The sequence below is a fragment of the Loxodonta africana genome, chromosome X (assembly GCF_030014295.1).
Source record: "Loxodonta africana isolate mLoxAfr1 chromosome X, mLoxAfr1.hap2, whole genome shotgun sequence".
NCBI classification, from domain to species: Eukaryota; Metazoa; Chordata; class Mammalia; order Proboscidea; family Elephantidae; genus Loxodonta; species Loxodonta africana.
Genome location: NC_087369.1, coordinates 77298200 through 77370288, shown reverse-complemented (window position 1 = coordinate 77370288; position 72089 = coordinate 77298200).

Genomic DNA, 72089 nt, shown 5'->3' with positions numbered 1-72089 from the left:
GCCTCCCTCTACCTCTTCCTGTCACATCCTTGGCCACCAGTGTTTCAAAATATACTGGTTCTTAGTTGGCTGTTTACTTAGGAATCAAAAACATCAAGTTTCAAATTTATTCCACAGCTTTAGCTCTCATCTCTTAACAGACCATTCCAGTACAAACTGCCTCCCTGAGCTCCAAGCCCACAGAGTTGACACCCTACTCAATACGTCCCCTGGGGTGATCCTCAGATACCTTCAGCTCACCTGGGCCTAAACTAAACTTTTCTTTCCCCACCCTCATCCTCCAAGGTAAAAACCACCCTCTGTCTCTAGGGGTAGTGTCACCATCCCACAGATGGGCATCATCCTTGACATGTCCTTCACCATCCTTCCTCCAACATTGATTGAGCACGTGCCAGACACTGTGCCAGGAGCTGGGAGACAGCAGTGAGCATGACTCCTGCCCTTCTATAGATTACAGTCTTGTTAGATAGAAAAAAGTAATCACAAAATCACCACAGAGTTTACTTAGAGCCGAGATAGGGGTAGCCAAAGGGACTGAGGGAGCACATAGGAGGAGTATCTGATCCTGACCTGGGGGTAGGGGTCATGGAAGACCTCTTGGAAAGCTAAGGCCTGAGTGGTGAGCAGGACCTAGCCCAGCGCAAGGATTGTTGAGGGGTGGTGTGGGGGTTGAATTATTCTGGCAGAGAAGAGGCCAGAGGGAAGGGGGAGCTTGGGCCATTGAAAAGAGTTTAGACTTTATCCTAAGAACAGTTGGAAGCCATTAGAATGTTTTAAGCAAGCAAATGAAACTCTGATGTGGGTTTCAAAAAGATTGCCCAGCCTCCCTTACCATGATGTTCACTCCATAGGCTAGCTAGCTCCACAATGGCTCTCAAACACCTTTTTATGCTTTCTGTCACCAATCTCATGGGTCTACACCCAGATCATTGAACCAGCCTCGAGATGATCTGTCATCTTCAAGCCTGGGACCTTACCATGCCCCAACAAACCTTCCACCTATGAAGGGGAAAACAATAGAGAGAGAGAGAGATGAACAAAATCTGATCATGGCCCTTACTGTCTTAGTCATCTATTGCTGCCAGAACAGAAATACCACAAGTGGATGGCTTTAACAAAGAGAAATTTATTTTCTCACTATCTAGTAGGTTACAAGTCCAAAATCAGGGTGTCGGCTCCAGGGGAAGGCTTTCTCTCTCTGTCAGCTCTGGATGGAGGTCTTTGTCCTCAATCTTCCCCTGGTCAAGGAGCTTCTCAGGCGCAGGGACCCCGTGTCCAAAGGACGCACTCTGCTCCTGGTGCTGCTTTCTTGGTGGTATGAGGTCCCCCACTCTCTGCTTGCTTCCATTTCCTTTTATCTCTTGAGAAAGAAAAGGTGGTGCAGACCACACCCCAGGGAAACTCCCTTTACTTGGACCAGAGAGGTGACCTGAGTGAGGGTGGTGTTACAATCCCACCCTAATCCTCTCAAGATAAAATTACAATCACAAAATGGAGGACAACCATACAATACTGGGAATCATGGCCTAAAGAAGTTGATACACACATTTTTGGGGGGACACAATTCAATCCATGACATTCCACCCTTTGGCCCCCCCAAAATCACATCCTTGTAACATGCAAAACATAATCACCCCATCATATTATAGCAAAAAGTCTCAACTCCAAGTCCAAAATCCAAAAATTCCTCTTCACCTGTGATGTCTAGAATACAAGTTATCTGCTTCCAAAGGTCCAATGGCAGAACAGGCACAAGCTAGACATTTCCATTACAAATGGAAGAAACTGAAGGGAATGAATGCGTAACGGGCACCAAGGAAGTCAGAAGAACACATTACATTTGACCTCAAAGCTTTGAAAATAATCCTGTGTTCTCTGAGACAATTTATACAATAACCCTGCCTCCAGCCTCTAGGTATTGGCCACACTCTCCCGATTCTGAGTGGAGGCCTCTCAGCCCTGGGCTTCGGCTCTGCCTTCCAGGCTCACTGGAACTGCAACTCTGCTCCCTCAGCTTTAGACTCACCATTCTCCTAGTCCATCTGAGCGGCAATTCCACTCTTAGAAACACCAGAGGCCATGGCTCCACCTTTTGTAACCCCTGAGGTCATGGCCATACTTTTTGAGACTGAGGCAGTTCAGCTTCTTGTGTTGTCTCTTCAGCTTCTGCTTCCTGGTGTCTTGGCCTCTCAGCTCTTCGGGCCTCATGCCCGTACCTGCCCTGCTGGGGCAAATGTTCCAAAGCTCTATAGCTCCACCGACAAGTGCCTAGAGGCACCCCACTCCACGAGGAGCCTCTTGCACATAGGCATTCAGCTCTCTGGTTCCGTGGGTAAGCAAGCCTAGCCCTACTGACAAGTGCCTGGAGGCACCCCACTCCGCCAGGAAGCCTCCTGTGCACAGGCACTCAGCTCTTTCACTCCGTGGGTTGGCTCCAGCGTTATGTCACGCTGGTCTCCTGGTTCTGCTACTGTTGGTTCTCTGCTGTTGCCGCCTCTCTGTTGCGCTGGTCTTCTGCTGCTGTTGCAGCTCTATCCATTCACAGTTTCAAAACCGCTTCCACATTTTAAGTATCTGTTAGAGCAGCACCCCATTCTCTCGGTACCAAATTCTGTCTTAGTCATCTAGTGCTCCTATAACAGAAATACCACAAATGGATGGCTTTAACTAAGAGAAATTTATTTTGTCACAGTCTAATACGTTATAAGTCCAAATTCAGGGCATCGGCTCGAGGGGAAGGCTTTCTCTCTCTGTCAGCTCTGGATGGAGGTTCTTGTCCTCAATCTTCCCCTGGTCTAGGAGCTTCTCAGGAGCAGGGACCCCATGTCCTAAGGACGCACTGTGCTCCTGGTGGTGCTTTCTTGGTGGTATGATGTCCCCCACTCTCTGCTTGCTTCCATTTCCTTTTATCTCTTGAGAGATAAAAAGTGGTACAGGCCACACCCCAGGGAAACTGCCTTTACCTTGGATCAGGGAGGTGACCTGTGAGGGTGGTGTTACAATCCACCCTAATCCTCTCAAGATAAAATTATAATCACAAAATGGAGGACAACCATACAATACTGGGAATCATGGCCTAACCAAGTTGATACACACATTTTTGGGGGGACACAATTCAATGCATGACACTTACCTTGCCTTCTCCAGGACATGCATAGTTGTCATAGCTTTCAGGATAAAGTCAGGATTCTCACCATCTGAGTGTACACACAGACTTTCCCAATCTGAGACCCTGCCCATCTCTCTGGCCTCAGTTCCATTCCTTGCCTGCACACCCTGTGTGCTCCATCCACAGGGCCCAACTCAGTGGGTCCCAAACATGACACCCCTCTGGGATTTCACCTCCACTTTGTCCTCCCTCTGGGTTACTATTCTCTGTCTTCTGCAATTTCTCCCTCATGCTGCAAGCGCCAACTCTAATGTCACCTGCATGACAGGTCCTAATCCACTTTCCCTGTCCTCATCAAGGCAGGATAGTTAGCATCTAATTCCTGGTGCTCTCTGGAGCCTTGTCTGTATTTTTACTCACCTCACCAGGGCAACTATATGCAATATGAATCTTCCACTCAGCTTTATTCTATTTCTGCCTCTGCACTGTCACTCTGGCTACAGCTTCCCAGCCCAGGCCCCGGGAATCTGCCGTAAAGCCCAAATGTGGCCCAGTCTGCTTGCTTTCTTGCAGGCTTAATGTCAGACCATGGCTGAACTGTGGCCTTTCGAATCTTAAATCACAGCAACCACAACTAATGACTGCCCTGACGGGGAACACAACAGAGAACTCCTGAAGGAGCAGCAGAGTAGTGGGGTGCAGACCTCAAATTCTCATAAAAAGACCAGACTTAATGGTCTGACTGAGGCTAGAAGGACCCCAGAGGTCATGGTCCCCAGACCTTCTGTTAGCCCAAGACAGGAACCATTACCAAAGCCAACTCTTCAGACAGGGATTGGGCTGGAATATGGGATGGAAAACGATACTGGTGAGGAGTGAGCTTCTTGAATCAAGTAGACACATGAGACTGTGGGCAGCTCCTGTCTGGAGGGGAGATGAGAAGGCAGAGGGGGACAGAAGCTGGCTGAATGGACACGTAAATACAGGGTGGAGAGAATGAATGTGCTGTCTCATTAGGGGGAGAGCAACTAGGAGCATATAGCAAGTTGTATAAAAATTTGTGTATGAGAGACTGACTTGATTTGTAAACTTTCACTTGAAGCACAATAAAAATTAAAAAAAAAAAATCACAACAGACCCTGGGCTTGGGAAATCTTCCTTGTCAGAGAGCCCCATCAAAGCCTGGCCCTCCCAACACACAAGTAGATGAGCAGCTTGTGATCAGTGCTTGCCCAGTCCAGGAGAGGTATGGGGGCTGACCAGAAGTTCCTCCTGGGAAGGAAGGCCTAACTCTGGGATAGACACCCAGCTCCATCTTGGGGAGGGGACACGGGAGCCAGGGTGGATCTGCCCCTGTGGAGTTGTTGTTTTAGAGGAAGGGTAAAGTTTATCCCATAGAGGAGAAACGCACCTTTCCCCTCACCTGCTCCATGCTCTCCTTTCCCTGGCCAGGGAGCCTGCTCAGGCCCAGGGGCCAATCATAGAGCTTCATACACATCCTAGTTCTGGATGCTGGGGGCTCCCTCTCCTCCTCCCCAACATCCATACTGTTGAGCCCCTCTCTCTGCATCAGTTTTGGGCTTCTGGGTTGCTTTTAGGCTTTAGGAAGGGGTACTTCTCTCTACAATCAAGCCTTGATATGGATTTTTGTGGTTGGAGGTGATTAGAATCCCAGTGGTGATCCCCAGCTCCCTCCTCTCTCTTCTATCAGCACCCATCTTCCTTCAGAGATTGGCAGGAGGCAGAAGGGGATAAGAGAGGCTATGCAGGTCCCTAAGTACTCAGAGATACCCCATAAGTGCAGTAGTCAGATTTACCAAACGGACCAGCAGGCCTGGAAGTGGGGCCAAATATTTGAGGCAAAGACTATCCTGGGTGATTTGGACAACATCTATGGGGTCCATCCTTGGAAACTTTCCCCAGAGAGTAGGCTCTACCTCAGTGGTTCTTAACCCTGGTTTCATATTAGAATCACCTGAGGAAATTACACAACTGCTGATGCCTGGGTACTAGCCCCAGAGAGTTTGTTTGAATTGTTCTAGGCTAGAGCCCAAGCATTGGCATGATTCAAAAACTCTTCAGGTGTTTGTAACGGGCATGTAAGGTTGTAAACCTTTGCTTTAGAGCAGAATTCCTCAATCTTGGCACCACTGACATTTTAAGCCAGATAATTCTTTGTTATATGAGGCTGCCTTTTGCACTGTAGGATGTTTAGTGGCACCCTTGGCCTCTACCCACTAGATGCCAGTATCAACTCTCTCCTCCACCCATATGCATCAACCAAAATGTCTCCAGACATTGCCAAATGCTCCCTGGGGAAGGCAAAATCACCTGATTGAAAACCACTCCTCTAGTGGCAGGGACAGTCTTGAACTGGGAAAGCATATCTGAGAGAGGGTTCAGGCCCCTTCAGAGCAGCTCCACAGCCCCACCTACCTCCCCTGAGTCCTCAGATAGTCAGTCTATCAGCAAGCAAGCACCTAAGAGGCACCTAAGAGAGGCCTGTCCTCTGGATCTGGCCCTGCTCTAGGGAAGAGTGGGAACACTCAAGGGATCTCGCCTCATCCTCCTTTTTAGGGAGCTTAGTTTTTACTAGTTTTTTCTTGTCTAGTAGAAGATACAGAACTGAGAAACCAAAGGTCAGTAATTGCTTGGGGATCCAGGGACCCTGGGTCTGCCTCAAACTTACTCCATGACCTTGTACACTTAAGCCACAGTTTGACAAATGTTTCTCAACCACTTGCCAACCACCGGCCATTGAGCTGGGTGGTAAGGGTCCAGCAGTGAACTAGACAGACACAGTCCCTGCCCTCGTGGGGCAGATGGTCTAGTGCTTTTTCTGTAAAGAGCCAGATACTAATTGTTTTGGGCTTTGAGGGCCATATAGTCTCTGTCACAGCTATTCAGCTCTGCCATTGCAGCATGAAAGCAGCCATACACAATATGTAAATGAATAGGCATGGCTGTGTTTCTATAAATCTTCATTTACAAAAACAGGTGGTTGGCAGATTTGGCCTGCAGGTGGTAACTTGCTGGCCCCTGGAGTAGTGAGAGAAACAAACAAGCACCCAAGTATTTACAACCCATGGTGAACCATGCTATGATAGAGGATCTACAAGGTGGCAGGAAAGATTCGTGGTGGGGGATCAGAGCTCATAAGAGGGGCATCTAACCCAGATTTGGGGGTGGGGAGAGAATCTAGGAAGTCTTCCAGGAAGAGGTGGCACGTAACCTGAGTCCTAAAGGACAAATACAGAGTGATGTCTAACTCAGACTCAAAGGCTGAGGAAGCACTAGCCAGGGGAAAGGTGAAAGGACAAATGTGCTGGGCAGAAGGAGTAGCCTGGACAAAGCTCAGGAGCAGAAGATGGCATGGTAAATTCAATATGACAGAGAAGATAAAATGTAAGAGAGGAGGATACAAGGTGAGATGCCACAGGATCTTGACTTTTATTCTCAATACTGGGAGAAACCTTTGGGGATTTCTGAGCAGGGCACTAACATGGTGTTATTTGCCTTTTGAGACATTTCTTCTGACTACTTTGTGGTAAATGGACTGACAGAAGAGGTGGTAGAGGGGAAGCAGGAAGAATGTGGAGGAGGCAACCACAGGCAAAAGATGATACAGCCTAGACCGGTGTGGAGGCTATGGAGCTGGAGAGAAGTGGGTAGATTCAGCCTGTGTTGGAAGTAGAATGGGTGGGACTTGGTGGTTGATTGGATGTGATGGGGATAGGGGGAGAAAGAGGTGTCAAGGATGACTCCAGGATTCTGGTGGGGGTGTGTTGATTGATGCTATTCACTGAGAGAGGGGACACAGGAAGGGCAGATTTAGAAGAGCAGGTGGCAGCTGATTAGCATAGTTAGGACATGTTGAGTTTGAGGTGAGTGGAGGACACCCTGGTGGAAATGACCAGGGACAATTAGAAATACTGCCCTTAAGGCCATGATCAGAGATGAGCTCCCCTAGGAGGAGAAAGGTGGAGAAGAGAGGAAAGGAGAGAAGAAAAGAGGGCCTAGGACCTCCAACAGGAAAGACTATGAAGCAGTACCCAGAGAGGTAATGAGAAAAGCAGTAGAGTATTCAAGTCCCTTCCTCTCTCTGGTTCTCCTAGTTCATGCTCATAGCAGTGAGAGGGTCCAGCTCAAGGATCTCCAAAACCATCTTGTTTTGTGGGCACAGCTCCTGGTGTCACAACACAAGAATGCAGCAAAGCTCTCTGAGAGTACAGGAAGTCCTCCAGTTTTCAGGAGTCAGAAGAGGCGTCACAACTTTGAAGAATAAGAAGGATTTCCACAGGCCAGGAGGTGGGCAGGGGTGGAAGTAGGAGTGGGGCAGGGCAGGGCGGGATGGACATTCCAGGCCAAAGCAGCTAGGTGAAGAAAAACACAGAGGCAGGAAAATGTAGGGAGTGTTTTGGAAATCGTGAGTAGTCTGTCACAGTCAGACTACTGTGGAGCTGGGGAAGTAGCGTGATAATAGATAAAATTAAAAGGACAGCGGGTATGGAATGGTGGGCTTGAATCCTGTGTCAACTCCATAGCTACATGACCTTGGACAAGTCACTGAACAGAACTTCAGTTTCCTCATCTGCAACAACACCTGCCCTCCCTTCTGGCAAGGGGATGAAAGTAGAGTCTTTTAGGGTGTGGAGCACTTGGCTGGGATTCTAGAAATATCCCACAGGTAGGGAAGGCCAGGAATCCCCAGGCGGAAGTCAGAACTGGCCAAGGAGTCACTCCCCGCCCCCCCCCCGCCCCTTCTTGTCATCTATGCCAACTGGGCTTCCTAGCCAAAGGAAAGGGGCTAAGAGGAAGGAGACTCTGGTTCAGGCTCAGGACAAGCTGGTAGAGGCCCCCAAAAAGGCAATTCCTATCCCTGCCTTTTCCAGCTACCACTTGCCTCACTCAGGTAGCCTCAGATAGAAGAAAAGGCAAGAAGAGGCCTTGCATTTCCTGAGTGTGAATTATGGGCCTAACCTGGTGCTTTTCACAACATCCCCCATTTAACAGATGAGAAAATGGTCAGGCAGCCAGGAAGTAGCAGAGCCAGGACTAGAACCCAGGTCTGTCCAAGTCCCAGACCCACGTTTGCCCTTACCACTCCTGCAACCAGATAATGGGTTCTGAAAATTCCCCATCTGTAGCAGTGTGTCTGGAGAGGCCTCTGTTGGCCCCCTAAGCTCAAGATAGCCCTTGAGTTACCTTCATGACCCTCCCTCTCCTTCTCCTCATCTGCCCTATACTTCCCCGGCACACACTCCCTCCAGTCAGCCCTGAAGCCTCCAGGCTGTCCACTTCACTGGGACCTAGACAGATGACATGGAATAATTGAAATGTCCTTCCTATGACCTTCAGTTCTGGCAGAGCTGATTTCCGTTGTGGTGATTGGGGCTGATGACAGCTGAATGGCAAGGGGACACACACACAGAGATGGGCCATGTCAGAGCAGGCATGGCCAGGAGACCCCCGCCACCTGCCAGGGCAGCTGCCTCCCCTCCTCATGCAGACAGCTGGAAATACCCCTGTCAAGTGACAGGGCTCAGCCACCTCCCTACCTCCTGCTCAGCCAGCCAGGAACACCCCTGCTGACTGATGGGCACAGTCATTTCCTACTGCCTCAGCCGGATCGCCTAGTCAGCCCTGCCAATGGATGGGACACAGCCACTTCCTTCTGCCTCTGTTAGACGCCAGGGGATACCTCCATCAGCACACACACACCTACACAACATTGATAAGTGGTACACAGAGCCGTTAGATACATGCAGGGCTCCTGGGAGCCCTGTGAATCTACAGACACAGATACCAGCCTCCTTGGGGCTTGGGCACTGATGAACACGAGTACTACCAGGCCACATGCCAGGCTCTCACTGTGTGCCACATGTAGCAGGCAATGCGGGTGGTGAAGGCTGCCTGAATGTATATGGACAATCTGGGCCCTTCCATGGCCTAGCCCACTCTCCCAATTCAGGCTGCATTCAGGCTACAGGTACATGTATGCACACATGTGCTCACATGCACACATGTGCTTGCATGCACACACATACACACACGCCCCTGGCTTTCAACTACCTCAACATACAAGTACGGATGATGCCAACTCTGTGCAAGACTCTGGGCTGTGCACTGGGGCAACTGAAAGGAATCAGAAATACCCTCACCCTCATGGAGCTCATGGACTAGTGGAGACCCTATAGGTAATAAATGAGACCTGAGGTCCAACTGCAGGAAGTATTGTGTTAGCTTAACTAGTGAAAAATGTCTGCCTTAGCATTGTGCTTTTTTAAGATCTATCTATATGATATCAAATTGGTAGCAGCAACTCAAAAGATAGGAAACTTAGGGGGCAGTGAGTTTACGTTAACGGGGAATAAACGACTCAGAAAAGGAGGGTGAGAATGGTTGCACAACTTGAAGGATGTAATCAATGTCACTGAATTGTACATGTAGAAATTGTTGAACTGGTGTATGTTTTGCTGTATATGTTCTCAACAACAACAAAAATAAAATTATATATATATATATATATGAGGTATTGTGTCTTGAAGGAGCAAGGTGACATTCTGGCCCTTTGCAGCCTTGCCACCCCCACTTGCCACCCCCACTGGCCTGTGTCCAGATATGGGTCCCACACATTAACGGGTCACAGACCAGGTTCTGTGAAAGCAGTGGAGCTGAAGGGGCTATTTGTCTTGGAGAAGAGTTGATTTAGGGGACCTTGGACTCTGAATTCAAGCTTCTAAGGGACTGTCACAGGGTAGATGAGGTGTGTGGCCATAGGCAACAGAGCTAGGATCCCTTGATACAATCCACAGGGAGACCAATCTCAGATCAAGCTTCTAACAGCCAGCTATGCTGAGATATGCAGAGTGCCATTGGAGGAAGGAAGCTTCCCATCACTGGAGGTGTGCAAGTAGAGTTTAGGCAATCACTGTGCAGGATGCTGCCGAGAGGACTAAAGCATTTGGTGGGGGCTGGGACTACAGTACTTCCAACCCAGAGATTCCATGACTCTGTGATTCTAACCGAACTCCTTCATGCTATGCATGAGGAAACTGAGGCCCAGGGAGAGGCAGAGACATGCTTAAGGTCACAGAAAGAGTTTGTGGTACGCAGAGGATTTGAACCCAGGATTCCTCGCTCCCTGTCTTGGATCCTTACAGTCCTGAGACAGTCTCAGACAGAACAAACCTCCTTGATGTGTCCAGAAGCTCCCCTCCCCACCCCACGTCCTGGGTGGCCTGACACCCAGGGTCTTCTTTCCCAGCCCCAGCCCTGGGCTCAGCTAATGGATGAACTCCTCATTGTACTGGCTCTGGCTCAGGATCCACACATGGATGCTCTCAGGTCTGCTGGCTGTAGGAAAACCACATTTGACCTGGAGCCAGATGTGGAACAAAGGGAAGTGGGGGAAACGGAGATTCCAGGCCTGGAGGGATAATGTAAAGGCCAGTCCCAGGGCTGGGGCCTACAGACCTCACAAACCCTTCCGTGTCTGGTACATAGTAGGCATTCAATTGATTTTTGTTGGGTGAGGGAGGGAGGGAGGAAAGGAGGAAGAGAGGGAGAGAGGAAGCCTCTGCTCAAGTAGGGGCATTGGAAGCTCCAGTGAGCAAAGCTAAGGGTCCATAGACCCCAGTGGAAATTCTGAAGCCCCAGACATGGGTCTTTAGAAGCCTTCCTCATTTCAGGCTGCCCTAGAAGTCATCCAGCACACCCACTCGCCCAGGCTTTTCCTCCCTGAGCAGAATTCCATAATTCAGACTTTTCTCTCTATCCTTTTCCTTCCAAATGTGGAGGACTTCTGTCCTACCCCTCAGGACATGGCATTAAAAAAAAAAAAAACCTACTGCCGTCCAGTCGATTCCGACTCATAGCAACCCTACAGGACAGAGTAGAACTGCCCGATAGAGTTTCCAAGGAGCGCCTAGCGGATTCGAACTGCCAACCTCTTGGTTAGCAGCCATAGCATTTAACCACTATGCCAGCAGGGTTTCCAAGGACCTGGAGTGGTGAGTTGCAAAATTGCTAAATGGCTTCTGCTGAAGAGGCTCTTATTGTTATCATTAAGAACACTGCAAAAAAAAAAATCTATCCATGTATGCAACCCTTCACATTTCACAAATTATAAAATGGTGTTTTGGAGAGTAGAAAGGGCTTGCTCAAGTTCACCCAGTGACAGGACTAGAACACTGACCTCCAGTCTCCTAGTCCACAGATATTTTCACACCATCCGTTCAATATGTTTGACAAACTACTGTCCATTGTCTCATGGGCACTTTACATTTTTAAGAAAAAGGAAATGAAGCCAAGAGACACTCAGTGACTTGCCAGCTACCTTTTCCTAATAACCGATAATGTAACACGTTTTTGTTGGGGGGGGGGGCGGTGAGTAATAGAGATGATGACTTAACTTAGAAAAGGGATCCTAATGGTGGCCTTTCAGGCACCATAACAGGCCCGTGAAGCAGATATTTGGAACAGTCACTTTAAAGCCCCACTCTGTGGTTGAGCTGCCTAAGAATCGCCTGAGGAATTAACAAATTGTGTGTGTGTATGTGTGTGTGTGCATGCACACACGGGCACATGTACTACACATGCATTGTGTGTGCACTCTAGTCTAAATTATTCTGATTCCGTAGCTATTAGGTCGGTCCAGAAATCTTCATTTTTAACAAGCATCTCAGGAGAATCTGATGTGCAGCCAGGTTTAGACACAACCGACTTAGGGTAGCCAGGGCCTTAGAATCTAAAGGTAGGGCTAGTTCTCGTAGGAAATCTCTCTAGAGGCCACATGTTCACATGGGTTCAAACCCTATTCCTGGTACTAATATGAGACAAAGGTTATGCATGGATATTGGGTAGTTAAGAACCATGCACCCTCATTTCCTCTTCTTATATCAGAACCCCAGTTTTGTCCACCCACCTACAAGTAGTCTGGGCTCAGGGGCCGAATCTTGATTAGTCTAAGCCAGTGGTTCTCACCCCTTGCTGCATATTTGACTCACTTGGAGGGCTTTTTTAAAATACTGGTAATCAGACCCCACCTCCAGAGATTAAATTGGTCCGGGAGTGCAGCTTGGGCGCTGGTTATTTTAAAAGCACCCCAAGCAATTCTAATGTGTAGCCAGGATTGTGAACACTGGTTTAAATCAGTCATGATAATTCCAACCTCCTAACCAGGTGATTGGGTTCAGCTTGGGCATATGCCACAATTCTGGCCAATGAGATGCATGGCTAGAAAACTGCTGGGGGGTTCTGGAGAAAGCTGCCTTGCTCTTATAAAGGGACATAAGGCAATATTGTTCTTTCTTCAAGTCTCTAGATTTTGTTGAATTAGAGTGTGATGCTTGGAGCTGCTGCAGTCATTTTATGGCCATGAGGTGACAGGTCTGGGGACAAAAGCCAACAGCTGAGGATGGTGGAGCAAAAAGATGGACAGAACCTGAGTTCTTGATGTTGAATAAACTAACCATTGAAACAACATTCTTTAGGATTTCTATGGGATAATAAGCGTGCTTAGTGTTTAAGCTATTTTGAGTTGATTTTTCTGTTACTTGCAGCCAAATGCTATCCCCATGCGATAGAAGAGAAAACTGAAGGTCAGAGAGGTTAAGTTACAACCAAGATCATAGAGCAAGGTAGTGGCAGAGCTGAGGTGAAGGATATATCCTTTGTCACCTGCAAACACACATGTGTGTGCACCATGCACACACACACACATCCATATCAGTTGCCATTGATTCGATTCTGATTCATGGTGACCCCATATGTCTCAGAGTAGAATTGTGCTCCACAGGGTTGTCAGTGGCTCATTTTTCAGAAGTAGATCACCAGGTCTTTTTTCTGAGGTACCTATGGGTGGACGCAAACCTCCATCCAACCTTTCAGTTAGCAGATGAGTGTGTTAACCATTTACATCACCCAGGGACTCACACACACACACACACATCAGGCATAAAATCTGAGGTAGTATAGTGTATAGTGGAAAAAGCATTGAGTTATGAGAGGAGGCCTGGGGTGAAGAGATGGGGATGAAGGCCACTTAGCAGTGATTATCAGGTCAAGCATCCCATGGGTGTCTCCTGCCTCCCAGCAACAGGGTGGCAGCTGGTGCCTGCTCTGGCTCCATCAGCCATTAATTAAAACTTGACAAGAAAATGAATACACAGGGGACAGTTTTAATTAGAGACTCCTGGAACATTAGTGCTGGCATGGCCCTAAGAGACCATGTCTGCCAGCCTCTTTACTGTGTAGATGGGGAAACTGAGGTCTAGAGAAGGGGAGGGTCTGTCCTAAGTTTCTTCAGGGGTCCAAGGCTCAGGATTCTAGGTGCCCTGTGTGACTCCCTAGCCTTCTCAGGCTTTCCCTTGCCCTGGGATGCCTCACCCATGGGACAGCTTTAATTGACTTATTATCCCATTCAATTTGTCAGTGATTCCCAGGGCCCTAGCAAAGGCCCACAACTAAAGCTTCCTTTTGTGCAAACTCTGTCTGGCCCCAGGGGGCCGATGGGATAAGGGCAACCATTGAGAAGCCCAGGGCAGCTGAGTTTGACCACCTACTTCCCAGGGTTCAGCCTAGCCAGGGCTCTGAGCCTGTGAACAATCACCCTGGGACATTTTGGCTTTTCCTTTCTCTCTGGAGGGGGTGGGGGGTATCACTAATCAGTTATCACAACCCCTCAATTTTGCAAAATGCTGTCCACTGTTTCAATTGATATGCACCTCAACACTGAGCATTAGGGTTTTATTCCTTTTAAAAATACTTCTACTTTAAAAAAGAAAAAAACTAAACGTGCTTATTGTAAAAATAATAATATAATAACTGCCTAAGTGCATAAGGCAAAAAGTTAAGTTCTTCTCACCTCTAATATCCTCCCTGGCAGTAACCACTGTTAATAGTTTGCTGTCTATCCTTCTAGATTTTTACACACACACACACACACACACACACACACACACGTATGTTGCATTTCCCTCCATTGTCACAATTTGTCCCACCTTGGAGGGAGCTCCAGGGGACAACAAGGAGCAGAAGAGGAAAGGATGGAGCAGGTTCCTCTGTGACAGCATCCTAACGACAGCCTCCTTCATTCCAACATCCAGTCAGGGCCACCAGGTAGCCCATACAGTGTCTAGTGTGAATTCGAAAAAGGCGTCCCTTCTAGATAGACCAATTAGAAAAGGGTACCCCTTCTTGAGGGCAGATGAGATTCCACACCAGAGCACACAGCTTGGCATGAGGACACATGAGCAGCACCCCAGGTCTCACTTCTCCTTTGGGCAGGCACAACGGAATGCACCAACTGCCTCCACTTCCAAAACATCTCCCAACTCTGCCCTCTTCTCTTCATGTCCACGGCCACTGCCCGAAGCCAGGCCACTATCGTCCCTCCCTGGGATTATAGCTGCCTCAGCCTTCTCACTAGTATCCCTGCCTCTCATCTGCCCCTTCAAGTCCCCCTCCTCACGGCTGCTAGAGGGATTGTTCTCACAGGCAAAGCAGATTATTTCCCTCCTATGCTAAACCCCTCAATTTCTTTCTCTTGCCTCGGGATAAAGGTCATGTTCCTTAGGGATGGCACTTAAGGACCTTCTAAGTACACAGACTGTGCACCAGCTCGCTTGGGTGTGAATCCTGGCTCTGCCACTTACCAGCTGTATGACCTTGGGCAAGACATTTCCCTCCCTGTGCCTCAGTTTCCTTGTCTGGAAAATAGGAATGAGGATAATAATAGTATTTACCGCAATAGATTGTAGTGAGGAGTAAATGAGGTCATTCAGGTAAAAAAAAAAAAAAAAAGCTTAGAACAGTACCTATGAGCTGAGGTTTCAGCAGCACAAGATCACTTGAGGCTACAGTCCCAAAGGAATCTCAGCCTGAGAAGGCCTGAGCTCCAGCTTCGGGTGAGTCAGAAAATGTAGTTGGATTTAGGAGGGAGGAAAGGAAGGAACTACGAGAGACGCTGAACCTGGCCTTGGTTGCAGGACCTGAGAGTAAGCTCTGGCCTTGGCCAGGCAGTTCAAGGAAGGGGGGCCAGGGAAGGGACCAAAACTGTAAGCGCAGGCTCCAAAAGCCCTTGAAGCCCCTGCATTGAGTCCTTGGAGGTGAAGAGGCTCTCTTTGAGGCCTTTGAGCCTCTCTTTTCTCCTCTACAAACTGGGGTTTCAAATTACTTCATGGAACAGAGTGAAGATTAAGAGAGTGCACTGAAATCCCTTGCACAATGCTTAGAATATCATAGGTGCTCAATAAATTCTTGGGAAAGGGAGACAAGGGGAGGCTGCAGAGACCAAGGCCAGAGGAAAGGGTCAAATGCTTCCCACCCACGCACCCCAGGTGGGTGACAAGATCAGGCATTTCCTGGCTACTTCAGGAGTGCTGCTGGCTTTCTGTTGGAGCCTGGGCACGAGAGGGGGGACGTTTGACTGAATCTCAGTACACATCTGGCATTAGAAGCCGAGCAGTGAGTCACTTCCATCTCTGAGGCTCAATCTCCTTATCTGGAAAGTGGGGATAATATCACCAGGGCTATTGTGAAGCTGAAATAAGGTAATGAGAAGAAAAGCACAATATAGACAATGGGCAATTATTGGTTTACCAGCTTTAGTAGAAGTAATTTCAAGTCTTGGTTCAGAACACTGGCTTTGGAATAAGACTGATCTAGGTAAAATCCTGGAAACCCTGGTGGCGTAGTGGCTAAGTGCTACGGCTGCTAACCAAAGGGTCAGCAGTTCACATCCGCCAGGCGCTCCTTGGAAACTCTATGGGGCAGTTCTACTCTGCCCTATAGGGTCGCTGTGAGTCAGAATCAACTTGACGGCACTGGGTTTTGTTTTGTTTTGTTTTAGGTAAAATCCTGCTTTTCTCCCTTCCTAACTGGGGTTGCTGAGAATCGACTCCACAGCAACAGGTTTGGTTTTTTGTTTGTTTGTTTAAGTAGGGTGCCTATGAGTGGGAATCAACTCTAAGAGTAACTATGTAGCCTTGGGGCAAATCATATAACTTCCCTTAGTCGTAGTTTCCTCATCTATAAAATGGGAATAATAATAGCACCTATTCACAGGATTGTAGGGAAATTAATGAATTTAAATAAACTTCTTAGCCCATGCAACACATGTTACTTTTAAGACAATATTCCTGAAGGACAGAGCCCAGGTCTAACTTCTTCTGAATTCTGTTCTCCAATCCCACTGTTTAGCCCTAGGGTCTGCATACAGCTAGCACTCAATAAATTCTTGTCAGCTAGAAAATCCTTAGCTCTCAGCAACTTTATAGCATTATGGACCGTCAGACCTGGAGGGCTGTTGAAGATCATTTTTCCAACCACTTCATTATACAGAAGGAAAAACTGAGGCCCCGAGAGAGGAAGGGACAGGTCCCAAATGAAGCACACGAGAGCCACAGCCAGATCTAGGACCAAGGCTGCCTGATCAGGAGCCAGCACCATGCCCACCAAGGTAGCCCCTTCTCTGGGGTTTATTTCCAAGTGGGAGATATTTCACCCAAAGGCAGGGGACACATGCTAAGGTCTCCTCACAACCCCACTCACCTAGAGCCTATTCATCCTGCCTCTCCACACCTAGTTGGCATTGTATCACTGCCTCAGCTTGCCCCCCTCCACTCTGAGCTCCTCAGCAGCTAGGCCGGGTGGTCCGTAATTGCTTCCTGTCCTCACAGGCTCTGTTTGTTTGCTCTGTGGACACTTCCTCACACTCCAACACACCGGAGACTCTGACCAGTAGTGTGGGACTTCTGGGGCCCAGCCCCCATCCTGCTCTCAGATGTTGGGCCAGCCCTCCCCAGACCCACCACCTGGAGCCCAGGAACCCAGCAAGGCCCTGGAGACACACTACTCCCACCCCCAGCACTTCCATCAGCTTCCGCCTCTGCCCCCACCCCCCCAGCAGCTGGTCCTGCCCAAAGCTGGGGGAGAAGCCAAAAAATCAACAAGTGGTAGTCCATACTGAAGATCCCCTTCCCCTAGCTCGCCCCCACTCCCAGCCCCAGTCCAGTGGAACTTGAGCAGTGGGTCCAAGCCACACTGCCTCATCTCAGGATTTTGAAACTCTGTCTGAGGTTGGAATGTGCGTGGCGGGGGTGGGGGAAGAGGGGGAAGAGGGGTGACTAAGTTGTCCCTGAAGGTCTAGGATAAAACAACTCAATGCCTTAAAACAAACCTTGAGCTCAAATCTGCCACTTATGGTATGACCCTAAAGTGAGTTATTTAAATTTTCATGGCTTCCATTTTCTAGGCTGTAAAATGGGGGTAACACACTCTACCTGTAGCGTTGTTGTGAGGTTGAAGTGAGCCATCCAGTACACACCACTTAGTGCATAGTAGGTAGGGCAGCCAACAATCCGGTTTACCCAGGATTGAGGGGTTTCCTAGGATGCAGGACTTTCAATGTTAAAACCTAAACAGTCCTGGGCAAACTGGGACAAGTTGGTCACCCTGATAGTAAGTGTTGGCTAAATGTTTGCTCCTTGAAGCTAGCTCCCCTGCCTACCTCTGAAGACCCTCTGGCATCCCCACATAACTCCACAGCATTTGATGTTCCTCAATCTGAAAGGACTTTCCCACAAACCTGCCCCAGATTATTCCTCAGAAAGCCTCCTGGACTCATGTCATTCAATCCCTTCTATGTCCTCTTCTTCAGCATTTGTGTCCACATTTTCTTCCATGGTATCAGGCCTTCTCCCCTTCAGCCTCTTTGCCACTGCCCTAGGGCAGGACTCCATCACCTCTCTTCTGGACTATTGTACTACCGTCTCCCCTGAACTCCCTGCATCCTGTCTCATCCTGTCCCCTGGCCACACACGCAAATCGACAATCCCTTTTCCACTTTGTCTAGGAACACAGATCCACCCACACCACTATACCACCCACGCCATGCACCATACACATTGTAGGTGAGCCCACACTGTTTATCTGAATCTCAGTATGAAGTGTTTCAGTCTGACTTCAGGAACCTTCTGACAAACAGTAGGATGAAGCCTCAGAATAGGTGAGAGGGGGAGGCTAATAAATTTTTTCTCTGAGGGTAGAAATTTTAAATATAGAACTGTTGTAAAGGGCAGAGTGTCGTCTGACAGCAGAGGGACGAATGTAATGACCTCTAATGGATCCTCACACCCAATACCTTGCTTCAAAGACCCCTGGTGTTGTTTCCCTTCTGTAGACCCCCTGCCCTCGAGGTTTAGGCAGGCCAGGCCAGGAGAAACACAGGACTGAATTCCATTTAATTGGCTCTAGGCCTTCGGTACTGGAGAGCAGTATGTGCATGTTGGGGGGTGGGGTATTGGTGAGTAGACTAGGCTGGATGAGTAGCTCCTTGGAGCCCCTTTTCTCCAGCTGGGGAGACACTCTGAGCTGGCTAAGAAGCTCTGAAAGCAGGGAGGCTGGCATAGAATGGACACTGCTGTCTCCTCAGGAAGACCCTGGCTACCTATTCACACTACTCCTCCTCAGCCCCAGAGGAAAGTGCTGTCAGCAGAATTCCTCACGTCCTACTGCTGGGGTCATGTTTATCTAGTACAGCAAACCTCCCAGAACTGCCTTGTGGCAGCCTCAGAAACATAGAGACTCAGAGCAGGCCAGAGAGCCCAAGTGAGGGAGAGAGAGAGTGATTCAGAGGCCCCCGGTGAGGGAAACCCCAGGGCAAGGGAGACAATGAGTCTGGGGAGGAGAGATAGAGGATGAAGCTCAGAGATGGAGGGTGAGAGACAGAAGCTAAGAGGGCACCCCTCTGGCGCAGCAAGATGGTGATGCAGCAAGATGGAGATAGAGAGGAAAGTAGGCGAGATTTCTAAGGCTCAGATGGGAAACCAGACCACAAAGAACAGGGCATAAAGAGCCAGAAAGAGCCAGGCCGAGAAGAAAAGAAAAAGGAGCGGAAGGGAGAGAGTAAAATAAAGGTGGAGTGAAGGAGCAGTGGGGAGACAGAAGCAGGGATGGGGTGGTCAGAGGGACCAGTGGGAGAGGAAATAGGAGGCAGTCAGAGAGGCTGAGGGGAGGCTGCTGCAGTGCCCCCCTCCACGCACACACAAAGGCCCGGCCCAGCCCCAGCCAGGGCTGTTTGCAGAAGGAAGCCAGCTCTGTGGCTGGGGCGCCCCAGGCCCGGCAGCAGCCGCCCCCTGCACTTAATGAGATTCTTGTTCAGAGCTGCGGGAGATGGGGCTGTGCTGCAGAAGCCTCGAAGTGCCTCTGCTCTCACCCGAAGGAGGCCTGGGCTGGGGCTGGGGCCCAGGCAGATGAAGGGGCTGCGCAGGAAGGCGGCCAGACAAAGCCTGGCTACAGAGGCCTGCCAGGCCGCCGGAACAAAGAGGATGGCAGTGGCAGAGGAGCCTTCTAGCCTCTAGGAGAGCTCTAAGGAAGGGGTGCAGGGGAAAGGGCATGGGGAAGCTTGGGTTCTAATCCTGACTCTGTACCTCACCCTGCTTGGGCTACCTTGACCAAGTGCTCTCCTGTCTCTCTGGGCCTCTGTTTTCCCATTTGCCCCACGCAGGGCAAACTCAGGCAGTCAGAGACCATGGTGAAGCAGAGAGTATGCTCTGGCTAAAAGGGCTCGTACCACTAAGCTCCAGCTTGTAAGAATGTGGGCCCAGTGTCACTAGATCTTTGGACATTTTAGAAGATATACATATGGATTTTTATGTAAAAATATCCATTTAAATAATAGCAGCTAATTTCTTTTTAATGTAGGCGCTGTGTGAGCCAAAGAAAACACTTTGGGGTCTTAAGATCGGTGGTTCGAAACTACCAGCAACCCCATGGGAAAAAGATGCAGCAGTCCGCTTCCATAGAGATTTACAGCCTTGGAAACCCTATGGGGTGGCTATGAGTCGGAATTGGCTTGACAGCAGTGGGTTTGGTTTGGTTTTGGTTTAAGTGGCCCACGAGGTGCCTATTTATGACAGTCTCTAAGGCCTACATCAGCTCTGACAATTACTACATTTACGGCTCCACCACCATCCCTAGAGGAGTCCAGAATATACCACCAGAATGAGGCTGCCCTGCAGTGGCATTGGGTGGGTAGGGAGACACGACCCAAGATGATAGGCCTCTTGGTGATCTGTTTACTAGCCAGTGATCCTGCTCCCACCTCCGTCTTGCTTCGGAAGCCCCTACCTTTCCCTCCCTCAGCCCTTCAAGACCTTCCTTGGGCAACAAATTCAGCCTGAGCCTGGACCAAGGGACTATAGCTGGTCTGCCATTTGCCCTCAGGCCTGGGTTGGAGAGACCCAGCAGCCCAGAGTCCTGTCTTTACTCTGGCACTCTGACTCCAGGGCCCAGGCTTGGTAAGCACTACCCTGGCATGGTGGGGAGGGGGGGAGGAGGGTGGAGCATCCTGGTGTGTGCTGGCAATAGGGCTTCCCCAAACCTCTGCATTGTCCCTATCATCCCTTCCCACTCCACAGCCCATGAAGCCCAGTCAAGCATGACAAGGGTTAATTGGATACCCTCAGCTGGACTCAAAGAATCATAGGGCTGGAACGGACCTTGGAGGTCATCTGTCAGGGAAGGAGGAAAAATTTTAATTACCCAATTCAGCTGGGTTGGAAGTGCCCCCAGCCCCCACCACCAGCCCAGGTTGTTTATAGAGGTGGAGGTAAGGCCAGGAAGGGCAGCTAGGCTGGGAGCTTCTGAAGGGTAGGACCTGGCTACCAGTAACATTCCTGTCAGCACTGTCCTCACCCCCAGCAGTGTCTCACTCTAGGATGGGCATAGCCCTTGGCTGACTAACAGGCAGGACTAAAGGTAACTGAGCGTGAGTGACAGAACCCTGAACCAGGAGGCAAATGACCAAGGGCTCTAGAACTAGCACCATTCAAGGTCACATAGCAAGAAAGAGGCTGCACTGTGCCATTTCCCATCTCCCCATGATGCCTCTTTTCATGGGGCTGGGGAAGGAACCTCCAGAGCAACCAGGAAGGAAGGGCCAGCCACTTCACCACCAGACTCTGAGCTTTTGAGGCTTCCTGGTCAAGCCTATGCTTCCCAGTCTTCTAAGCTCCACTCATAGTGTGATCTTAAACAAGAAAGCTTCCCCTCATGATTCTCTGGACAGAACCAGAAAAAGTGAGTTAGTTACAGCAGGAAGGCTTAAGGTTAGACACCTGAAAGAACTTTCTGAAGGTGGAACCTCACAGAAACAGCAATTCAGGTACACTCTGGAGTCTCCTGCCCTGGAGAATCAGAAACCCAATGAGGAATGGGGGAGTAACATTCAGAGCTGGGCAAAGGGCTGGCTGAGTAGCTTTTCTACCTGTATTCCCAGGCCCAGAGCTCAGTAGAGGGCAGGGGGCTCCCAGGATGGGGTGAGGGGGGGTGGGAAGTTCACCTAATTTCCTGTGTACTAGTCTGGAGCTAATAGAAGCTGGGAATGTTCCCAACTGAGGGCTGAGGCTGCTGAGTAGAGGTAGAAACTCGGGGCCACACAGCCTCTTTCTCCCCAGAAGCCACCCAAGGGGTGGAACCCAGCTGAGATCGACAAATCCAGCCCCCACCCACAGCCCATCTTTGCTCCAGAGAAGCCCAGAAATCAATCCTGGCCCTTGGCTAGAGCCTAAGATGGGTAGGGGCTAGGCTGGAGGACAGAGAAGGGGAAGGTGGTGATGATGGTAGACACAGGGTAGGGATAGGGGAGCCACATGTCTCCAACCCAAGGCAGAGAGAAGTGAGAAAGACACAGAGCTCTGTTGTGAACTCTCAATATCACTTTAAAGGGTGTTCATAGTTGCCTTGTTCTCCACTTTAAAAAGTCCTGAGGGTTTAATAACACTTATAAGTGGCATCTTCCGTGGGGAAGTTCCCATTGCCTGTAGGCCCAGCCTGTGTCATTTCCATCCCAGCCCCTTTCTCACATCATACTGTACTTTCATCCCAGCCCAGGAATCAAGGCTCTAGCACACTGGAAGTTCCCCTTGATACCTATCTTCTGTTCTTCCTACTGCACTCTCTTTCCTCTTGCTCTGCCCCCAAATGGAAATGAAGTCCTATTTGGTCCTTAAGATGGACAAAGCTCAGTTAGAAAATGGGCTTGCTGTTTGGGAGGTAATCCCAGCACCCTTGCTCCATCTATATGTCATTTCCCACCACTACCATCTCCTGCCTGTTCGCTCCTGGGAACTGGCCTAGCCCATGGAGATTAAAGGAAGGACCTAGGACAAGTCAGGCTGAGTGGACCTGAGGATCACAGGAATAAGGGAGGGAAGGAGTAAAGGGTGGAACTGGTGGGCCTTTGGACTAAGCCAGATAATAAACTCAAGCCACCTGCCACTTGAGTGGATCAGTTGGGGACTCAAACATCTGCTAATGAATTTCTCTTTATTCCCAGGTTTCTCTGCATCCGCCCTCACCCCCGGCAGGCAGCGGGCCAAGCAGGGAGTTCCTGGGACTGGGGGCATCTCTGCATCCTCCAGACCTGCTTCTCCTGCTCCCCTAGCTCCTGTTTGCCCCTCGCAGTCCCCTTTCCTCCATGCAACTTGCTGGGTCTGAGGGCTTAGAGGGAGACGTGAGAGGAGGGACTCAAGGGCAGTCTGGTACTCCAGGGTCCCCAGACAAGGGTGCCCAGCCTTTCAGATATCTCTTTTTTTCACCCTGCCCCAGCCCCCAACAGGTTTCTAAGTCTCTCTAAGAAGCTCATAGAAGCAATGGAAAGAGCAAAAGTGCTTGGGGGAGACAACCTAGGCTCTGGTCCCAGCTCAGCCTCAGGTTTCCTGCATGGCTTTCTGGGAGTCAAACAGCTCTTTCTGGGCTTTGGTTTATTCATCTGTAAAAATGGGGACAACCATGCCGGCCTCACGGAATTGTTTGTGGATTAAATAAAATTATGTAAGAGAAGCCCCAGCCTAATGCCCGGCACATGGTAGGTGCTCAATTCATGAGCCTTGTCTCCTTCCTCCTCGCTACTATTATCCAGAGAGAGAGGCCCAGCCACTCTTGGGCTCCAAGAAGGAATTATCAAAAGCGGCAGCTGAATGAAGTTGGGTGAGAAATGAAGAGAAGCTTTTCGATTGGGTCTGTAAACCCAGGAGGCTGTGGAATCCACCACTCCCAGATTTGGCTTTTAATGCTTAGCTGTTTCTGCCCCCACCTGACTGGATTTCACAAGGGGCTGTGGACTGACCTCTCCCCTGCTAGTACATCTTGTGGCCTAATGACGAGCAGCAGTGCAGTCCTCTGGGAAACTCCTGGGTCTGCAGGAGCTGCTGAGGAAAGGCTCCAGGTTGCTGCTGCTTGGGCAGAGCTTTCCCAGTATCTGGATGCAGATGGCCACAGCTGTCAGGACCGTGGCTCTGCTAGCTGCTCTTCCCTTTTCCCTCCCCGTCCTGGACCCCTTGACTCACACAGACTCAGGCAGCCAACATGGGGCTGAGACTCTGATGGGACATATGTTGAGGCCTTCAGGGAGGCTGCATTTTCACAGGGGAGAAGGCCAAAGGGGACTAACTGAAGGGCAATGTGTGTCCTGGGAAGGACACGCAAATGGGCAAATAACTGCCTCCTTTTGTGGGATCTGGAGCCAGCCACTTGCCTTTTCCGAGCCTCAGCGTGCATCCCCATCTGTAGGATGGGAGACTGGGAATAGCCAATGGTTTGCAATCTGTGTTTTAAGACTCTCCAGGGTTCTTTGCAGGTGTGTCTGGGGCTGCTGCTGTGGGAGGATGGAGGGATTGGGTTCCCCACCCAGGCTTCAAGCTATGCAGTTTGTATGGTTAAAAGTAGTTTTAAAACCAGTGGCTTAGAATGACCTCTCATGGTTCCTTTCTGCTCTAACACTCTAAGGTTCTATGACCTTAGGGGTTTACAGGGAAGTTCACCCTGTTACCTAACCCATGTATTCTCTGTTTCTTCTCAACCCACAATCTCCAGAGAAGCTAGAGTAGAACTGATCTTCGTGCCCTACCCAGTAACATGGAACAGATGGGCAGTGTGGGCTAGTCCTTTTTCTCAGGGTTTCCATCTGTACAATGGAGAGCTGGATTCAGTATTTTCTGAGGACCCTTCCATGGATGAATTCCTCCTATAACCAGAAGAGAGCTAATCTCAAGGTCTGATCTTAGTGGGTATGGTTACGATAGGAAAGATCTCCTGAGGGTGGAGTGAAGTGGGGTAAAATCAAGGAGTGCAACTCACTTGCCAGGTGATTGTCCTTTGCAGCCTGGCTCTGTTACTCACCAGCTGTGTCACCTTAGGGAAGTCTCCTCCCTTCTCTGAGCCTTGGTCTTGCCATTTATAAAATGGTTGGAGAGATGGCAGGAATCCTATTTTAGATGTTGTCTCGTTTTTCTATAACCAAATTGGGTAGGTGGTTCTGAGCTGGGATGAGGTGAGCCCAGCTTTGCCCAATCCCAGCCCCAGGTATCTGGCCTTCTCTTCCCTGTGACTCTCCCAACAGTTGCCAAAATCAAACGGTCACATTCTCCAGGGTGTTGATGGATACAACGCAGGGCTACAGCAGGGTTCTCTGTAGCAGTGCAGCCCATGCTTGCCCTGCTCTGACCAGAGGCCCCACCACGCCACGGCCAGCGCCTTAGCTCCAAGGAAAAAGGGTCTGCTGGAAGAAAGGGCTGAGGACTGCAAAAACAAGAAGGTCAGAGGAGGAGTTCCCAGCTTCTTTGCAGCTTACAGTCAGTCACCTTCCTTCTACCTCTAGTCATAGAGACCTCAATGAAATAAGAGCTGACGGGGACATCCAGTACAATCCCTTATAGCACAGATGAAGAAACTGAGGCCAGAGAGAGGGGAAAGAGCTTACTCAGGCCTCCTGACATTCCCACAATAATAATAGCTGATGTTCACAGGGGACTCCCTGTGGGGCAGGTCCTGGCATGTATTAGCTCAGCGAAGCTACACAAAAGGGTCATGAAATACATTCTATTATTATCCCTACTTTACACAAAGGGAAGCCAAGGCTCAGAGGGGAACTGACTGGCCCAAGGCCACACAGCTTGGAAGTGGCAAAGTCTGGGTTTGAACCTAGGATTGTCTGCTGCCAAAGCTTACGCTCTTAACCGTTATTGCTCCAGGGCCTATCCTGAATACATCCTCACCCCTACCCCTGCCAGACCTGCTGATGCACCAGTCACTGAGGGAAGCCTGGCCCTACTTCATGGCTCCCTGAGCTCAAATCGCTGCCTTCAGGGTAAGGTAAGGGCAGTGCAAAGAATATTTAGTGATATGGAGAAATTCTTATGGTTCATTGATACGTGGGGAAAGCAGGGTACAAAACAGAATGGCCAGTATGATCTTGTATGTGTGAAGAATAGAACTGTATGCATGCACGTGCATGTATCTGTGTGTGCAGAGAAAAAAAAAAAACTAGAAAGGAAGACACCAAAATGTTAATGGTTTTCCCCACTTAATGGGGTAATAGGTGATATTTTCTTGGAAACACTTCTGTATTTTCAAATTTTCTATGATATGTATTACTTTTATCATCACCACTCCCACTCCCCCACTAAAAAAAAAAATGACATAGAAAATGAAAGAAACAAACCAACCAAGAAAATAGACAAATGCTTTGAAGCTAGACCTGCAGAGATTCACTACTGGCTGTACCTCTTGCTAGCCATGTGATTGTGGACAAGTCACCCAGACTCTCACAGTCCTAAATTCCTCACTGCTGAGTCTCATGATGTCATTTTTTTTTTATCTTTGTTGTAGAGCAAACTTTTCTTTTGGTGCCTCAAGGGAGATAGAAATAGAGAACAAAGGGAAAGAAAATGCATTCTGATACACAGACAAAGCAGCTGGGATGCAAGCAAGCACCAGAGGTGACCCTCGGTCTTGAACAGAACTACTTTCTCCTGCCAAATTAAGAGACTGGGAAGGGTGTTGCTGAGACCTTTTTGTGGTCTGTTTATCAGTCTGTAGAATAAGAGTGCTGTGACCAAATCAGACCCCTGTTGCCATGGAGCTGAGGAAGGGTGAGCCTCCTGAGGCTAGGCAAAGTCTTCAAGCCCCTGCCAAGGCCTTCCCACCAGGCCACAGACCAGCCTCCCACCCTGAGGATAAGGTCTCATGGACTCTGGGACTAGGGAGAGTGAGCAGGCTGGCAAGGTGAGGTGAGAGGGAGCAAGTACAGAACATGCTGGAAAGAGTCTTGTTATAGATTGAATTGTATCCCCCCCAAAATATGTTGTAAACCCTAACCCCTATACATGTGGTTATAATCCTATTTGGGAATGGGTTTTCTTTGTTACGTTAATGTGACAGTATAGAATGTGTCTTAAATCAATCTCTTTGGAGATATAAAAGAGCAAATTAACCAAGTAAGCAGAGATAAGGGAAGACAGATGCCATGCCACATGAAGATCACCGAAGAACCGAGGAACAGAGGCTGAAAAGAGACAAGGACTTCCCCCCAGAGCCTACAGAGAGAGAGTCTTCCCCTAGAGCCAGCGCCCTGAATTCAGACTTCTAGCCCCTTAAACTGTGAGAAAATAAATTCCTGTTCATTAAAGCTGTCCACTTGTGATTTTTCTGTTATAGCAGCACTAGGTAACTAAAACAGGTCTGGTTGGGGCCGCTCCTCACTTCCCCCAAACCCACCAGCCAGGCAGATGTCCTCTCATCTTTACTGCTACACTCCAGGTTGATGGCACTTGGGGCAACAGCTGTGTTATCTCTGTGAGCCTCACACCAGCAGCAAGGCTGAACAACAGGGCTTTCTTGTTAGCTGTTTGCCCTTCTCCAGCTGGCCCACTCCTGGGAACCAACACCAACCCACCATTTTCTTTTACCCTGTTGACTGAGGTCTCAATTGTTAGGGCTGGCAGCTAGCCAGGGCAGCTCAGAGCAGGGGGCAAGACTATGCCCCACAGCAACCAGGCCTTAGGCCTGAAAGAAGTCCCAGGTTCTCTGGAAGCAGCACAGCCATTGGGGTACCAACCCCTACCCAGCAACCCTCGGAAGCCTGTGAACAGACATCTTCGGCTGGCAGAGATCTCTGCAAGTTGTCCTGGTGATTCCTCGCTCTCCAAGTAAACTAAGCTCCTCTCTACTCCATGGAAGCCAGGGAGCCCTCCCATGGCTCAGGACCAAACAGTCCTTCTTCAAAACTTTCTGATGTCCCCCGACTCCTAGACACCCCTTTGTTTTTTTCCTCAGCAGATCGAGAATCTAACTTCTTAGCCTTTTCTGCAGAAAAATATCCATAATAAAAAAAATTTTTTTTTTTGGGGGGGACTGGAAATCCTAAGCCTGGGAGTTTCTGTGGGTTTAGGGATCCTGTTTTCTCTTGTTTTTGTTAGATGAATCCTAGAACATTAGAGCTGGAAGAGATTATTAAATCTACACCCCCATACACACCCATTGTACAGAAAGGCCCACTGAGGCCCAAAGAGGGAAAGGGCCCAACCCCAAGTGCACAGACAGCAACCGAATTGTAAGCCAGGGCCCTTTCCTCTGCCCAGGTAGCCTTCCTCCTTTCCCTATCCTACCTCTAGGATCCCTCTGCAAGCATGCTTTCAGCTTCCCTCTGAAGCATGACTTGGAATTGACTCCACAGCAACTAAGAACAACTGAAGCAGCAGGGGCTGCTAAGACACACCCAGGGGTTTCGCCCGGCCTAGGGAGTCAGGGCCTTGGAGGTGCTCTTCCCCACCACACCTACCTTCCCCATCCTACCCAGGAGCAGCAGTTGTGGCCCAGGAGCTCAGCCCTGCTCAAAACCCAGGCCTGCCTCCCCAAGTCCTGCACTGTTCTCTTGCACCCCACACCTTGGTAGGGAGGCAGTGAAAACTATTTTACTTGCTTTCTACCTCTGGTTTATAGTGGCACTCACACTCATCCTCTCTCTCCATCTCACAACTGTCTCATCTCTTCAGCTCTTGAACAGTCTCTCCGTCTCTCTCACTGTGTCTCGGGCTGTCTGGCTCACTCACACGCAATATCTGTGTCTCTCTTTCTCTCTTTGTCTCTAATGCACTGCTTGTTATTGTTGTCGTGTGCCATCGAGTTGATCACAACTCATAGCAACCCTACAGGAGAGAGTAGAACTGCCCCAGGGGGTTTCCTAGGCTGTTATCTTTACGGGAACAGATTGTCAGGTCTTTTCTTCCGTGGAACTGCTGGCGGGTTTGAACTGCCAACCTTTCGGTTGGCAGCCAAGTGCTTAACCATTGCACCGCCATGCACTGCTAGTCTCTCCCAATTCTCTCAGTCTCTTTGTCTGGGATTGTTTTATTCTCTGACTCTGTATTTCTCACACTATTTCTCTTTTTCCACATCTTTCCCTCTGTTTCTTCCACTTTCTCTGTCTCTCTCAGTTGCTGAGGGTTCCTTTCTCGCTTGGTCTCTGGGTCTTTGTGCCCTCCCTCTGAGTTTCTCTCTCTCACTCTCCATCCTCCTATGAAGGCTGAAAACATTCATCATCCCTCCCCTCCCTGAGAATGAGCAGGGGCATCTGGAATAGGCTCAGGTGACACTTTCATAGCACCAGACTCATGTCTGGCGGCTGAGCTGAACTGGGGGTGGCGGGGGCGACAGGCTGATGGCTCCAAAGGGGTTGTGCTTAGTAAATCCCTCCTCCCCCCCAGGCCAGACCCTTCCTAAGTCAGGCCCTGAGAATAGTCATTCCAATTGAATCTCAGCATTGCTGGGATGAAAGCATTGACACCCCCATAGACCCTAGGGGCCTATAAATTGGTGCCATCTGCCTCTCACTTTACCAGTGGCCAAGTGTTCTGATAGCATCTCGTTTGATTCTCACTCAAAACCTCTGAGGGAAGCAGAGGAAGAGCTTCTCCCTCCTGCTTTATATATAAGGACCCTGAGCTCAAGGAAGTCAAAGGACTTGGCCCAGGGCATACAGCCAGTCAATGATAGATGCAGAGAAAGGTTAAAAACTACTGAGTGAAGAGCAGCTGCTTTTGGTTGTCCCAACTCTCCTCCCTGGGCCATGGGAGCACTGGACAAAGAAGCTGGTAGGGTGCTCACAGCTCTAGAGCACTCTGATGCTGGGACTCAGTCAACAAACATGAGTTAGCACTCTGAGCAAGGTCCTGGGAAAATGCAAAGACAAACACTAGTAAGCTCTGATACCTGGCAAGAGCTTTACTGTTCACAAAGTACTCTCTCATCCATTGTCACATTTGCCATCTTCCTAATAACCGAGGTAAGTAGTGATTAATCTTATACCTGCCGTCTCTTGGTAAGTTAGTGGCAAAGAAGAGAATAGAGCCCAGTCATCCACCCCCAAATCTGAAACCCTTTCTGTTATGCCCTCCAAGGCAGAGGGAGATCCAAGCAGCCCAGGCCCTCTGCGATTGGGAAGGTTGACATTGGCCATCAGGCCTACACCAGGGCAACTCAGGCTGCAAATCTAGGTTCCACCACCAGTGGGCAGAGCCCAATGGGTAGGGTAGGAGGGAATTCCCATTCCAGAAAGTGGCCAGCTCTCCTTCCAAGACCCCACTACAAGGAATTGTTCATTGTACACTGCTACTAACTTTCTGGGCCCAGCCAAAACTGGCCTAGAGCTGGCAAAGGAGGTTTTGTGGGGAAAAGGCATAGGGCTCCTATCTGAGAGCAATACCAAGGGGAGAGGGCCTGGCATGGCTCAGAGACCCCTGATTTTGCTTCCTGTTCCATTTTCCAAACTCTGATTTATAGAAGAGAATTTACCTGTTCATTGTCCTTCTTTCTATCTCTCTCCCCACTATAATATTAGCTCTATGAGGACATGGATTTTTGTCTATTTTGTTTTCTGCTCTATCCCCAGTGCCTGAAACAGTGTCTGACACAAAAATAATAAACAAACATACTTAATAAATAAATGTTGAATTGAATGTTATATCAGAAGCCCTATAAGGGGGAGGAGGAGGATTTCATAGCCTCAGATTTGCCCACCTCCTTCTTCTGGGCGGAACAGGACAGGGCATACTCCTGCAGAGTTCCAACTCGGTCTCTGTTCCAGGGCACCTGGCAAATACCCCCTCAAAAGCCCTGTCAGGCCTGGGAGGTGAGGAACAAGGAGGCTTGCCGTGTGTTCCCAGAGCACTATCAATAGCACATCCTGGTCTTAACTCAGACTTGTAGGATATCTGGTGGGCAGAGTACTTGGAGACCATCCCATGGTTGGGGAAACTGAGGCCTGGAGAGAAGAGTAAAGGAGCTAGACCAAGGTCACTCAGTGGGTCGATGGCAGAGCTATGCTCAGAGGCCTGAGCTCCTGACTCTCCTGCTGCGACTCTGGGAGGGATCAGGGAAGGTATGGGAAAGCCAGAAAGTATGCCTTTCAGAACTCCCCCTCTGAGGAAGCCCACCATCTTTGGTATACCTTCTTTTCAACCACCACATTTACCATCCTTTGTTTCCTACCCATATTACATTTCTCCCTTCCTTAGGAGCTGGCCTAGGGGCCAAAGTGGCCATGAATAGGGGCTTCCATCTCTGCCTGGGCCCAAGCCTTAGCCCCATTCTTGTCTCACCCCTTGCCCACAAGCCCAGCCACATATCCCCACATCTCCATTCCCCTCCTCAGATGGAAACTCTATCTTCACTCACACTTGCTCCTTTTATATCTCTCCCCTCAGTTTTATGGGGTGGCTGTGGCAAAAGAATTGAGGGGGCGCAGCTCAGAAACTGTCCTTTATTAGTTCTGTCTTCCCCGGGAAATGAGGGGCTGCAGCTGGCCGGCGATATGGGTGGGGTGAGTTGGCCTCTGGCTTCTGGGAAGGCTGCACATCTGGGGGTGGGGGTCTAGGAGGGAAGCTGAGATGAATTACCTGTGTGTGTTGGGAGAATCAATTGGGCATGCGGGCATGCTGCCTGCCCCCCTGGAATTATGTAGCAGGGCTGTGGGCTCCAGCTGGGGACTTGGAAGCAGGCAGAGCCCCCTTAGAAGAGGCAAAGACTTGGAAAGAAATCCCAGCCTCCCTGAAAAAAAAAAAAGAAAGCTATTTTCTAACTCAGGGGAAAATCTTGTTAAATGAAGCCTGCCCTTCTCCACAGCACAATCCTCAAGCCACATACCAGACCCACATACTACCCACCCCTCTTACCACCCATTCCAAAGCCACTTTTAGCTGGGCCCTCACATCTCTGTCCCTTTGCCCAGATGGCATGGGTGCTCCATGATGCATCCCAGGCCCCTGCCCTCTACACACACACACACACACACACACACATTCTCCCATCACTCCTATCCCACCCCACCCCCACACACATACCAAGACCATCATTGGCAGCTCTGCCACTTATTAGCTGTGTGGCCTTGGTTTTTTCCATCTGAAAAAATGGGGCTAACCATTCCTGCCTCAACAGAATGTTTTGATGTTTTGAAATAATTAACAGGTAATCCCTGGCCCTCAGCTTGTCCATGACTGGAAGTGTGGTGGAATGGGGAAAGCCTGGGCATTGGAGTCAAAGAGAACGGGGTTCAAATACAGGTTCTGCAACTTACTAGCTGAGCGACTTTAGATAGGTCATTTACTATCTCCCTGAGCCTCGGTTTCATCATCTGTAAAATGGGAATAACCACATCTACCTCACAAAGTGGCCGAGAGAATCTATGGTGACCAGGTTTGGAAGAGCAAGTCCTTTTGCAAGCTGTGAAGTGTGCTGCCAAGAGGTAAGACCCCAGTCTGATAATTCCTTCCTCCCCATCCTCCCACCCTGGGTCCTTGGAGGCTCTCAGCAGGAATGTGCCCCTTTAGCTCCTGAGGCACCAGCAGACCTAGGAGGCGGCTGGGGGTCAGAGCAGGCAGACGGACTGGGGCCTGAACCTTGAAGATGGCTTGCCTGCATAGCTGCTAGGGACAGCGGAGATAGCCACCTCCTTCCCACACCTTCCTGCTTCCCTCCTCCCTATCTCTGTAGCCGTTTGGGTCCCTTGCTTTCCAGCAGGCAGTCTCCTCTCTGACATCATCTGCAATTGATTCCCCTGAGGGCCATCCCCATTTTCATTTCCTCTCGGTAATCCTCACACACAGTCCCTTTGCACAGCCCGGAACAGCCTCTGTCCTGAAGCTGATTCTGCTCACCAGATATTTGTTGCAGCTCACAAACCCAGGCTTTTCAGTTGGGAGGGCCTTGCAGAGTTTATCATTTCCAGTTCCCTTCCTCCAGGGCCCTGTGATGGGTGGGGGGAGTGGGGAGGATAGCCAGGACCTCTTCTAACCAATCGGCACCCTTGTGCTAATTAGAAAAGGGCACCCCCTGCCAACCCGTAGGCAGACTCAGCCTGCACTACTGTGCACAAGATTGGTATGCCAAATGCAGGCTTAATTTCATCCCCCACTCACACCCTGGACTAGACACCCTTGTGCAGTTTACAACCTGTACAACTATATATGGTCACCCTGGAAGACACAGCCTGAGCCTCCCAGCTTGGGCCTTCTGGTGAATTCTCAGAAAGCCTGGACTGGGCTCCTGTAGAGATCTTACTGAAGGAAAAGCCAGGAAGGTTATATGAACCACTGGAACAGTTCAAGAGATAGAAAGCACCAAGGCAGGTGATCTGCTCTTCAGCAGGCTGCATCTGAAGCAAACATGCAGATGGCAGGGGCCATGCTGCTCTGGGTTTCTGGTGGTTAGAGACTGGGTCCAGGGCTGAGGGCAAGTTGGAGCAATGGGGTCAGAAACAAAGTTCACAACGAAAACCAAAGGGGTAAGATGGGGGATGGGGGGTTCTGTTTAGAGAACAAGGGACCAAGCTGGGGTTTGCGTTACTGCCATATGGTTAGGGCTGAGAATCTAATTCAGGAATTGGGGAGTCAGCATTGCAGGTCCCACATGCTGATGGTCTTGTCTTAACTCTAATCACTAACAAGTGTGGGGACAGTGGGCAATAGGAGGAGGGCCCATTTCCCTGGTCCAGGCAGTTCCTGTTCCTCTGCATTCTTCTAGCCCCAGGATCCCAAGGTTGTAAATGATCGTTGTTGTTAGGTGCCATCGAGTTGATTCCGAATCACAGTGACCCTATGCACAACAGAACAAAATATTGCCTGGTCCTGTGCCATCCTCACAATCGTTGTCATGTTTGAGCCCATTGTTGCAGCCACTGTGTCAATCCATCTCGTTGAGGGCGTTCCTCTTTTGTGCTGACCCTCTACTCGACCAAACATGATGTCCTTCTCCAGGGACTGTTCCCTCCTGATAATATGTCCAAAGTATGTGAGATGAAGTCTTGTCATTCTCGCTTCTAAGGATCATTCTAGCTGTATTTCTTCTATGACAGGTTTGTTCATTCTTCTGGCAGTCTATGGTATATTCAATAATCTTTGCCAACGCCTTAATTCAAAGGCATCAATTCTTCTTCAGTCTTCCATATTCATTGTCCAGCTTTCGTATGCATATGAGGCGACTGAAAACACCATGGTCTGGGTCAGGCGTACCTTAGGCCTTAAAGTGACATCTTTGCTTTTTAACTCTTTGTTGTTGTTGTTAGGTGCTGTTGAGTCCCTTCTGACTCATAGTGACCCTATAGGACAGAGTAAAACTGCCGCATAGGATTTCCAAGGAGTGGCTGGTAGATTTAAACTGCCAACCTTTTGATTAGTAGCCAAGCTCTCAACCAGTACACCACAAGGGTTCCTTTAACGCTTTAAAGAGGTCTTAAAGAGGTCTTTTGCAGCAGATTTTCCCAATGCAATATGTCATTTGATTTCTTGAGTGCTGCTTCCATGGGCATTGATTGTGGATCCAAGTAAAATGAAACCCTTGACAACTTCAATCTTTTCTCCGTTTGTCATGATGTTGCTCATTGGTCCAGTTGTGAGGGTTTTTGTTTTCTTTATGCTGAAGGCTGTAGTCTTTGACCTTCATCAGTAAGCCCTTCAAGTCCTCTTCACTTTCAGCAAACAAGATTGTATCATCTGAATATCGCAGGTTGTTAATGAGTCTTCCCCCAATTCTGATGCCCTGTTCTTCTTTATGTAGTCTAGCTTCTTGGACTATTTGCTCAACAGGCAGATTTAATAAGTATGGCAAAATCATACAACCCTGATGCACAGCTTTCTTGCCTTTCACCCACACAGTATCCCTTTGTTCTGTTCAAACACCTGCCTCTTGGTGTATGTACAGGTTCCTCAGGAGCATAATTAAGTGTCCTGGAATTCCCATTCTTTGCAATGTTATCCATAATTGGTTATGATCTACACAGTTGAATGTCTTTGCATAGTCAATAAAACACAGGTAAACTTCTTTCTGATATTCTCTGCTTTCAGCCAAGATCCATCTGACATCAGTAATGATATCCCTGGTTCCACGCCCTCTTCTGAATCTGGCTTGAATTTCTGGCAGTTCCATGTCGATGTGTTGCTGCAACTGCTTTTGAATGATGTTCAGCAAAATTTGACTTGGGTGTGATATTACTAATTTTGTTCGATAATTCCCATGTTCTGTTGGATTCTTTGGAATGGGCACAAATATGAACCTCTTCCAGTTGGTTGGCCAGGTAGCTGCCTTCCAAATTTCTTAGCATAGATGAGGGAGTATCTCCAGTGCTGCAGCCATTTGTTGAAACATCTCGACTGGTATCCCATCAATTCACGGAGCCTTGTTTTTTGCCAATGCCTTCAGTAGAGCTTGGGCTTCTTCCGTCAGTACCATCAGTTCTTGATCATATGCTACCTCCTGAAGTGGCTGAATATCAACCATGGCAGTGGGGGTAGGGAGGTGAGATGGGGGGTAGCATGCAGAGGGTGATTCCTCCTCCTCCTAGGCCTATCTTTCTGACTGTTCCTCCCTCAGTCTGGCCTCAAGCTCTGGACAAGCTCCAGGAAGCAAAGGAAGAGGATATCCAAATGACATCTGACCCATCCCTCTGGGTGGGCACCATGCCAATGTCCTCTTTTGCTTAGCATGCCAGAACAATCCCAGTTTCCCCTTCTTCTCTGTCCATCCTGGAGCGCCCTGTTTCTCCCCAGCATTTAAGTTCTTAGAGGGGCCTGACTGGGGGGCCCAAATCCTGCTCTGTGTCCCTCACTCCACTCCATTCGTCCCGAGCTGGGCCGGGGATGGCATGAGCAAGCAAGGAGTACCGAAGTCAGGGAGCTTGGCCTCTTGGACTCAGCTTTTTGCCATCAACCTGTTGGTTAACTGTGGTCGAATATCAGTCCCTTAGAATGTCCCCAGTGGGGCCTAAAGACCCCCCAGGTAGGGACAGCAGCTCCTGGGAAGGACAGAGGAAGACTGACTTGGGTGCAGAAAGCATGGTCCTCACCACCTGGAGCATCTGGAGGGCTTATTAAGGAAGGGATCAGAACTGGGCATGGTCCCACTGGCAGCACTAAGGCAAGTGGCGTCCAGCTCCCGCCTGTCTGCCTGAGCCTCTGGCCTGTCCGCCTGAGCGCCTGCCTGGCCACAGGCTGAGGAAGCATAATCATGCTGGGCTATTTCAGACCCATTATCTCAGCTCAGCTCCTGCTTCCTGAGCAGGCCTCGAATTAGCTTGGCGCTTTGTTCTCAAGTGCATTTGTCAGATTGCTTGGCCTGTACCTCAGGAAGAGGGAGATGAGAGAGGGGAGGGCAGGGGCAGGGAGGGGGCCGGAGAGGGAGCAGGAGGAGGAACTTGACGCTAATTAAGTCTCATTAAAAAAAAAAAAAGAAGACTACGACAATGAGGAATAAGGAGAAGAAGAAAGAAAAATGAAGTGGAGGGGGGAGGGAAGGGGTTGCTGAGGAAGCAGAACAGCCACTGGGAGAGACACACACAGAACAGCGCAGGCACACACATGCCCACAAAAAGACATGCAAACACACACATCTCTGCCTCCTGACAGCCTGTACCCGCTTCTCTCTATGCTTAGCCCTGCCCTATCCCAGCCTGGCCGGGTCAGACTTTGGCACAGAACCCAGGGCTTTCCTTCCGGTGCCAGGGCTGCCAGGCTAAGGAAGCAGCACAGGCTTTGCTGGACTGCAGTTGGGACGCAAATCCTGGCTCAGGTCTTCGGTACCTGTGCAGCCCTGAGCTCATCACCTCCAGTCACTCAATGCCCCTCCCATGACCTCAGTTTCCACATTTGTCAAATGGGGACAATCGCCAGGCTCACCTCACAGGCTGGTGGGAAAAATTGGGAGTTCTATGTGCAGAGTCCAGCAGAGTGTCTAGCACAGAGAGCCTCATCTGCTTAGGACTGTCTCATCCCAGAAGCAAGCCTCCCAGCCCCATCCCTCCACCGGCTCAGACCTGGCTACCTCGCCAACTCTAAGCTGTTCTCACCACCTCCTTCATGGGCCGGGGTGTTATGGCACTGGAGCTCAGGGCCTCCTGGGCTCCCTCCCCTCCCGCCCCTGTGGGCCAGTGCTCCACCACCAGCCACCCAAGGCGCCTTTAATGGACTATTGCTTGGGCAACAGACAAAGCTCACAAAGTTCCCAAGTGTCCCTAATGAACTAACTCTAACTCTCTCAGAATTCTTGGTCTCTTAGTAACTCAAATCTCCCAAGGCAGGAGTCCAGCTCAGTGCCAAGCTTGCCTTTCACACTTTAGCCAGGCACTGGGTGAAGAAGACCCAGGTTTGGAATATCTGCCTTCTCCCTCACTTGCTGAGTTTCAGCCTTCCCATCTGCAAAATGAAGCAACCTCTAGTCCTGCCCCAACCCCACCCCCAGAGCAGGGATTGCCATCTCCAGGCAGGATAATACTTAGCCCAACCTAGAGAAAAGGAGCCTTCTCTGGTTCCTGACAGGCCTTTCAAAGATTTCATTTCAATCTTTACCTTTGTGTCTTAGCATTTACAGTCCTACATGAGTTCAGAAACTCTCTCGGAAAAACAACCTAGTGGCAAGAATGTTCCTGTGGATGTCAGACAGTCTTGGATTCAAACCTCTGCTCTTCAAATCATTAACTATGAGACCTTGAACAAGTCACCTCTCCTTTCTGAGCCTGATTTCCTCTCCTGTAAAATATGGTTAGTGTCAATAGCTGCCTCATAGGGTGCCTGTCAGAATGACATAAGATCATGCATGCAAAGCATTTAGCACTGGGCCTGGCACATAGTAGATGCTCAGTACATTGGGCTGTTATTATTATCCCTCCCACCTCCTTTCCCCATATCACTTTCACCTCCTCTGGCCCAGTTCAGACCCAAATCTCTTCAGAGCAGCCCTGGTGCCCCATGACTGGTAGCAGCAGAGGGGTGGTGGCTGGCCCTGCTCAGAAAGGGCCCAGGTGGGCCCTGGGGCTCCTCCCTGTGCTCTCTGGCAGGCCTTGGCAGGCCTGCTTCTCATGGAGTTCAGGTTGACCTGGGCACTGAGGTCAGGGGGCAGAGGGAGCAGTCAGGTCTAGGAGCAGGAAGGATGTGACTGGGGGGTTGGGAGGCCTAGCGGCCAGCCCCAGCTTTACTGTGGACCCCATGTGCCCTTGGAAGAGCCCTGTCCCTTTATGGGTCTCAGTCCACACCTTCTTCCCCATTGGAGATGTGCAGGCTCCCAGCTCTATGAGGCTTCAAGGGATTCAGGCTCCCAGAGGGTTAAAGGTCACTGCTGAGACCCCCCCCCCGCCCAGCCCACCATAGCGAGGTCAGCTGGCATGCCTCATTCTTGCTGCCCTCCCCTCCCCTTCTTCACTCCCCTCTCTAGCAGAGATCTTTCTTGCAGCTTCTTTTGCAGTACACCCTCTCAGCCTTTCCGACCCACATTCCTATGCAAGCCTTCAAGCAGTCCCAGACTGAGCTGGGGCTCGGTCGGGATGCGCTGTGAGCTGGGTTCCCATTGTCCGCAAATCGGGACCAGCTGTGAGCTGCCTGACAGCCCGGGGCTCCTGGCTGCCCCCACTCCTGCTGCTGCTACAGAAGAAGAGAGAAGAGTGAGCCTACCGCCTGCCTGCCCAGGGGCTTCCCCCACCCCAACACACACACACACACACACACACACACACACACACGCACACACACTATGATCAACTCCCTAGCCAGGAACAATCAAGCATTATGAATAAAGATGTGCAGCTGGACAGAGAATTCCTCCACACCCACCTGGCCCACCCAGCAGTTCACAGCTTTCTTCCACCAACCAGGCTCTCTCCTTCTCAGGGGAGGCCGCCCTGGTACACAGTCATGCAGAGGCCAGTTTCCAAGTGTCACAGGGCTGTCCCAGTCTGGCACTGCCCTCAGTGGAGCACCATACCTCTCTTGAAAGAGGTTTTTGGCCTCATCATGTCATAGCCTGAGTAGGCTGGTGCACAAGACATACTATGACCTTTGTCACCAGGTTTGGTGGGGAAGGAGGAAACCAGCCCCTGGGGAGGCTGGGGCCAGGAACCTGATTCCAGGGCAGGAAGGTTGGTCCTGACCTTGGTCAGGCTTAGTGCTGAGGCAGGCCCAGTGGTAATAGAGTCCGGAGGAGGGCGACAGCCTGTTGGCAACAGAGTGGTAGGATTCTAGACACTCAGTGCACTGACAACAGTATTCAAACTGGGGCTCGAGCATGCAGGAAATAGCATCCTAACTCATGAAAGGAGTTGGCAAGGCTCTGTGGGAGGCTTTAGGACTGAGGGTCAACTCTGTGGGGAACAGATATGCTGTGCTGGACAATAATTCAATATAGCTTGGGCCCATGTACGGCTGGATGAGGCAAAGAAGTCCCAATGAGCCCAAGTTTGACTCAGGATTACCTCTCAATTCTAGGCACTACAGCCTACATGGCAAGAGAAATTCCAAACACTTTTTCCATCATACCTCTCATGCCCCCATACTGCCAGTAGGTTCTGCTTCTAGCCCCAGTTCCATTCCCACACCTATTCTAAAAACACAGTGGGGCTGAGTTGGCCTGCCCAAGTCATCATTAGCTTCTGACTTAGGGGCTGGGCCTCCATGCCAGTGGGTCTCGATCTTGGCTGCAAAATGGTATTAGCTAGCGAGCTTTGAAAAATCCCCAAGGACCAGGTGTGCCCTCAGACCAATTGAGTGAAGATCTCTGGGGGTGGGACCCAGGCATCAATAATTTTTAAAGCTCTCCAAACAAGTCTACTGTGCAGCCAAGGTTAAGAACCACTGTTAGTAGTAACCATCCAGCAGACCGGCTAAGAGAATGAGCTCCAAAAGTAGAGAGACCTGAGCTAGAAGCCCAGATCTGCTCACTGTGTGACACAGGGCTAATTACCTAACCTTTCCAAACCTCAGTTTCCTTATTTGTAAAATCCCATCTCTAGGACTGTGAAAATTAAATGAGAAAATACATACAAAGATCTTAGCAGGGTACACAGTAAGCGCCAACAAGCACTGGCTATGATTATTAATTGGAAGGGCTGATGCAGGCAGAGGCTGACATACAAGTTGAAAGCCATTCCTCTTCACCCAGAGGCTTGTAAACTTGGGTTACAGGTTGGCAATGTCAATGGCTTCCCAACAGATTTAGGTAAATTCATTGATGGTGGAGGCATAAAGTTTCAGGGCTGAGAGAGCCATTAGAAACCATGACTCAGGTCCCGTTCACTCATGTTACAAATATGGAAACTGAGGTGCAGGAAGGGAAACTAGAAATCTGGTCACCTGTTCACAGGCCCATGGTTATGCTCAGTTCAACACATGCTTTTGGACACCTAGTATGTGCCAGGTGCTGTGTTAGCATGGTAGGGTCAAAAGATGAATATGGCAGAATCCCTGCTCTCAGAGGGCTCAGAGTTGGGCATATAGATCTGTAAAATCATGAAGAATGGAAAGTAATCAGTTCCACCTAAATAGAAAGTTGGTATCCATGTGGAGACATCCAGGGAAGGCCTCAACAGGCAGAGATGGTACATGGAAAAGGCATTTCAGGCAAAGGAGAAGACACTGGAAAGCCATAGAGGCAGGAAACATTGGACCAGTTGGGGAAACATTTTGGCTAGAGCATAGATTTCCTGTGGAGAAGTAGGGGAGACAAGAGTGGATGCCAGACAAGTGGGAGCCATTGAAAGTTTGGGAGCAGTGGTTAACCCTTCTAATCTCTAAGAATATTAATCTGGTTTCTGTGTGGAGGATGAGTGAAAGCTGGAAGCAGGGGGCGCCTGTTAGGGCTATTAGAATAGTCAGAGGCCAATTGATGGGAATCTGACACTTTCAGTCCTTCTCCTTGCTGAATCCCCACCACTCACCATTGATAATCTTACCTCATTCTGCACTAAGAAAACAGATGCTGTCAGACAGGGACTTCCTTTCATCCCCACCAAGTCTACAGGCCTACCTGACATCTACCCCCATTGTCGCTTCTCTCCTGTTACAATGAAGGATGAGGCCTTTCTCCTATCTCAGACCAGCCCTTCAAACTACTCTAGAGCCCATCCCTCTCACCTTCCCAAGGCTTTTCGGGGGAACTCCTTCTCTGTTGTTTTCTAGTTCAGTATCTTCTCTCTTAACAAAAAAGGAAAGAAAGAAAGAAGAAAGGAGGGAAGAGGAGACAAGAAAAGGCAAGACAAGACTTCTCTTTGACCAACATCTCCTTCTAGCTATGACCATATTTCTATGCTTTCCGTCACAGGCAGACTTCTCAAAAGAGCCATATACAGTCCCTGTCTCCGATTCCTCACCTCCCATTTATCTACCAACCACCACATCCTAGCTTCTACCACAAATCCTTCACTAAAATCACTTGTGTCAAGGTCATCAACAATTGCCAGGCTAGTGGGCAAGGCTAAGAGCAGTGGGTAAGAGCAGGGCTTCTGGAGCCGACCTGCCTGGGTTTGAACCCTGGCTCTCCTACTAAACAACTGTGTGACCTTAAGAAAGATACTTAACCTCTCTGAGACTCCATTTGTAACATGGAGATGATAATAATAGTGCCCACTTCATAAGGCTGATGATTAAATGAGTTAATACATGTTAAGCACTTTAGCATGGTGCTCGGCATACAGCAGACGCTCCTTATGATCTAAGTCCATCGATGGCCTCTATCTGACTTGACTTCTCAGCAGACTTCCCCAATGTTGACCAACTTCCTCCTTGAAACAGTCTCTTCTCTCAAACTCTGTGCCAACACACTCCCTTGTTTTTCTCCTACATCATCGGTGCTTCTGATCATTCCTCCTCTAATCCAACCTGTAAGTACTGGAATTCCTTTGATAACCATCCTGGGCCCTCTCCTACTTTCTCCCTACATGAATTTATCCATTACCATGGGTTCAAATGCCATTTATATACTTACAACTCCCAAATGTCTATGTCCATCTCAGGCCCCCTGATCTCCATAACAATTTAACCAACCTTTATATCTTCACTTCAATATTTAAAAAATAATACAAATTTAACATGTTCAAAGAAAAAGTCTTGATTCAACCTAAAACCTGCTCCTCCGCCAGTGTTCCCCAGAAGTCATCCTCAATTCTTCCTTTTCCTTTACTTTCCATGTTAAATTGATCGGCAGGTTCTGTTGTTCTAACCTGAGTATGTCTCATTCATCCATGTCTCTTCACCTCCACTGCCATCACCATCTTATCTCTCCTGGACAGCTGCACAAGCCTCCTCACTGATCTCCCTGCTTCCTCTCTTACCCTGTTACAGTCTATTCTCCTCATAATCAACAGAATAATCATTTTTCAAAATGAAAATAAGGCTGAGTCTCTCTCTAACTTAAAACCTTTCCATGGTTTTTGATTATGCCTAGAATAAAATATAAGCATCTTACTTTGGCTTACGGTGCTTCCCAAGATATGATCTCTTCCTCCCTCTCTGATCACATCTTTCCTCACGGGTTCCTTCCTTCTCTCCACTTCAGCTATATGACATCTTTTCTGATCCTTGAGCACGCTTGAGCCCTTTCTGGTTTCAGGATCTTCACAGCTGTTGTTCCCTCTGTCTGGAAAGTTGTTCCCTCTGTCTGGAAAGTTCTTCCCTTAGCTCTTCACATTGCTAATTCTTTGTCAGTCTTCAGGTCTTAGCTTAAATTTTGCCTCCTTAAAAAGGCTTTTAGGGTCATTTACACAAGGTAACTATGAGCCCAAGAGACAGACAGGGCCTCATAAACCAGAGCCTTCATCAGCCTGAGACCAGAAGAACTGGATGGTGCCTGGCTGCCACCAATGACTGCCCTGACAGGGAACACAGCAGAGAATCCCTGATGGAGCAGGAGAACTGTGGAAAGCAGACCTCAAATTCTCATAAAAAGACCAAACTTAATTGTCTGACTGAGACTGGAGGGACCCCAGAGGTCATGGTCCCCAGACCCTCTGGTAACCCAAGTCTGAAGCCAACTCTTCAGACAGGGATTGGACTGGACTATAAGACAAAAAAATGATACTGGTGAGGAGTGAGCTCCTTGACTCAAGTAGACACATGAGACTATGTGGGCAGCTCCTGTCTGGAGGTGAGATGAGAAGGCAGAGGGAGACAAGAGTTGGATGAATGGACAGGGGTAATACAAGGTGGAGAGGAGGAGTGTGCTGTCTCATTAGGGCGAGAGCAGCTAGGAGTACATAGCAAGGTATGTATAAGTTTTTGTATGAGAGGCTGACTTGGTTTATAAACTTTCACTTAAAGCACAATAAATTTTTTAAAAAAGTAAGAAAAAAAGGCTTTTAATGAACACCTGTCTAAAATGGGTCTCCCCTGTTATTCTGTATCACAGCAATCTATTTATTCCCTTCATATCTCTTTATGTATTTATTTGTTTATTTATTGTTTATTTCCCTCACTAGAATGTAAGCTCCGTGAGAGTAGACACCTTGACTATCTTGTTCATCATAATTACCCCCGAGTCTGGCACAGTGTCTATCACTTACAAGGAGTTCAATAAACATGTGTTGAATGAATGAATAAATAAAGCAAAACAATGGGGCAAGAAAGAAGGGTATATATTGGAGAGATGTTGAGAAAGTTGACATGATGAGACTTGGTGATTGATTGGATATGGGGGGTGAGAAAAAAGGAGGCAGTGATGACTCCCAGATTTCCGACGTTATTAACTGAGTACATGATTATGCCATTTATTAAATTGGGAAATATGGGAAGGAGCCAGTTTTGGGGAAAAGACAATGAGTTCAATTTGATGTATTGAGTTTATAGTCCCTGTCTGACACAAAAAAGGGCATGTCCAGTAGGTACATTGTGACAGAGGTCTGTAACTGAAGAAAGTGATCAGGGCTAGTGATAAAGAATGGGACATCACCACAATGGCTGAAAGCAGGAGAGGGGACATTACTCTTCTGGAGTGTAGAAAGAGAAGAAGACCAAAAACAGAAGCTAGAGCAAAACTGACATCCATATGGCAAAAAAGGAGGGTAAAGGAGTCCCAAGGAACAGAAAGAAAGGCAGGAAGAGAACTGGAACAATTCAATGTCTCCAAAGCTAAGGGTGAAGAAAATGAGGAGCAGAAATGGATAGTTGGCAGGGTCTGATGTGAGGATGGGAAAAGGCCACTCAGTCTGGCAACAAGGAAGTTATTGATGACCTTTAAAAGAGCAGTTTCAAGTGAGAGAGGGAGGAAACATATTGTAATGGACTGAGGAGAGAGTGGGAGGTGAGGAAACAGAGACAGTGAGGGTAGAGAACTCTTCCAAGAAGTTCTGCTGAGAAGGGACAGCAAGAGAGAAGGCAATAGCTTAAGAGGGAGGCAAGGTCAGGGGAGGTTTTTTTTTTCTTTTTTTTTTAGAATTGGGGGAGACCTGAGAATCCTTGTAGGCTGAGAAGGAAATAGCACTCAGAGGACAGGGAGAGATGGAAATACAAGAGAAAGGGGGTAATTGATGGAGATAGAGGTTAGGTGTAGAGATGAGAATAGACATGTCTTCCTAGGAGACAAGAGGAAAGGGAGAAGGAGGAGCGGGAGGGAGAGAGAGAGAGACTGAGAGGGAAGACATACAGAGAGATTCCAAAATGAGATGAACAGCCTTGATCTTAGCAAAATTGGAAGCCAAGTATTAGGAGGTGTGTGGGAGTTGGGTTGGAACATAAGGAAAGTGGATGATAGGAACAGAGGTCCTCGTGGGATGAGTTAAAGGATTGTGGATCGGCAAGCCGTTCCCACTAAGGCTGGTGAACTTTTAAGTGCTAGAAGCTAACTGGCCAGGGCTGGAGACAGTAGAAGGCAGGACCAGCAGAAGGTGCACAAAGCTTGAATGCTTTAAATCATAAAGGTCATGGCTGGCACCAGAGTTTGGAGTTTACAAAGCGGAGAAGTGAGGGAGATCTGAAGAGAGGTGAGGGCTGGGAGAATGAAGCTGAGGGGTAAGGATGAGCAACTGGAATGTTCAGCAGAGGGCAATTAATTTTTTCATTTATTCAACAAGTAGTAACTTAAGAGCCCAGTGCTAAGCAGTGGGACCAAGACCAGGTTCAGGAGAAATGAGGAAGGCAGCCATCTGAGGGATGGGGGGAAGGATTACAGATCTTAGAGCAGATCCCAAGAAATGAGAAAACTCAAGATGTGGCCATGCCAGCAGGGAGCTTCAATAGGGAGGATATGCAAGTCATGGAGGTTGTAAGATGGCTGGGGCTCAGGCAGAGGGGGCACCCTTGAGGATGTTGAAGCCAGTAGGGAAGACACCATAGGCGAGGGTGGGGAGAAAGGCCTGGGGGCCTGGTGCTTTGTAAACCAAGAGAGACAGCCAATATTCTGAAAGCCAGCAGAGCTGAGAAAGGGAAAGAGGCTTCAAATCAATAGCGTGGCTTTCTATGAAAGACAGGACCTTAGACGTAGGCACAGAAGACTTGGGCCATAAACGGCATGCTGTTTTAATAACATTGAGTCATTTAATCCCCACAACAACCCCATTTTACAGATAAGGAAATTGAGGCACAGAAACTTGAGCAAACTTGAGCTATCCCAGCCTCCCTGCTGTTTCTAGAAAACAAACTGGGCAAAGACAAAAGCAGGGCACCCTTTGGAAGGAGCTGTCAAGGGATATCATCCAGTTTCAGTTCTGGTCTGGGAGTAAAAGGAGGGAATTCTTGGAGAAAAGACAGAGGATGGTGGCTTTGTTTAAAATAGAACAGACTTCTGTAGAGAACTGCCTTCTGTAGAGAACAGCCAGGGCTGTAAAGAGAAGGGGTAAGATCAGACCTGGGAGATATGGAGAAGGGGCTGGGGTAGCACCTGAGAGAACCCTTTGTACTTGGTCCGGCAGGTGTCAGGACCAGGGCTCAGGGAAGAGGCAGTCAGGGAGGTGAGGCTGACCTCTGAGAACATGAGCACAGCACTCATTCACCGGCGTTCTCATCAGAGCCTGACACAAAGGAAAGAGAAAAGGGAGTTGGGCTGCCAGGATCCCTGCATCTGACCACATGAAGCATGTCAAGCCTCCCATCTTCTTTTCCTGGAGATTTCTCAGCTGTACCAGCCACTCCATTTCATCTGTCAAGAAGTTTGCCCTTTTATCTCCCAAACAGAATTGAGGTCAAGTTTTTTGGTGGAGTTGAACGAACACCAGATTGGAAGAAGACAGTGTAAGCAGCTTGTGTAAGTTCTGTCCAGTTGCTTTGCTTCTCTGAACTGCTTCCATTTCCTCACCCAAAAAACCAGTATAAGAATGCCTCCCTCACAGGATGGTTGTGACGATTAACTGAGAGAATGCTCTGAGAAGGCTTTGTAAACTGTCAGTCACTACAGAGAGGTCAGTTGGGAGCATCTCATTACCACTGGAGGGAGGGCCATGGCCCTGAGGCACTCTGACAAAGGTCAGCTTACCCGTCAGCTGTCTGGCTGTCCAGTGGGCTATCTTCACACCTGTCAATACAGGAAACTGGCCGCCAAGGGCCTATGCCAGGCTGGGGACTTGCTTGCTCCTGGGCAGGTAGGAGTTCCATAGAGAAAGGGGTGGGAAACCGTAATTCTGGAGAGAGGAATGGATGGGGAGTAATAGGATCCAAGAGGAGGCATGCATCTGGCTCTCATCTAACCCCAACCCCTGGGGGCTCCAGGACCTGTGTGAGCCCTATTTCTTGTCTTACTGACTGGTTGGGGGCCCCATGCTGTCCAAATGAATGCTGGGCAGGAAGCCTAGCCGCCTTGAGCTGGGGTGATTGCCACAGGGGACCCCTAGGGGGCTGAGTAGGAGAGAGGTCTGCAGCCCCAGGCTGACACTGCCTGGGAAGGAGGGGATCTGAGTTAAGTAGCTGAGCTGGAAATTGGGAAAATCAAACATAAACTACCTCAATAAACCTGTCAAGGCCAGAAAACTCCCTCTTTTGTTCCCATTGCCTAACCTGTGCTTGGCTTCTAAAGGACAGCAAATTAACTCTGGTTTTTAGGTGTAGAGAATCCCAGCTCTGCCACTTATTAGCTGTAAGACCTTGGACAGCTAAGTTAACCTTTCTGTGCCTCAATTTCCTTGATCTGTAAAATGGGGTTGTTGTGCGAATTAAATGACTTAATATTATTAAAACACTTAGAATGGTCCTGTATACAGTAAGCATTCATTATTTCTAGAACACTACAGTCTGGGCTGTTCTATGGAAAAGGCACATGGACTCTGAAAGAGCTGGGGGTAAACCCTCCATTTGTCACTTGACCTGACTCTCAGATTCCTCGTCTTTAAAGTGTATGGCGGAAATGACTATTCCCCCACAGGATGGTCTATAGAGTAAATGAAGAAATGTCTGTGATTGTGCCTGGTAGTCCCTAACACATGCTAAACCAAAAAAACCAAACCCATTGCCGTCGAGTCAATTCCAACTCATAGCGACACATGCTAGGTGCTCAAAAATGACAACCTACTAAAATCCCTCAGACACCTGACACCATTTTCCAGAGGTGGCCCCCAATGCCTAAATAATCATCAGGGCAGGTCAGGATCCCTTCGGAGGCTAGTCTGGCTAGTAGCCATCTTCAGTGGGGGGTGAGCTGTGGGATCTAAGGGCCTGATACTTTTCTGGGAAAGATTCCTTTGTGTATCTTAGAGTAACTTCTTAAACTCTATCCCCGAACCAAACCTGTTGTGGTCAAATCAATTCCGACTCATAGCGACCCTATAGGACAGAGCAGAACTGTCCCCATAGGGTTTCCAAGGCTGTAAATCTTTAGGAAAGCAGACTGCCACATCTTTCTCCCGTGGAGCAGCTGGTGGGTTCGAACGACCAACCTTTCGGTTAGCAGCCAAGTGCTTAACCACTGAGCCACCGGGGCTCCTTCTCTTAAACTTTAGAATGTATCAAAATCACCTAGAGGGCTTGTTAAAAAACTGATTGCTGGACCCCACCCCTAGAGTTTCTGAATCAGTAGGACTGGGGTGAGGCCTGAGAATTTGCATTTCTAACAATTTCCCGGGCGGTGTTAATGCTGATGCTGCTGGTCTAGGGACCACACTGTGGGAATCACTGACTGAGAGCAACGAGTTTACTGTGTGTACGAAGTACCTAGGGATCTTGTTAAAATGTGGATTCTGACTGAGCAGGTCTAGTGTGGCCTGGATTGTGCATGTCTGATAAACTCCCAGGTGATGCTGCTACTGCCACCGCTTCATCAACCACACTTTGTGTAGCAAAGATTAGAGGAGTGGTTGACACTTAGTTAATTACTAAGCCTCCCCAACAGGTTGGCAGGTTAGCAGAGGTCAGCAGACCAAGGGAGGGGAAAGCAGGGCTCAGGAGCCAGAAGTTCAATAAAAAGACAGGAGCAGAGAGGAGGTGAGAACGTAGTACTTTGCCAGCAAAGAGGGGACAGCAGTGCTGCATTCCAGGAAGGGCAGACAGGTTGCCTTTAAAGCAGCAGCACAGCAGTGGGTCACACACACACAGGAGAGAGACAGAGAGAGAGACAGAGGCAGAGAGAAATTTTCAAAGAATTTGACATATTTTTATATATTTGATATGTATTTTTCAAGCATCAAAGTAGTATCTTGGGAAAAATTAAAACTTTGTTGGACTTCCTTACACGTATTTTATGGGTTAGTATTGTTTTTAATTTTAATTATATATGTTCAGTGTGCAGTCCGTTCAGCAGTTAAGGCTTCTAAAGGTCTTAAAACTCAGCTCTAATGGCCATGATGCTCTGGGGCCTGAGGTTGTGGCCAAATAAATGTGTGTTCTGCTGGTTCTCCCTCCCACTCCTACTGCCAGGATCTGCAGAGGAGATTCCACCTTCTTAGATGGGCTACAAGTCATCATCCAATGAGATTCTAGATTCTTATTTGGGATACAAGGTATTATACAATAATAAAGAGGGTCCAAGGAACTGGAAGGGCATCAATGTCGTGGAGTCAAGGAACACAGGAAGGACATCTGTTCCCCAAGAATGCTCTCCTTCAGCACATGTCTGCACCTGCAGTCCTTGCTCACTAGCTCCTCCCAAAGGCAGAGGCACAGGATTCCTGGTCAGACAGACCTGCATTTGAAACCTATCTCTGCCACTTCCTAGCTGTATCACCCTCGTCTAGTGACTTTTCCAATCCGAACCTCAGTTTCTTTATATGTAAAATGGGAATAATAATATTTCCTACTTTACAGGGTGGTTGTGAGAACTAAATGAGTTAATATAAATAAAGTGCTTAAAACAATGCCTGCAACATAGTAAGCCCTCAAAAATGGTGGTTCTTATAATTATTTAATAGCAGTCACCGTTCTAGTAGTAGTGTCTTCTTCATTAGAAAGAGATCAGTTTGGGCAATGGAAAGCATCTTTTCGAGGAGGCAAAGAGGCATATGTGAGAGGTAAGTTGTATTCGAGATGTGCCTGACAGGGGTTTGGGGACCATGATTTAAGGGGACCTCTTGGCAAAATAATTCTATTATGAAAACATTCTGCATTCCACTTTGAAATGTGGCGTCTGGGGTCTTAAATGCTAACAAGCGGCCATCTAAGATGCATCAATTGGTCTCAACCCACCTGGAGCAAAGGAGAATGAAGAACACCAAGGTCACACGACAACTAAGAGCCCAAGAGACAGAAAGGGCCACATGAACCAGAGACCTACATCATCCTGAGACCAGAAGAACTAGTTGGTGCCCGGCCACAATCGATGTCTGCCCTGTCAGGGAGCAGAACAGAGAACCCCTGAGGGAGCAGGAGATGAGTGGGATGCAGACCCCAGATTCTCACAAAAAGACCATACTTAATGGTCTGTCTGAGACTAGAGGAACCCTGGCGGTCATGGTCCCCAAACCTTCTGTTGGCCCAGGACAGGAACCATTCCCGAAGACAACTCATCAGACATGGAAGGGACTGGACAGTGGGTAGGAGAGAGATGCTGATGAAGAGTAAGCTATTTGTATCGGGTGGACACTTGAGACTGTGTTGGCATCTCCTGTCTGGAGGGGGGATGGGAGGATAGAGTGAGTTGGAAGCTGGCAATATTGTCACGAAAGGAGAGACTGGAAGCGCTGACATAATTAGGGGGAGAGCAAGAAGGGGTATGGAGTAAGGTGTATATAAACTTATATGTGACAATCTGACTTGATTTGTAAACGTTCACTTGAAGCTCAATAAAAGTTAAAAAAAAAAAAAGATGTGCCTGAAAGGAGCCTGTCAAGATTTCTCAGCACCCCCCCCCAACCACACACACACCCTGACCCAGTCCTGCCAAGTCACGTGGGGGCCAATGATACCACACAAACCGGAATGAGTCCTGAGTGACCATGAAATCCTGATGATGGAACTGCAAACCTTGGGGATCCAGGGACTGTTTTATTCTCTTCTTCTAGTTGAAAACAGAACAGTAATGGCATTCCCTCTCTAGGCTGCTGTGGACATCAGGCCCCTGCTGCTAGAAGGGGAACAGCTGCCCCATTCTTGGCAGCCCTTGGTGACCATGAACCTCTCAGAGGACAAAGGATGGGGTGAGTACAATGGCTTCTCTGGACCTGATTCTGACCCATGAGAAGCACCTGGCTAGGGAGGATAAAGTGAGCAAGTCCAGTGAGGGCTGGTTCCAGAGGGAGGGAGCACTGGGCACAGGCATGGATCCTGGGCACCGGGGATGCAGAATTCAGAGACACCAGGGAAGATTCAGGGACAGTGCCATGTGGGGGGAGGTGACTCTAAGACTCTAAGGAGAATGAGAGTTTCATGCGTGGCCTGGAAGAGAGGGAAAACAGAAATGGAAGCAGGTGTATGTTTTAATACAAGGAAGAAGTAACACACAAGCAAATGTAAAAGCAGTGAATGACACAAACCTAGGAGAATGGCTTCTGGCCCTCTAGTCCATACTACAAATGCTAGCACAGATTGGGAATGCCCAAGGTCTTCCTTTTCCAAAAGAGCCCATATGTATGCAGATATACTTGGGAGCCCCAAATCAGCTGAATGTTTCCTAGATGACTTCCATTTCCCATCAGGGCAGCTACAGTGGCTTCAAGGATCATTTCAGAGGGTGACAAGAGGTGGCCCTGATCCCTGTCTCTTCCCCCACCCTATGCCAGTCCATCCAGGCCAGTGGATCCCCCTTAGCACCACCAAAAACCCCTTTCACCAGCTTCTTCAGGTTTTGAAAGATTTATTCTCCCAAACACACAGAATTCGTGGAGTAACAATTCACTTGTCTTCCTAGTTTTAGTGTGCAGGGACATCCTGAGCTGCCAATCAAAGCTTATGGCCAGCATGAAATTGGTCAAGACCATACTAAGCAGCCACTAGCAAAACAGCCTAAACCAAGGACAGACTTTCTAAAGCAAAATGTGGCTGACTCTCAAACTCCTCTCCAACTAGTCTCTTGAATGACACTGGCCGGGGATGGGAACCATGGATCTTGCCCCATCCCTTCATGTCCCAGAAAGGGCCAGTGACTGACTCAAGGAGACACAGGGAAGGCTGGGAAGAAAAACCAGGTCTTCTGCCTCCCAACAATGTCCACTAGCCTTGTTACCAAATTTTTACAAACCTTCTTCCAAATGTGCACACAGTGTCTATTGAATCAGTCTTCTTGGCCTGGCCAAAGCCCTCCCCTGCCAGCCCTGGATCCTGCCTCGAAGACCCCCTCCCCTCCAGCTTCAGGGCCTAATCCCAAGTGTCCTTTTCACATCCACATCCCTACCCCCCACTCCCCTACCCTATCCTGTTCTCCATAGGAATGGGCCTCCCTCAACCTTCCCATCTCCTGCTTCCCACCCCCTTACCCCCACCCACCCCTATAGAGTGTCATAAATTCTAATGAAACCCCATCAAGGGAAGAAAAGGAGCAAAAAGTGCCTAATTGGCAGGGGCCTCCAAGCTCTTGGTCCCTGTGGTGGGATTGATAAGGTTCCTGGGAAGCGGTAGGGGTTTGGAGAGAGGAGGGGGAGACTGGGGGCCTGCCTGCCAAATGTAGCCAATTAATGTCAGTGCTGCCTTTCATACCAGCCAATTAAGTCCCACATACTTGTCACCAGCCCTGGGAAGGGGGGACAGGGAGGACGGGGCAGGGGGCTTCAAGGGAACAACTAATTTCACTGCAGCCAGGATAATACAGCCTTCAAAATGGGGAGAGGGTTCAGTGGGAGCTGGAAGGTGGCTGGAAGTCGCTGGGGGAAGGCAGCAGGGGAGAGGGGGGAAGGTGCAGAACACTGAAGCTCTGTGGGGACTTTGTTCAGAGTCCTGGGAGAAATGGAAGTTGGGATTGGCTTCAGAAGCCAAATTTGCTAGGAACTCACTTTCTCACTTTGTGCCCTGCACTAGCCCTTGCCAGAGTCATGTCATTTAATCTTCACAATAACCCTTGGGCAGCTCAGAGAGAGGTTAGGGAACCTCAAGATTGCACAGCTTGAAATGTGCAGAGTAAGAGGTTGTTAACCAGACAAGACCCCTGAGGTAAATGTACTTCAAGTCCCATGCAAAGCAGGAGCAGTGTCGTAAGTATCCAGGAACCCCTGGCACATGCCTCCCTACTTCTACTAACCAGAGAGAGGGTCCTAAAAGAGGGCAGCACAGCCCAGGCTCCCTGACTGCAGTTTAGGGCCAGAGATAGTAAGAGACCTTTTGGGGCAGGAGAGAAGCAGTCACATGTACCAAGGGGGTCTTGGCAGGTTTTCCCTGGAAAATTAGAAAGCTTAGGGAAGTCACCCTTCTTGCTGGCTTGGGTGAGAACACCTGAAGAAGGGGCCATGAAGAGGCTGTGGGGGTAGCCTAGGAGCAGGCTACCAGAGGACATCAAGACCAGGGAAAGATACCCCCAGAGACCCCTGGAAGCAAGAAAGGCTCCTCAAGGCAGCCTCTGGCTCAATATCATTCACCTTCACGAGTCAGTCTGTCCCCAGGCTCACCAAGCATGAATGAGATAGATCTGAATTCTAATGCTGACTCCACCACATCTGAGCTGAGTGATCTTAGGGAAGTCCTGGCCCCTCTCTAAGCCTCAGTTTCTTCATCTGTGACATGGGGATGACCAGATTGCTGTGTGAAGCTCACAGAAAAGAAAGGGTGGGAAAGGGTTTATACCCTATGACTGACCAGCCCAGGTTTGAGGTGCTTCTAAGCAGGAGGTTGGGGGAAGGGACAGATGTGCCCAGGAGCTGGGCCACACAATGGCACCAGCTGCCCCTCTGCCTTGGGTGCAGGCAAAGGCACTACAATGTGTGCATTGTCATGCAGATGTACTGCCCGCCCACCCAGCCCCAGTGGGCCCACTAATGACCCTGAGATCTGGTTGGAGGCTGGGGCAGGCTAATTACATGGCCCTGAGCCCACCAAGACCCAATAATTACACAGCAACTTGTACAGAGAGGGTGGCTAATTGCATGACAAGCTGTGAGGGGAGGGCCAGGGCGCCCCTCTAGCTAATGAGCTTCCCCCAGAGCCTACGGGGCAGGGCCAGGGTGAGGAGAAGTGGCAGGCAAGCCCTTTCCATTCCCAGCCCCCCATGGTGCCCAGCTCCTAGGAGGGTGGCAGGGTGTGCAGGAGGGAAGGGAGCAGTGATTAAGAGCAAAGCCTTACCTCAGACCTGTCTCCTCTTGTCAAGACTTGCTCAAAGCCGCACCTGGTCAGGTACTATGGGCCTGGCTCTCTCAGGAACAATCCACCCGCCCCCCGCCATGCCTCCCTCACCCCTGGTGGCTACAGCTCACCCAGGCTTGCCTACTTGCCCCTAGCCCTGGCTGGCTGACAGACTGGACATGGTAAGGAGTAAAACACAGACCTGGAAAATTCTGGACCATCCTCCATTCTTGTAGGGATGGGAAACCAAGGCCTTGGTCAGTGGTAGAGTCCGGGAGAACTAGCAAGCTTTGCTCTCCCCTTCCCAACTGACCTCGTTTCTTTTTCATTCAAAGCAGCCCTAGGTACCCTGAGGGCTTTGGAGTCAGCCAGATCTGTGTTTGAATTCGGCTCTTCCGCTTTCTAGCTCTGCGACGTTACGCCAGTCACTTTACCTCTCTGAATCTCAGTTTCCTCATCTGTAAAATGAGATGGTAATGAAGATGAAATGAGACAACACAAGTGAAACCTAGAGCTCAGTGTCTGGCACAATGTGACCGCTCTGAGTGGTTGATCCTGTCCATTATCTACTTTTCCACCTGGGACTAAGCTCCACAAAACAGCCTGAAGCCCAACTATTCCTCACTCCAGCCTTCCACCCCAGGCGTCTCTCCCGCCTTTACAAGCCCAACCCCCACCCCTGCTACCCTTAGGCTGGAGCTGAGCTAAAAGGGGAAGGGGCATGAGGGCAGGGGATTAATTATCCCATCTCTTCCCTTCAGATCTGGCACCCTGTGGGAGGTAAGGCTTCAAGGTGGAGAGGCCTGTGTGCCCCCTTCCCCCAGAGGCCTGTTTCTCAGACTATCCCGCCCTCCCTAGCCCACCCCTCAGCTACTGATTCAGCTCTTGACATTTTTGGGCCCCCCCCCGCCCCGCCACACCAAAGAGCAAGCAGGAGGCAGAGGCATTGAAGTGGCTGCTGACAAGTTGCAACAGCTTAACAAATTACTCCTAATAAACTACTGGGGACGAGAGGCGGGGCGGCTGGAAGCCAGTCTGCTCCCTGAGCAGCACCTTCGTCTGCACCATGGCGCACCCTGGCTGCTTCCCCCACCAATCTGCCTGGCCTGCCTGGCTTCCAGTACATTTTCACACAGGAGGCCTAGGTGGGGAAGGTCTACAACCCCACCCAACTCACCCTTAAGGTCTGAAGTTCACAGGCCTCACACCATGGGGCGCCCCCAAGTCTGAAGTTCTCACTTTCACTGAACCCCTGGGGTCTCAGCCCAGTCCTGCCTAGGACAGCCCCCAGTGGGAAGGAGAGGTGGTAAGGCTGAGTGACCCTACTCCCAGGCTGTCTGGTGGTCTGGGATCTCAGCCTGGAAGCCCCCAACCTATTTAGCGTCTGGCCATCCTACCAGCATCTGTGTGGATGGGACTTCCTCCTTGGACACAGCTTTAGTCACTGACTGAGACAAATCATTTCTCCTCCTGGCCTTGCTTGCTTTCTTGTCCTTCAAAAACATCCATTGCTGTCGAGTCCATTCTGACTCCTAGTAACCCTATAGGACAGAGTAGAACTGTCCCACAGGATTTTCAAGGCTGTAAATCTTTACCAAAGCAGATCGCCACATCTTTCTCCCGTGAAGCAGCTAGTGGATTCGAACAGCTGACCTTTCAGTTAGCAGCCAAATGCTTAACCACTACATCGCCAGGGCACCTTCGAATAAAAAAAAAAAAAAACCGCTGCCGTCAATTCCTACTCATAGTGACCCCATAGCTACAGGAGCAGACTGCTACATCTTTCGCCCTCGCGGCTGGTGGTTTCAAACCACCAACCTTTCAGTTTGCAGCCAATCACTTTAACCACTGTGCCACTAGGGCTCCACGAATAAGAGGCTGTTAATCCTCTATCTGCCTACCTCCTAGGGCTCTCCTGGGTAGTAAAAAAGATCATGGAAGTGAAAGTGCTTCCTTGATTTTAAAGTGCAATACATGGTTCGGTTGTTGGGAGAGCTGTTGATTATTGTTGCTGTTATTATCCTCGCCCCTTCTATATTCCTCATCTTTGGCCTCAGCTGGACTGGACCCCAGGGAGGAAAGAGTTGACTGACTCCACCAGCAGCAAGGAACACTTGCAAAACACTTTCACTTAACATATCTTCTTGTTTAATTCTCACAACAATACTTCAGGGGAGGTGTTACCATTCCATTTTACAGAAGAGAAAACTGAGGCTCAGAGAGGTTAGATAAATTGCCCAAGCTAGGAAGTGATGGAGCTTAGATCTGAACCCATTCTTGTCTCAACTGAAAATCCACGCACTTCTAATCAGCTTATTTAGAGAGCCTGAAACTCACCAGACCAGACAGACAGGGGTTCTCCACAGTGGAAACTCAGGGTGCCAGGCTTCACAGTAGGTCCCGACCACAGAATGTGGTCTCCATCCAGGAGAGCCCAGGAACGGGGACACCGTCGAGGGTAAACTGGGCACTGCCGGGACAGACCATGTGCCAAGGCCTGTAATCTGATTAAGCCATTATAGCCGCTGTCCCAAGCACACACTGCCAGACTGCCAAGTCCCTCAATTAATTCCCAGATTAATGTGCTCTTCTGCCTGTCTCCTCCTCTCCGTCCGCCCCCATCCCCTAGAAGTTCCCTTAGGCCTGAAAAGGGAGGGAGGCTAGCCACTGCACCTTGTGGAGCTGCAAAAGGGACACCAGACAGCTCCCCAGGCTGCCATTGCTGCCTTCCCTCTGAGAAGGAGGCCCAGTCTGCTCTGGCCACATTAGCTTGGGTCTGTCACTCCCTCAGCCGGTCTCAGAAACTGCTCTCTGAAGGTCTTCATTCATTCAACAACGTATTAAGCATTTACTACTTGTCAGGCAGGGATCTGGGCATCTAATGGTGAAGCAGGCAGACAAGGCTCTCAGGGAGCTCCCAGTACAGAGGAAAAGAGGGATAAACACAGAAGTAACAACAGCTCAGCGGGTCCAGTGCTGTGGCAGGGGGGCCACCAGTTGTTGAAGGAGGTCAGAAAGAAAGAACAGATCATCCAGGTAAAAGGAGCATGTGCAAAGGCACAACGATGTAGTGTGAAAATCTACTACCTTTTTGAGGAAAGTAACTTGGTTGGTGTGGGGATGGGAAGAGGCAGGGGTGGGTGGATGAGACTGGGAGTGGGCTGGGCCCCATGAGTGAAGGCTGTTCGTGCTTATTGATGTTGTCATTTGGGTCAGTGTGTGCATACACTTTCAGTCATGAGTGTGCACATGAGCTTGCGTGCACATGCAATGATGGTCACACATTTGTATATGAATTTGTGCTCCCATGTGCACCTATGTGTGGGTGGGTTGGTCCAAAACCACCTCTTCTGGTCTTCCTATGTTCTCCCGAGCCATCTCCAAAAGTTCTTTTGCTCTGTGCCCACTCTGCTCCCAGCAGACATTAGGGCTATGGACAGGCACTTTCTTAGCTGCAGTGTGTCTGTCTGTCTGTCTGCTGTCTGCATTTGGTCTCCTCAAACACACTGAGGTTGCCATTTCTTCTGTAAATTTCTTGCCTACTGAGTGCCAAGGACCAAGCTCTGTACACAGGTACCTCTCAACAGAGCATTACTGGCTATGCCTCTGAATCAAATATGCCAGATTCCTGATGAACATGAATTCCTAGAAGTAGATTCATATTCCTTAGACAGGCCCCTTCTCTCCACTCTGACTAAGCCTAGCCAGAGCCAGGCAAGCATGGAGACTGGCAATGATGGGTCCTTCTAACCACCTCTCCACTACCATATTGGTTGAACCCCCTTCATCTTTCACCAAGATTGCTGAAGAGCCTCCTCACTGCTCTCCAGCCTCCCCTAATACCCCCACCAGTGCCTATTCTCCACATAACAGTCAGAAGGATACATTAAAACTAAGTCAGATCCTGGCACTCCTCTGCCTCTAACCCTGCAGTGGCTTTCATTTTACTCAGAGTGAAAGCCAGAGTCCTTTCCATGGTCCTTACTATGGCACTACAAGATGTGTCTCCCCCCACCCACTACCACCCTGCCATTACTTCTCTGATCTCATCTTCTACCCCTCTCCCCTTTGCTCACTGCCCTCCAGCCACACAGGCCTTCTTGCTGCTCATCCAACATCCCAGGCAGTCTCCTGCCTCAGGGCCTTTGCACTTGCTACACCTTCTGCCTGGAGGTTCTTCTCCACATGGCTCACTCTGTCTCTTCCAAGTTTTACTCATGTGTTTCCTTCTGTCCACCTCCTCCATGAGGCCCACCAGGACCACCCTTTGAAATTACAGCTCATTGCCCACCCTGCCCTGACCCTCCCAATTCTTACTCTGATCCTTTTTCTAGCCAAAGCACTTAACGTGTTCTAACACACTGTATGATTTACTTATTTATTATGTTTATTATATATTGTCTGTCTCCCCTCGCTAGAATGTAAACTCCAAGACAGCTTTGTCAGATCTGTTCACTGATGTATCTCCAGCTCCTGGAACATTTCCTGGCATCTAGTAAGCACACAACGCATCTGGGGGGAGGGAATGCTCCCAAGTGCCAGGTTTCTCAAAGCTTGCCCTGGGATTCAGTCTCCAATTCTCAAAGCTACACAACCACCTTCCCTCTTGCCAAGATTAGGTTCCTCACAGTTCAAATGGGTTGAGATTGACCATGCACACAAGTGCCACGCACACAATGCAGGAGTACACGTACGCACACACGTGCACACACGCACACGCACAGTCCAGATGTGGGCACCAGGGTCAGGTTCTTTGGCTCCATTGCTGGTCCACACCTGCAGATCCCGCTCCCCAGGCCCTGCCTCTCCCTCCTAAGTTTCCCTCAGCTGTTGCACCTGCTGCCCCAGGAACTCCCTTTCCCTCTCCAGGCCCTCCCAGCCCTGCCCCTGTGCCCTCAAGTCCTTCCCTTTTCCTTCCCCTGACCCTTCCCCCTTAGTGTCCCCAGGCCCTGTCCCCTCCCCTCTCAGGTCCCCCCCAGCCCTTGTTCCTATCCTCTCGGTGTCCCCAGGACCTGAATTTTCCCCTTATATATCCCCCAGATGGTTCCCCTCTGCTCTCATGGTATTTCCTACTCTTCTCCCTGCCCCTCAGTGACCTCCATTACCCCTGTCACTCCCATCTTGGTATCCCCAAGTCCTGCCCCTTTCCCTGCAATGCTCCCCCCCCATGCTGGCAAATGCCCAGGCTTCAGCTCTCAAAGTCTATGCATTTCTGCCTGGCCTTTGTGCCTCCTGCAGGCCCAGTGTCCCCAAGGGCTCTCCACACAGCCACTCACTAATTAGGTCAATTATGAGGTCAATTATCTAATCCTTTCCAATCCAGCTCTGCATTGCTGTACACACTTGAGTCCTCAGGCACTTACGGAGGCCCCTGGGCAGCAGATGCTCAGGCCCTTGCTACCTCTCATGCAGATGCCCCCAGCCTGACCTTCTGCCTGAGTAACTTCTGCTCATTGCCCAGAACTTTGAAAGGGGCAGAGGACACTGAATGGTGGCTAGAAGGACGGTGATTCCTGAAACTGACAGGTGGGGAACACATCCCTAAGACACACCAATGTGACCTTCCCTGGGTCAATGGCCATTGTCTGGACCTGTGTATGTATGTGTGTGTGTGTGTGTGTGTGTGGGATCAGAGAGGGTGTGTGTGTATGAACCCTGCCTAAAGACAGGAGGAGGGACAAGATGACCTCCAGAACAGGGTTTCTTACTCTTTTTCTGAAGTCATATACCTCTTGAGCATTTTGATAAAATAATTGGACTGTAGAGATATATAGCCACCTCAGTTTTCAATTCATTTCAGAGAATCGGTCCCCAAAGTACCAGAAGGTGTCCAAAGATCTCAGTCATGAACGTGGACCTGGAACCTCTGATCCAATGGCTCTTCCCTGCATGGTGCCACCCCCTCCTGAGACAGATCATCCCTTCAGAATAAGCCCAAGAAATCTTCAATCTTCCCTGCCCTTCTCCATGGCCTCAGTTTCTATGAGTGTCTTGCCTGCCTTCCCACTTGCCTGTCAGCCAGTGTCAGAGAAGCCTGGTGCTACCGCCACTGCCTGGACAACCAGAACTGCCCACACAGTCCTAGTGCCCATGGCAGGTCTCCTCTGGAGCTCCCTACTATTGCCAGGCAGGGATAGTCTGAAACAGAGGAGCTGGGCCAGTGGACCAGCTCGAAAATGGCCATGGCCAACTGGCAGCCTGACCCACTAGGAGATCCAAGGAGAAGGGGGCGAGAGAAGGAGTGAGAGGGCGGGCAGAAGTGATGAAGTGAACAAAGGAAAATAGGGAGCCTAGGGAGGAAAGCAGGCAAGTGCCCCAGAAAGACACTAAAAAGAATGAAGGCAAAGGGAACACTTAGTTGGGAGACTTTACATTGCCAGAGAGAACCCAAAAACCTCACCAAGTCCAATCTCCTCCATTGCACAGTTCAGAAGATTGAGGTCCTAGAGAGAAAAAGGGACTTGCCCCCCTCCCCGCCCCCCACACACACACATTTCCCACCTTTGGTCCTACTGTCCCATCCCTACTTGGCAGAAGCTCTACCAATTAAGACTTACCTCATGCCACCCTCTCTACAACCTCAAATTCATCTCTCCCCTGTCCGCCCTCATTGGATGTTGGTCTTCTCCCCTAGCTGGCAAGCTTCTTGAAGGCTGGCCAGGGGCTGATTTTTGTGATTCCAGAGTAGCCTCCAGTAGAGCCCAGGCTCCTAATGAGGGTAATTCCAAAAGGCAGCCAGGGTGAGTCCCAAAGCAGGAGCTGGATAGAAGGGCAGAAAGAACTGTAGAACTGTCTCATGTGGCTGGTTAGCCCAGCCCCTCCTGCAGCTCCTCCGCACTTTACACAGTGTATGCATACACCCCAGAGTACATGGCCCACATCTCCCTCGGCTCACCACTCTGCATCCATACATCCCACACTAGGTGTACAGACCTGCACATCGTGCAATCTCCCTTCACAAGTCCACTCCCATACCGGCATGGGCATCTCCCTCACACCACTCCCCACTCCAAGAGGCCTCTCCCTGGCCTGAGTATTTCAGGATTTCAATATTTGGGGTACACAAATTTATATAAGCAAATACCCCTCACACCTTAGGGTACACCCACACTACAGCATGCCCATGTGTGAAGTGGTCTGGTGGGATAGCGAAGAGCATAGACACTAGAGCCAGGCTAGCTGTATATGAATTCCAGCTCCAACACTTACCATCTACGTAGCTTTGGGGTAAGTTATTTAACCTCTCTGAGCCTCAGGTCCCTCAACTGTAAAATCGGGGTAATGATAGCATCTACCTCATAAGGTTGTTGTGGAGATTAAATAAGGTAATATATATAAAGTGCTTAGAACAGTGCCACATAATAAGTGTGTTTGCTATTACTATTACACTTCATAAAAATATATACCTATATACACACATGAAACCCTGGTGGTGTAGTGGTTAAGTGCTACGGCTGCTAACCAAAGGGTCGGCAGTTCAAATCCACCAGGCGCTCCTTGGAAACTCTATGGAGCAGTTCTACTCTGTCCTATAGGGTTGCTATGAGTCGGAATCGGCTCAACAGCACTAGTTTTTTTTTTTATACACACAATTCAAAACCTTTTTGCAAAAGTGATAGAGATGTATGTGTGCGTGTGTGTGAGGGACATTATGAATAAGTGATTACAAAAGTGGTATGATTTAGGGGGGACTACCTACACCTCGGAGCCCTGGTGGCACAGTGGTTAAGAGCTCGGCTGCTAACCAAAAAAAAAGGTCTGCAGTTCGAATTAACCAGCTGCTCCTTAGAAACCCTATGGAGCAGTTCTACTCTGTCCTACAGGGTCTCTATTAGTCTGAATCGACTCAAGGGCAACGGGTTTGGTTTTTTTGTTTTGTTTTGTTACCCACACCTCCACCCATAATCAACACCATTGCCTGAAATTCCACCATTATAGCATATATCATTTGAGTCCTGAAGGCCATTCATTTTCAACAATCCCCTATTAAAATGCACATACCCCTTGGGGGGTGTTAAGCCTTATCAACTAACACCTTAGTTGTCAGCTAACACCTTAGTTATCAGCTAACACCTTAGATATCAGTTAACACCTTAGTTGACAGCTAACACCTTAGTTGAAAGACAGCTGAGAGCAAGACCCGGCAGGACCGGCTTTTGGAAGAAGGAAGACAGAAATAGTAGTAATAGAAGGGTTTTGATAGGGTCGAGAGGAGGGCACCAGGGTCAAACACCACAAACTTCCCATTGCTATCAATCTGCTGTTGCCCTGTGATTATGTGGAAGGCATGGAGTCCCTCCTTGTAGCTGATGTCACCAGGTGTAGGTGGGGGTGAGGCAGGAGGAAAGGGAGGTCATAGGTGAAACTTTTTCCAGAGCAGCTGGTGAGTGTTGGCACAGCCAGCCTGAGCCCTCCTGAGAAGGTAGATTAAGGTTGGGAGCTGGAGTCTCTGTTGCTTCCCCCTATAGTTCCTGCCCCTTCACTATCCAGACCCCCCAGCCAGGGGCTAAGCTAACAGAGTTGTGGGGCGAGCAGAGCGGGGAGCAGGTAGATGGTCTTGGTGACATCCCCTCCCCCGCATCCCCACCACCCAGAACTGCTACTCTGGAAGCCTAGGACTGGTCTCTGATTGGGCCCTAAGGGGCCACTTCCCTCATGTTGACCTTAGAAGTCAGCACTGCCAGCTCCTGCTCCTTGTCTCTGGCATTTATCATTCCATCCAAAGCCATTTCTGTTTCCCGCCTAGACCACTCTTGTGTGTAATGAAAGCCATAAGCTCATTACGTTAGGGGTGAAGAAGAACTTCCTTTGATTTGCCCTCAACTTACCTCCCTCAAGCTTCAAAGGGGCCTCCTGCATTCACAGAGCTGACGTTTTGATGACCAAAGTGGAGGCCCCCTTTGTTCACAATGCTCTCAATTTGGAAAATTTAAACTAAATTTATTCCTACAAACATTGGAGATCAAGATTCTAAGATGGTCAGAGAGAGCTAGAAAGACATTTAGAGATCATCTAGTCCTATCTACACCCTCCCCAACTGCCTGTCCATCATTCAGAAAAGGAGACTGAAGCCCAAAGAGGTGAAATCCTAGGAAAACAACCCTATAAGTAAGGGGTGATTATTATCCCCAGTTTAGAGAGGAGAAAATTGAGAGTCAGAATTGCTTAAAATCTTGCCCAAGGTCTCACAGCAAAGAAGTGGCAGAGGTGGACCCCAATCGAAACTTTCTCTAGGCAGCACTTTGAAGCATGAATGAATGGTTAAGAACATGAGCTTTGGAGTCAAAAAATAGACTTGGGATTGCATCCCAGTTATGCCACTCCCTAGCTATGAGGCCTTAGACTGTGGCCATCTCCCTAAATCTCAGTTTCCTACTCTGAAAACCAAAGGTAACAATTGTACCACTTTCATGTGGTTGTTGTAAGGATGAAGGGAACTAATGCACTATAAAATTCATTTAGTCCACAAATATGCAGTGAGCATCTATATGTGCCTGGCACGCTCCTAGGTCTGGGGATACAGTGGTGAACAAAAATAGACGATCCTTGCCTTTATAGAGCTTACAGTCTTGCAGAGAAGCATGTAAACAAATAAATGAACACGATAACTTCAGCTAGTGAGGAGTTCTATGACGAAAATAAAACAAGAGAGTGGGATAGTGTGGGAGGTGGGAGACAATTTTAGATTGAGGTGATGTTTGAGCTGAGACCTCAGTGAGGACAAGGAGTCAGCCATGTGAAGATCAAAAGGCAGAGAGTTCTCGGCAGAAGTAAAAGCAAGTTCAAAGGCCCCTAGGTGAGAACTCTGAAATCTTCTACATGTATATCTCTTGCCCTAACTATTCCATTGAGCTCCAAACAACTGCCTACTTGACACTCCCACTTGGATGTTGAATAAATCCCCCACCCCCCCCAAAGAAAACGGAAAAACCAAACCTGTTGCTGTCAAGTCATTTCTGACTCATACTGACTCTATAGGACAGAGTAGAACTGCCCTATAGGGTCTCCAAGGCTGTAAATCTTTCTTTACAGAAGACTGCTACATCTTTCTCCCATTGCGTGGCTGATGGGTTTGAAACTCTGACCTTTCAATTAGCAGCTGAGCCCTTAACCACTGTGCCACCAGGGCTCCTTGGATACCCCACACTGATCACGAATCCTCTCCTGGAGCTAGGACCTCCACACTCCCATCCCAGCTACCTGGAGCCTGGACCCTGGGGACCCAACTCCCCTGGGCTGGAGAAGAGTGGGGAGGAAGCTCCATTAGAATTGGCCTGGAGCTTTGATTGAAAACTGGACCCAGAAACCTGAAGAGGCACCATCAATGAGCCTCTCAGCCTTTCCCCCAGTGATTACTCCAGGAATGCCCCCCAAAGCCCTCTCCTGCCCATGCTTATTAAGCAGAAGCCCCACCACTATGCCCTCCTTTCCACTCTTTCCGTTATCCTCTCACACACCTTTCCCATCCCACTTGCCTTGGGGCATATACTCAGGGAGAGGATTGTGCCTGTTCAGAAGCAGGGAGCCAGGGAGCAGAAACATGTACTCCCATACATAAGCACCAGCCCAATCGTTGCTCTCTCTCTCTCTTTCTCTGTCACTTGCGCACACACATGTACCTGCTTATGCACACTCATGCATATGCTACTATACACTCACACCGGCATGTGGCCACACCCATGCACACACACACACACATACACACACACACAGATCTGTGACAGAGATAGAAACACATTCTGTTAGACCTAGACACACATCTCTCCTGCCAAAACCAGTCTGTGGGGTCTCCTTCATGAGTAAATATGTCATTGTTGGGGTAAGAGCGGTAAGAAAGGGTGGAGGCTGGGCAGGACAGTGAAGGTAATTGTTTCCCTCATGGTTGGAAAAGGTTCTGGGATCCAAAGAACATGGCTAAGCTAGAGTCCAGATCTAATTCCCCTCTGCCCCCTACCCCAATCTCTCTCTGGTGCTCTGGTCTGGTCCTGCCCTGCCTGGTCTTCTGGATGCAACGTGTAGCCAGGGCTCAAGTAAAAGACCTCCTCTTGTCCAGCCTCAGAAGCTGATCAGTTCTGGGGCAGGCCCTCCCGGCCAGAAGTCACCTAGTACTCTCCTTCCTCTGAGGGAGTACAGTGTAGCTCCTCTGAGGCCTTCCCTGAAGAGAAGGCAACAGGTTCCCTCAAAGAGGAAGCCATACTTTCCCACTTTGCATCAGCAGGCCCAGCCTTGGCTCTGCTACCAAGAAGTGAGAAAAGAAGAGGGTATTGGGGTATTGTGGGCCAGGGACAAGCAGCACTCCCTGGCCCAGCTCAGCTGAGTCCCCACCCTGTTGAGCTCTCACTAGGTATTCTCTCACTGCTCACCTCCCCCTGCTTGTCTCCTTTATTCTGCCTCTCCTCTCTTCACCATCCATCTCCTGATCCTTTCATGAAAAATGGATGGAGCTTTTATTAAACTATTTTCTCTTCAAAGGAGGTTTCAATTTTTAATGCCTCGCCAGGATGGGGGAGGCAAACTGGCCCAGACAGACTGTGGGGATGGGGGGTCAGAAGAAATCTGCCCTGAACTAGGAGAGGGGGCCAAGGAAGGGAGTCTTTCGGTCTGCCAGGAAGCAGGAGAAGAGATATCTGCCAAGGGAGGTCCTTAGTCTGTTGGGTGGAAATACTTTCCTAGGAAGGACACAGCCCCTCCCTTCTCCCTCTCCTCTCCTCCTTGGACGGTGAGATCCTCCAGGGAATGGCACCAGCTTGTGTTGAGTACCTACCGTGCACTAGGCGCATTTGAAGTATCAATGCCTCATTGACTCATCACACCAGCTCACTAATGGGAGGGCAGAAAACAGAGCGATGAAGAGCAAAAATTCTGGAGTCAGCCTGCCCGCCTTCAAATTCTGAACTCACTATTTGCTTTCTATGGTATGATGGGCAAATCGCTTAACCCCTCTAAGCCTCAGTTTTCCAATATGTAAAATGGGGATATTAATACTTGCCTTTTAGGGCTGCTGTGAAGATGAATGAGATCATGTCAGTCAAGTGCACATATATACCTGACACACACTAAGTCCTCAATACGTGCTTATGATGTTGGTATGACAATCAGTGTTCACACGTTGCAGATGATGTGGCTGAGTCTGCAAGAGTTAAAGGGTTGACGTGCAAAATCACAGAGCCACTAAGTGGTGGAGTTGGAATTTGAACTCATTCGTTCTGATTCATGCCCATGGCTCACGTAGCTCATGCCCCTACATCACACTGCCTATCGAAGTGTATGATTCTGCCTTATTGAGCTTTCAATGCTCTCCCACCACATCCCCACAGCTGGCACATAGTTGTCACTCGGAAAATAAATGCTGAATAATTGTTGCCATTTGCAGTCTAGATTTTGCTGTCTGGCTTAGTCATAGTGCTGCTATAACAGAAATACCACAAATGGATGGCTTCAACAAACAGAAGTTTATTCTCTCACAGTCCAGCAGGCTGGAAGTCCAAATTCAGGGTGTCGGTTCCAGGGGAAGGCCTTCTTTCTCTGTCAACTCTGGAGGAAGGTCCTTGTCATCAATCTTCCCCTGGACTAGGAGCTTGTCTGCACAGGAACCTCAAGTCCAAAGGGAACATTCTGCTCCCGGTGCTGCTTTCTTGGTGGTGTGAAGTCCCCATGTCTTTCTGTTCACTTCTCTCTTTTATGTCTCAAAAGAGATTGGCTTAAGTCACTACCTTATCTTGTAGATCTCATCGATATAACTGCTGTTAATCTATCTCATTAACATCATAGTGATAGGATTTACAACACATGGGGAAATCACATCCAGTGACAAAAATAGTAGACAATCATACAATACTGGGAATCATGACGTAATCAAGTTGACAGATATTTTGGAGGGGCGCAATTCAATCCATGACACTGTCTTATCCCAAATTTGTCTTAAGTTACTATGTGTGTTTTTAGATTGGGAACTCTGGTGGTGCAGTGGTTAAGAGCTACAGCTGCTAACCAAAAGGTCGCAGTTCAAATCCACCAGGCACTCCTTGGAAACCCTATGGAGCTGTTCTACTTTGTCCTATAGGGTTGCTGTGAGTCAGAATCGACTCAACGGCAATGGGTTTGGCTTTTTTGTCTTTGGGGTGTTCTTAGATTGATCACTTCACCCCTCTGGTGTCTGAAATCCAAGTCCCCCACCTCTTTATTCAGCTCTCTTGGCAGATTAAGCCAGTAGGGGAAGAGGAGGGTTGGGAGGAGACCATTTATTAGCTGAGAGGGTAAGCCCCCTGTAGGACCAGACAGCCCAGAACAGGGATCCGCAGGCCCAGCTCCAAAGTTCCTATCACAGTGTTAGTTACATGGTTTGATTCTGCACTTTGAGTGTGTGCTTTCATACTTTATATTGTGAGGTGTATTTCTGCAAATTACAAAAGTAATACATGGTAACTTAAGGGAGTTGGGAAAATACAGAAAAACCCATAAAAGAAGAGGAAATCTACTTCAAATCTCACAATGGTTCGAGGGTTGATTTGACCTCTGTTGATCCCCATGCATCCCCTCTCTGAATTCTGAAGGCAGAGGAGCGCCTTCAAGAGGGATATTGTGAGGCATACATGTGGAAAAAAGACACATGAGTCCCAACCGAATTGAATTCAGCTATGGAACCAGCAATGGTCTAGGCACCTTCAGGAAAAATGAGATGAGGATGTTTGTTCTAACTGATCCAGTCTGGCTCCAAGTGATATGGTGGGGAAAAAACTGGTTCTAAATGATAAACTAGAGAAAATTGAATACGCAGTATGTGATCAGCTGCTAACCTAAAGGTTGGTGTTCGAACCCACCCAGTGGCTCTGTGGAAGAAAGGCCTGGTGAACTGCTTTCATAAAGATTACAGCCAAGAAAACCCTGTGAAGCAGTTCTACTCTGTGACACATAGGGTCACCATGACCCAGGGGCCAACTCAACAACAGCTAACAAAAACAACAAAGTCACTGGTTTTCCAGGTATTGGTAAGTTTGATGCACCATGAGATGTTTTAATAAAATTTTTGACAACTTTAAGCATTTTTAGTGCATTGTTCATTTTGAGAAGAGTGGTTTGCTTTTTCATTTGTGGGGGGGGGGTTATTTCTGATTTATTGAAACACCTATGCTTCATGTTCAACTGCATTCTTTTGGTGGAAGGGTCTATGCATGCACGGCCAGTGAGGCAAGTACTCTGTGCCTGGAACCCACACCACTGTTACTCGGGAGAGGGGCCCAAACCAGTTTTTAAAGGAGACCCAGCATTGGAAGCACCAAGCCTCAGACATTTTAGACAAACACTGAGGCAACAGCAGGTTGAGGATAATGAACAGTGTGCCTTGATTCTTTTCAAGGACTTCAGATGCTTCCCCTACTTCACACCCCACCTTGCGCCTTGTGTGTGTACACGTTATGCCAACTAGCATTTTCCTGCCCAATACCTTCAAGAGCCATTACACCAACAAAGCTCAGCCTAAGCTTGTCCCTGAAACCACAATCACTTCCATTCTGACGGTAAATGGCATCCCCAATGGAAGCAAATAATTATCATGCAAAAGCTGCTTACTGAAAAGGGGTGCACGATTGAAACCGGTGAGAACTTGAGCTAAAGTTGGGATCATTGACAAAAATTAATTTGAAAAACTTTAAAAGGCAAATAATCGAAAAGTGGATTGTGTTCCTAGGTTGCATAAACTTATAAAAGCTGGAACTAGCAGATGGAAACATTTCAGTTTCAGTCTATTTGCTTTTTGGGGGCAATTTACTTAGAACCAGAGGTAAAATTTCGAAGTTCACGAAAACATTGCTGAAGAGCTAAAACAGGAAGAAAAAGTAAAAAACGAATTCCCAAATTATTCTCCCCCGAAATAAAATTTGAAAATCCAGAAAACAGACAAAAATGTTCAAAGGCTGCAAAACTCCTCCATGGTGCACAGAAATTACCATTACATGAAAAACCATTGACTGGAAATATTTTTTTTCAACCAGTTTATAATTTCAACAAACTTGCCGTTGTTGCCAATCTTTGACAAGTTTGTGACTTGCTACCGGATCCTCAAAGACCTTACGGTCTCAGGGAGATGGGGCAGTATGGGACTAGTGAGCAAACACCATTTCAGGAAGCAGACAGGACACTTCCTAGTTTCGTACCTTGTGATCCAACCACTCTTCTTCTCTGGGCCAAGTTTCTTCTTCTGTGAAATGGGGAAATGACCTATCGCAGCTCATTCCCAGGACTTTCGTGAGGATCGTATGACACTGGGAAGCGTTAAGAAAGTGTGCACAGGAATCTGTCTGCCTGGCTCTGCCACCTAGAAGCAGGTTACTTAATCCTCCTGGACCTCATTTTCCAAAGAGGGCTGCACCTACTTCTATGACATATGTGCCTGGCACATAGTAAATGTTCAATAAATGTCAGTTATCATTATGGATGGAAAAGCCCGGTTTGGAGAACAGTGAGATATTGCCTTTGCCTTTACGTCTACCTCTCCTGGCAATCCAAGAGCTGGGTGAAGGCTTATGCATTGATGTATCTCTCACAGAATGGAGATGCAGTCGTTACCGTGGCATGAAGATTTTGATTCTTCTCACTCATTCTGGTAGGATGATACCCTCTGTCTGGCTGGTGGTCTGTTCGTTACCTTCATAACTCATTCACTCTTAAAAAGATCCAAATGAGTTTGTGCAGCCCCAATGAACAGACAGAGGATGTATGAATCTACAATGGAGATAGCTGAGGTGCATACCTCTGTCCCCCTTCAGCCTCTGCCCTTGCATGAGCCTTGGCCCCTGCAGAGTGTGACAGAAAGAGCCCTGGGCCAAGCTGCAGAATCCTTCCTTCTAGTCCCAGCCCTGCTCCTGATTTGCTGCAAGACCTCAGTGTTCTCAACTGAAACATAAAGTGGTTGGACTAGATCAGTGCTTCTTAACCTCGGGGAATATACAGATCTTCCCTTTACAGGACAAAAATTTCAGCAGAACCATCCCCTCGCCAAGAAAATATCTATGGGCAACTACAACCTCCACCCTCAGATCAGCGTGTCCCCTACTTGAGAAATGTTGTCTTCAGAACTGAAAGCAGGGTGTGAAAATGTCTTTTGATTGTGAATTGCAGCTGTTTTTATAAACCTAAAAAGATTGTGTTTAGATTACCATAGAAAATGCATAAAAAGTTAAATTCTCAATGAATTTGTAGCCCTTGAGAATACATCAGCAGACTGCTCCCTCCACCAAATTGCACAAACCCCAGTTTGAGAATCACTGGACTTTTACATATTTTTATGATCTATTGACTGTGCATACCCCAGTTCTATGTTCCCAGACATCCCCCACTCTCCCTGCCCTATACTGATGACAGGCTGGATAGTCCCTCCCTTCCCTTCCAGGGACCCCAGAGCAGATATGTGGTCAGGGTAGAAGATGGGCCTGGGCAGGAGACTGCCTGAGGCCCCAGCTCCACTGGGACTAGGGTAATGTCTCCTGGCCCAACCCCAGTAGAGCCCCCATAAGCAGTGGAGGGAATGGAGAGGGGTCTCTAAACCAGAACCTTCTGTTGCCCCCAGATACATTTCTAGGTATCTCCTAGAAAATGGCTGTTTGCTCACTGGATCCCCTTCTCCTCCTAGGGCACTCCTCTCCTTTCTTGCCAGGTGAACTCACCTGGGGACCAAAACCAAAACCCATTGCCATCGAGCTGATTCTGACTCATAGTGACCCTATAAGACAGAGTAGAACTGTCCCATAGGGTTTCCAAGGAGCGCCTGGTGGATTTGAATGGCTGACCTTTTGGTTAGCAGCCATAGCTCTTAACCACTACGCCATGGTGAAGAGGAAACTTATTCTGCAGGGGCTGCTGACAGGGGGAAGAGGATGTGGGGGTAGGGTAGCCAGGAAGTTGAGAATTGGTGTCTCTTCATTCCCTCTTTCCTCTGAGATGCTGCTGTGAGCAGGGAGGGGGGGGCCTGGACTAACTAGCACATGGGGCAGAGGTGGAAGAATCTAAGAGAGGTGCTTGGTACTGGAGAAGACCTCCATGCTGAACAACTGTCAGGGACTGGCTGCTGCATAACCTCACCACCCTGGATGTCAGTTTATGTATTTGGGAAATGGGCAAGATTCCTGCTTTGACCCCCCCCCAATTGTCCTTGGGAACCTTGGAGGAGGCTATAGGTGAGAAGGCCTTTTTGAAATTGTAAAGCACTGTGTACTGAGCACATATGTGCATACGCACAGAAGCATACTACCCAGTACACGCTGTTGTACCCCTCTTGCCTGCCTATAATGCTCAAACTTGAGCATGCATTGGGATCATCTGGAAGGCTTGTTAAAGCACAGTATTTTGGGCCCCACCCCCACAGTCTGATTCAGTAGGACTGGGGTGGGGGTGCTGAGAATTTGCATTTCTGACAAATCCCCAGGTGATGATGATGCTGGTCTGGAACCACACTTAGAGAAACACTGCTTTACATCAGGCAGAGGGTTTTGCATCCACTACGGTAGCTGTGCGTGTTCTCCCTGCGTGTTGCTGCTCCCATAATGGAGCGATAACGGGAGCAGAACACGAGGTCACAGCTACTCTGAACAACAGGCACTCCTACTCCTTAACGGGGCCTGACAGAGAGAGATCTCTTAGATAGCTTGCTAAGAAAGAGCAGTTGAGAGTTAGCCAAGAACCCCTCCGAACACACACATTCAGCCATACTCACACACACAACAATGCACACGTAATCACACACAAACTCACACATAACAGTTATGCACACACTCACACATACACATACATACTCATCTCACATTCCTATAACCCAATGGCTAAGTACAAAGACTAATGAGCATAACTGCCTAGATCGGCCAGCTCACCCACTTTCCAATATGTAACCTTTGGTAAGTCACTTAACCTCTCTGTGCTTCAGTTCCCTCATCTATAAAAATGGGGGCATGATGAACCTACTTAATGTGACTGATCTGTACAAGGAATGATTGTTGAAATGGTAAATGTTTTAATATCTATACATTTACCATAATTTTAAAAAATCCTAAAAAGACATGGAACATTCTCCAGAAGAGACCACGTTAGGCCACAAAGCAAGCCTTACCAGAATCCAAAACACTGAAATATTACAAAGCATCTTTTCTGATCATAAAGCCATAAAAGTAGAAATCAATAACAGAAAAAGCAAGGGAAAAAAAAATCAAATACATGGAAACTCAACAACATCTTGCTCAAAAACTACTGGGTTATAGAAGAAATTAAGGACTAAAGAAATTCACGGAATCAAAAAAGAATGAAAACACATCCTGCCAGAACCTTTGGGACACAGCAAAAGCAGTGCTCAGAGGTCAATTTATAGCAATAAGTGCACACATCCAAAAAGAAGAAAGGGCCAAAATCAAAACATTCATCCTACACCTCAAACAAATAGAAAGACAGCAGCAAAAGAAGCCCTTGGGCACCAGAAGAAAGAAATAATAAAAATTAGAGCAGAAATCAATGAAATAGTTTACAGAAAAACCACTGAAAGACTCAACAAGACCAAAACTGTTTTTTTGAAAAGATCAACAAAATTGACAAACTGAAAAAAGAAAAACAGGAGAGGAAGCAAATAGCCCAAATAAGAAAAGAGATGGGCGATATCACGACAGACCCAAATGAAATTAAAAGAATCATAACAGAATACTATGAAAAATTGTACCCCAACAAATTTGAAAACCTAGAAGAAATGGGCAAATTTCTAGAAACACACTACCTACCTAAACTAACGCAAAACATAGGTAGAACAACTAAATAAACCAATAATAAAAGAAGAGTTTTGAAGAGGTAATTAAAAAACTCCCAGCCAAAAAAAAAAAATCCCTGGTCATGACGGCTTCACTGGAGAATTCTACCAAACTTTCAAAGCAGAGTTAACAGCAGTACTACTAAAGGTATTTCAGAGCATAGAAAAGGATGGAATACTCCCAAACTCATTCTATGAAGCCTGCATAACCCTGATACCAAAACCAGGTAAAGACACCACAAAAAAAGAAAATTATAGATCAATATCCCTCATGAACATAGATACAAAAATCCTCAACAAAATTCTAGCCAATAGAATTCAATAACATATCAAAAAAAAAATTCACCATGACCAAGTGGGATTCATACCAGAAATGCAGGGATGGTCCAACATTAGAAAAACATCAATGTAATCCATCACATAAATAAAACAAAAGACAAGAATCACATGATTTTATCAATTGATGCAGAGAAGGCATTGGACAAAGTCCAACAGC